The sequence below is a fragment of the Lonchura striata genome, chromosome 18 (assembly GCF_050655825.1).
Source record: "Lonchura striata isolate lonStrDom1 chromosome 18, ASM5065582v1, whole genome shotgun sequence".
NCBI classification, from domain to species: Eukaryota; Metazoa; Chordata; class Aves; order Passeriformes; family Estrildidae; genus Lonchura; species Lonchura striata.
Genome location: NC_140720.1, coordinates 10,978,440 through 11,050,380, shown reverse-complemented (window position 1 = coordinate 11,050,380; position 71,941 = coordinate 10,978,440). Strand labels below are relative to the sequence as shown.

The 71,941-nt window shown below is 47.0% G+C and overlaps 1 protein-coding gene across 1 annotated transcript; it reads right to left on the bottom strand.

Annotated features, from left to right (window-relative positions):
• Window positions 1–38,057: 38,057 nt before the first annotated feature.
• LOC110475155 (heparan sulfate glucosamine 3-O-sulfotransferase 3B1) lies at window positions 38,058–67,101 on the bottom strand. The gene is made up of 2 exons (XM_021539073.3): window positions 66,529–67,101; window positions 38,058–42,178 (listed from the first exon to the last, which is right to left on the bottom strand). Exons 1-2 carry the CDS (start codon window positions 66,960–66,962, stop codon window positions 41,560–41,562), a joined length of 1,053 nt encoding a protein of 350 aa, XP_021394748.1. The 5' UTR covers window positions 66,963–67,101; the 3' UTR covers window positions 38,058–41,559.
• Between the last annotated feature and the right edge of the window lie 4,840 nt (window positions 67,102–71,941).

Genomic DNA, 71,941 nt, shown 5'->3' with positions numbered 1-71,941 from the left:
CCCTGACCACTGGATAATGTGCTCGAAAGCACATCTATAAATAAACTTGGGCCTTGTGTAAACCCAATTAGAATACACTGGCAAGCTATTCAAGGAGGCTGGCAGACACATTCTTTACCTCAGGTGTCAGCCACAGGAGAGTGTTACAGGGCTTGCATTACAGGGAACACTTTGTGACTTTGAGTTATATTGCACTCAGCCTGTAAGTGAAACAATAACAGCTTGGTCTGTGGAGATAACACCCCAGATCAACCCCCTCCAATAAATTAGTGAAACATTCCACTCCCCAGCCCTGCAGTCTCACACCTCCAAATATCAACACAAACTTCAAGGGTTTGATGGAAAAATGGTGTTAAGTCTCATGGTGTTTGAGGAATTTCCCAATATGCACTAAATTAACTTTCTGGCTGCACTAACCATAGTGGCTGAAACCAGTCCCATCTGACACAGATGCAGGGCAAGAGATACAAGCAGCTGTTTTGCACATGAAATCCGATTGAGATTAACACGTAGCCTTGGAGTTCTCACTCTGGGGGTAAAATACAGCTTCAGGGACCCCTCTGTTTAAAAATATCTCTAGTTTCTTCAGTGGACTAGGATGGACAGGCTGTGAAAAGTAAAAAATAAAAATCTCCCTTCAAAAGAAACCATTGACCTTGTTTGATTCCTCTCTCCTGGCATTTTTAAGATTAGGCATAAACCATGGAAATCTACTTCCTCAGATTGAACTGGAGAAAACCATGCACTGCTGCACTCCACTGCCGCAGGAGGGCCAAGGCAGCACAGAACATGACAGAAGGATAGGGCTAAAACAAGGCTAAAGATGAAGTTTTGTACAAGGAAGTCTCTTAGCGAGGAAAAGAAATGGGAGAAAGGGAATGTTTTCATGCATAGAAGAAGGTTTGTGCACAGGAGACATTGACTATGCTTTTTTCCCATTTATTTATTTATTTTATAAATTTGAAATTCTGGAGGAGAGAAGAAACTGTTCAGGTGCTGACCAGAGTGGATAAAATGGATCCGAATTCCCATCAGAATGGATGTGCGTCTCTTTTTCCCTCCCCTGGTTTAGGGTGAGCCTGAGCACTCTGGTAGCCAGCCCATGCATCCCACTGGCCTGGCAGCACATCCCAGAGGAATCAGCTCGTTTAGGCCACCCGGAAGACAACACGAGTTTCTTTTCTGAAAGGCAAAGCAATCTGTCCATAAGGATTTCTCACGCTTCATGTGCCAGCCCTGGCCAGGGCAATACAACATTAACTACATCAAAAGAAATTGTTGAATGAATAAATGATAAAAGCATTCAGGGTACCTATCTGGGGTATTATTTCACGCGCTGGTGCCGAGTAGGTTAAAGGAGCATGTTTTGCTGTTATTTCATTCCCAGCTCTGTTTGCAGGGGCTCAGCACTGGTGCGAAAGTGAGACTATGGACATGAGCTCCGTGCCCGCACAGCAGGACCAAGCAGAGAATTTGCCAGTGTCACCTCTCCTCTGAGCATTTCCCTCCAGAGAAAGATGACACACGCTGCTCCTGGGCAGGACAAGGGGCAGAAGAGTCCTCCAGACAAAGCTAAACATGAGTCCACTGAAACAAGTCCTCAAATTGCAATTTCACAGCCCCCTGGTGCCAGAGGAGCTCTGGTCTCCTCCTCCTCCTCCTCCCTGCAGCCAGCTCAGTATGAACATCTGGCTTGGCCACAGCCACGTCCCAGAGACAGCTCTGGCACAGGTTCACTGGTACAGGAGCACCTGTGGACCAGGCCACACCCGAGGATTTCCACATTTGTAAACATTATACAGTCAAGCCTCAGAACCCTTGTGTGGATGGGCTGGGCATTATCCATCACAGTTTCTTAGCTGTGGAAAGAGAGGGAGACAGTCCTTAAGTGCTTTAGATAATATCTCACAGAAATCCTACAAGAGAATCAGGATTATCACCCAGATCTTTGGATTACCAGCCTTTTTAAATGCAATTTATTCTTGATCAAAACTCTACAGTCCACCTCAGGGTTTTGCTCACAGGAAGATTTCTAACCAAGCAGAGTTTACACAGTTGCATTTTTTCTAAGAAGAAAGAAAAAGGAAAAGAAAAAAAAAAAGAAAGAATAAAGGAGCCAGCTACCATTTCAACTGGCAATAAAACACAATGTTTGTGTTTGTGCTAAGAACAGTCACCGAGAAAGTTACAAATCAAATCTTCCTAAAGCAGGAAGGAGCGCCCAAAAGTCCAACTGCTAATCCCAGAATGAGCCCCTTTGCTGATTCCCAGTTTCATTCATGGAGCAGTAGGGTGAATACACGACCCCATAAAGCCCCCGGACCACAGCCATTCCCAACAGTGGGACCAGGGTCTCACCTGAGGTTACTTAGTGGGTGAATGTTGCCTTTGGCATGATAAACCTCCCTGGGCCACTGTAAATTATTACAAAACTGTATTAATTTTGGCCTTTTACCCAGAGAAGTAAAAGCTTGTTTGGGACTAAAGCCTACCCACATGTAGAAAGGCTCCAAAATTCAGTGGTGGGGGGAAAAAGTCAGCTCACAGTCAGAGGCAAAAATGGGGATCTGCCTCTGCCTGGCAGCAAATTCAGAGTCCTCATGACAAAAGATTTTAATTTGGCCCCTGCTGTACAAGCACAGCCCCTGTTAGGCCCATCTCCCCAGGCAAGGCAGTAAATTACATGTGCCCACATCTGGCCCCTCTGGGCCCCGTCCATATGTCAGCCCCAGCACTGGTTACCAGGGCCTGGGGAGCCCCAGCCCTGAATGCCCCCAGCTCCCCCTTGCCAGCCGAGGGTGATTTCAAGGTATATCATCCCAGCTACCTCCCAGAGGTGTTATTTGCCATCTGGAGCTGGGCGGGCATTCCCAATGAATGTATTATCCATCAAAAAGCACACTTTTCTTCTAACTCAAATAGTTTATATTTGAAATATATCTTGCTTGGGGAAAAAAAAATCCATAAAATAAAATTACTGGTGTTTGCAAAGCAAAATACTTCCATTTTCTTTTGAAAAGGTGCCCTTGTTTTTGAAGTGAGAACAATCTTTATTTATAGAAAGAATTTGAAAGAATGGAAAACTAAAACCCAACAGAATAGTTACTGGGTTATTCAGAATCAGAGGGTCAAATGAAAAAAAAAAATCAAACTCATTGTAATAATTTCCCTCTTTCCATGCCCAAAAAAGTTCTCACCAACCCAATTCAGCTTTAGCAAGTCCAATGAAAACCAAAATTCAGATTATGGGGCACAGACAGTGGAGCAATAGAAGAGACATAATTGTGTTCCATTCTCCCTGGAACTATGTGCTCCACAGCGCATTTGACCCTGAGGTTTTGGGGGCCTAGGATTCCACTCTGAGCTAATTTGCACAAAGACTGCACAAGGGGCTGACATTCATTCTACAAGCCTTTCTGGCTCATAAATGCTGATGCTGATCTCCCTCTCCCTGCTTTTCCACCTCCCAAACCCAAAAATGTAAGGGCCTGCAGAGGTGCCAGCTGCTGGGGGTCCTGCCAAAGCCCAGCCTGCTGAACCAGCACCCTGGGCCAGCCTTTCCCAGTGCCAGGGGCCACTGCACCCAGGATGCTCAAGGACGGGCAGTGAAAGCACCATAGCGCAGTCGAAGGCTTTCTTCTTCTTTAAATGCGTCTACAAAATGAAATCGTTTTGACTTCAGGCTGTTTACAGTTGTCATATCTGAAATGGATTTTGCCACTTTGTGTCAGAAAGCTGGATGTGCAAAAAGAGACATAACATGCAAACCTTTAAATTGAGCCATTGTGTCTCTGGTGGTGTGACATTAATTTAATTCTCTTGCTGCCATGCTTAGACAGAAACACTCCCTACCTAGCTTGTGATCACAGGAAAAAGGGTAATAACCACATAACAAGGATCCCCAGGAAAAAAAGCTAGGCTTTCAAAGGGACTGTGCTTCTGACTATTTACATTTCAATGGATGGAAAATAGTTTCTCAAGTATGCCTTGCCAAAATTCTCTGAAACACCCTTTTCTTTCTGTTTGATTAATCATTTCATGCTTAAAGTCTTTTAAAATACTGCTACTTCTAGAGAGCAGATAAATGTGCATCTCCTCGGATAAATGACAAACCTTAAGGTTCTGCTTCACTCTTTTCCTCTTTTAGCTACTTCAGCTCCTGAATCAGTGAATACACAGTACAGATTTTCTGGCTGTGTAAGGAGAGCTGGTGGATTTGAAAGACTAAAGCAATGTTGCAGGTTTCCCTGCTTCAAGTAGGGCTGAGAAATTACAAAAGCCAATCTAATAAAAAGGCATTTCTTTCCAAGTGTTCAACATGATTAAAACCCAGCCAATTAAAGTTGTGATTCAGTATAAAACCTGAATGTTTCCAAATGTATAAAACACTTGACACCAGCCTGACATCTGCCCTTCCCCTCCAGCTTTCCATATGGAAAAGATATCTACTTGCCATCTCTGGGCTGCTCTGTAGCAAAGGAGTCTGGACTGAGCTAAGCTAGATTTGCCAGCAAAGTCTTTGCCTTTAACAGAGGTCCTAAACACAGATTTGTTTCACTCCTCCACAATTCCTAAAGCTGCTTTATATCACATTAAAATGCTCTACTGGCTCAAACTCCCTTGCCCTGGACAATCGCTGGTCTGACAGTGGCAGCTGGAGATGCTGTTCAGAGGAAGCCCACGAGCCTGACCACTCCTGCATTACTTCTAAAACTTCTTTGAATCTGCTGATTTGCCGCCTTTATCACCTTGCAAACCTCTCCCATACTGCATTTCATTATTCTCACCTCCAAACTGACCTCACAGCCATAGGAAGCAAGTTTTCCATCCCCATTTTGCTACAGCACCTTCTCCAAGTACACCATGGTCTTCACAGGACTAATTTTACTTCATTGTGGAACTAGTTGTAAAAGATGAGTGGTCAAAGTGCAATTTGGCCACATGTGCTGCCAAGGGGACCACAAGGACTGTGCTGGAACATCCTCAGTGCTGAGTGAGGAGCTTAAGGGGACAACTGCTGCAATATGTTGCAAACACACCTCCATTGCACTGCAGTATTACTTTCATAAGGCTGTTTTGTTGTATTCTTCATCCAAGTAAGCTCTAAAGGACTGTTTCTCACAGAGCAGCTCCATCCTACTCTCAGGGAAACCTCCTCTGTTCACCATCTGCACTGCAGGTTAATAAATACCACAGTGTCATTTCCTCTGCTAGCTGGTTTTAGCAAATGTCAAAGGGCAACAACATTGTAGCAGAAACCAAGTGTTGAAAAGGGAAAACAGCAGGGTCTAATAGCATCTGAAATGGTTCTATATCCCTCATCCTAATTCTTCTAGGTTTGCTTCATATTTATGGTTATGTCGAAGAAAAGCTCTGATTTAGTATCACTGCCCAATCCCTTGAAGTACTGAATGCCAACAAATGGCTGGTGGAAACACTTCTGTAGAGACTTTTAAAAAATCTACTTTTTTGACGCCCCAGACTATCCGACAGCCTCCCCCTTGTCTTGAGTTATACAAAAAATACACAGAAGTGGATTTGATTTAAAGTTTGTTAGAAAGAGTCACAGGTCCATTTGGCATTTCCTTTTAAAAACCAAAACAAGCACAAAACCCCAACTAACAAAGACAAAATCCCCCTAAACTAATACTTCAGTAGCATTTAAAAAAGACAGAGTGAAACTCTTTGTTAACCATAATTCTCAGGTCACCATGAGATTTTATATTGGAAATATTCAAACAATCCTTCCTCCTCTCTCCATAGCTGACCCCACACAAGCCTCCACCCTTTTGTAAGAGAATTCCACGTTTATGGAAGTGCTGTTACATAAAATAGGCTCTTTTATTCACAGTTTGGAAGCAAATCACTCAGCTCCACTCTCAAGATGAAGCTCTGGACTAGAGCAACCCCTGTGAAGGACCAAAACGTACCAGCATCAGCTGAAAGCTTTCAATGAGGATTTCAGCAGGAGAGGAGCAGTGGGTGGGTGGCAACTGATTAATCATCAGAGAAGGAAGTCTCCACAGTGACCTGCTGGCCCTGAAGTAGAAGGAATCATTGAATGGCTTTGGAAGGGACCTTGAGCAGCATCTTGTTCCACCCTCTGCTGTGGGCATGGACCCTTTCCACTGTCCCAGGCTGCCACAAGCCCCATCCAGCCTGGCCTTGGGCACTGCCAGGGATCCAGGGGCAGCCACAGCTGCTCTGGGCACCCGTGCCAGGGCCTGCCCACCCTCAGAGGGAAGAATTTTTCATTCTATCCAATCTAAAGCAGTCAGTGTAACTCCATTCCCCCTCGTCCTGTCACTACATGGCCCCGTAAAAGCCAGGACAGCCCCTGAGTTTGGTCTATCCCAGCAATGGGAAAGCAAAGACATGGCTGGAACATTATCTTCTGAGGGAAGAGTAGGCTCCTGTGCACGGTTGGGGGTGTAGGGAGGCAGAGATCTCTGAAGCTTGCTCTTGGGGGAAGAGGTTTATTGGAGAATTCAGGGATGCCCAGGCCTCGTGCTCTCAGGCGTAGCACGTGGCTGGGCTTAGGAGGACGGGGGAGGGGAGAGAGAAATAGAGGGTTTAGGAGAGGGGAAGCCCCAGGGAGGAAGGGAGTCCAAGAGAGGGAGGAAGTCCAAGAGAGGAGAGGGCCAAGAGAGGGAGGAAGTCCAAGAGGCCGCATGGCCGCTCAGAGCCCCCTTATCAGGGGCTCCCAGGTGGGCTGGGACAAGGCATGGGCCAATGGGGTTACAGACTCTGTTTTAGGGGCAGGTACAGAGGTGTGGGATGAACCACAATCTTTTGCAGGGTGGGAGGAACAGTCCATTTCACTCCAGGATTCATCCAAGGGTAGAAGTGACATCCGGCTAGCTAAAATAACAATCGTATCTATCTATCCTCTGCAACAATTGCCCCTTTTCGTTAAACTTTTGAAAAGGTAAATACAGACTTAATTACTATTTTTGCACAACTTGGGGTACATAACATATTGCTAATGAAACTACACTTATTACTCTAAAAACAATCAAGCTTACTTTACAGAGTTCCTTCAGCCAAGATGCAGAGCTCAAACCTTCAGATAAACTGTTTAGCTAGATTATTAATTGTAATCAAGGTGGCGTTTATTTCTTTACTGATTGAGCATTTTAACCATTTGAATACTTTAGTCTAATGGAAGAATTTAACTGAGGTAGTGTTATAAAAACCTTTTGGGGAAGGTTCTATAATTGACTAGGTTGAAAAAGTCTATTAGAGCTTTGTATCAGTTAGAGATATGGTATCAGAGCTTGCAGTCTTGGCCAGAGTTACCCAGGCATTTGTCTTCGGTTAACCTATAGGTGGAACTTCAATACAAAATTTGAAATAAGAGAACAAATGTAACAACAAGGGTACAAAATTAACATGCATGTGAAAATAAATGTCCATAGTCTTGAATTGTTTCTGGCAGGTAATTTTCATCTCATCTTAGCACAGTTCAAATCTGAGCGCCTGTTTCTTGGTTTGCACCTGCAAAGTCACTGCCATTTGTGAGGGCACTGCTAGATTTTGGTGTATGGTAAGGCTTTACATTCTTTGCCGGGATCCATCTGAGTCCTTCACCTGTAGAGACACAAGCAAACCCTCTCTCCCATGTTACAAGGTTATATGGGCTTTCTATTTCTCTTGTGACTGAGGTTTTGATCAAGACTTTTATTTTTACTTTTTTGTTGTTCAGAAAGTGTCTGTAAATGGGGATGTCAGGCTGTCCTATACAGTAATTTGAAAGATTGTATGCGTATGGGGCTTTGCTGAACCAATTTTGGGGTGTGGCCTTATATATTCCCCTTTTCTGTTTTAATAAGCTGCTTTCTAGGGCTTTAGATGTCTTTTCTATGGTACCCCCTAACAGCTGGTAACAATAGGAGAAATGGAAGCTACTATCTCCTGCCGCTACTAGGAATTCTCTCTCGTCCAGAGATGGGACAGCTGTCCACTCTCTGGGACTATGAGGCTTGGATATATGCCTGTCCATGAGTTGGAGGCCATCAATGATTCCCTGAGCATCCTGGGAAACTGAGGCAGCAGGGGTGGTACTGGTAGGGGTAGCACAGTTCTCCGTGGATCCTGTACTCGTCAAAGCAGCTGCCAGGTGCTGTTCCTCTTTCCCTGGCTGCATGCTAAGCTGTGAATTAGATGCAGCAGCTGCCAACAGCTGGGGCAGAGGGGCAGGAGTGGAGACTGTCAGCAAAGGCTCGTGGGAGAAACCTGAGGATGCGGAGGGATCTCTCCAAGCTGAGGCTGCAGCTGTGGAATGTGGATGCAGCCTAGGAGAGGAAGTGGGGGCATCCAGGGGCTGTAGGGGCGGCGGTGGGGTGACGAGAATTACTTGTTGCACGGCTGGCCGGAGTTCCGGGCGGGCACCCGGCACGGAGGGCTTTAGCGGCAAACCCGGAAGCGACTCGGTGGTCCCCGGCGTCGGCGACGGTGGTGGGGCTCCTTCTGGCGGCTCCGGGGGTCCTGCCGGCGCCGCCGCTGAGCTCGGGGGTTCTGGCTGATCGCAGACTGCGGCACGGGGCGCGTGGGGATCAGCAGGCTCCATTGGCGGCGCGGTAGAGGCGGCAGGAACTGGCCGGACCGGGGACACCGTGAACCGCGCATGCGGGGAGGGCGTCACGTGGTCCGCCGGCCGAACCAACATGGCGGCCGCGTCTGCCGCCCCGCCGGAGCCGTCTGATGTTGGGCCCGCGCCGCGGGGGGGTTGCCGGGAGTCGGGGGGTGGTGGGGTCGCGGCACGGGGCGCGGCGGGAGTGGCAGGCTCTATCGGCAGCGCGGCAGAGGCGACGGGGACCGGCCGGGCCGGGGGCACCGCGAACTGCGCATGCGCGGGGCGCACCACGTGGTCCGCCGGCCGAACCAAGATGGCGGCCGCGTCTGCCGCCCCGCCGGAGCCCGCTGACGATGGGGACGTTCCGCGGGGGGGTTGCCGGGGAGTGGGGGGTGACAGGGTCGCGGCGTGGGGACCCGGGGTGTCCCCCCGTGGCCGCGGCACAGGCTGGGGTGGAGGCGCCGGGCTTCCCGGTGTGTCCTGCTGGGCGTCCGGGATTGGGGGTGTGGCCAAGCGCTCTCCCGGCGTGGGCAGCGGCGGCAAGGCGGCGGCTGCGAGAGCCGGGTCGAGCGTGTGTAGAAACGCGGCGAGGGTGCTTTGTAAGGAGCCAACGAAAGTAGCAACAGCCGCTGCTAGGGGGGTTTCGGGGGGAGCCGGGGCGGGCACAAGCCCCGCGGCCAGTGGGGGGGGCGGGGTGGCCGCGGGGGCCGGGACAGGAGCGGCGGCCGCGGGGGGTGGGGCGGGGCCGGGGCTGATCGCGGCGGAGCCGGGAGGGGCGGGGGCGGCCGCGGCGGGAGGGGCGGGGGCGGCCGCGGCGGGGGCCGCCGAGCCCGGCGGCAGGCGGCGCGGCGCGGCGATCGGGGGGGTGCGGGGGGTGGTCGCGGGGGCCGGAGCAGCCGCGGCGGTTGGGGGTGGGGTCGCGGTCGCGGCGGAAGCGGCAGGGGTGGAAGCGGCCGCGGGGGCCGGCGCCCGGCGGCGCGGCGCGGGGGTTGGGTGGGGGGTCGCAGGGGCCGGGGCGGCGGGAACCGCGTCACTCAGGGGGGCGGCTGCGGCGGTTGCAGCCGGGGCCGCGGCGGGAGGGGGAGGGGCGGGGCGGGAAGGGATCGCGGCGGGGCCGTCAGCAGCCGCGCGGGCCGGCCACATGGCCGGGGCCGGCTTTCGCGGAACGAACAATTCGGCCACAGCTCTAAAAGCTGGGAGTAGGTCGCAAGCGACGGCGTCTCTCCTGGAAATCTCAATAAAAAGCCTATCACCTACTGAGTCCCAGAAGTCTTTGGTAAAGGCGGCTGATCGATCCGCATGAGGGAAGTGGGGCAGGACCCATTCCAAAAGGGATTTTAACTCTTTCTTAGGCAAAGTACTGTTATAACTACGTAAAAGACGGTTCAATTGTTTGTAGAGATCTCTATCTTGGGTAGAGTGGGATTGTCCCATATTTTAGACCTGTGTAGCTCACCTCAAATTCGCAAAAGCAGAGATCCTCTCCTCAGGACTCTGCACAGGTCCCCTCAGAGCTCCGGGCGTCTCTCCGGACGGCTTTTCCGTGCTCGGGACCTTCAGACCTCCCCCCTCGGGGCTTCCAGCGCAGGCAGTGCTAGGCAGTGCTCGGTGCGCTCTCTTAACGTGGCCACGTGCCACCAGCTACTTCACAGCTCGGGTTTGCTGCAGCTCCGCAGCGGTTCCTTGCTCGGGCAGTCCCAAGAGCTCCAAAAGCCGGCTATTGACAGGCGATGGTGCTCGAGGGTAAAATGCCTCGGCAAACTTTAAAGAGATAAGGCTTCTACGTTGCTTAGCAACGACAGCCTGTGCTCAGAGCGAAGAGGAGGCTATCACAAGTAATTACCGTGCATGGAGGTGTCGAGATTCGTGGGTTCCTTTTTCTTTCACGTTGGGCGCCAGTTGAGGGATGAGTATTCTCCTCTTGCACGGTTGGGGGTGTAGGGAGGCAGAGATCTCTGAAGCTTGCTCTTGGGGGAAGAGGTTTATTGGAGAATTCAGGGATGCCCAGGCCTCGTGCTCTCAGGCGTAGCACGTGGCTGGGCTTAGGAGGACGGGGGAGGGGAGAGAGAAATAGAGGGTTTAGGAGAGGGGAAGCCCCAGGGAGGAAGGGAGTCCAAGAGAGGGAGGAAGTCCAAGAGAGGAGAGGGCCAAGAGAGGGAGGAAGTCCAAGAGGCCGCATGGCCGCTCAGAGCCCCCTTATCAGGGGCTCCCAGGTGGGCTGGGACAAGGCATGGGCCAATGGGGTTACAGACTCTGTTTTAGGGGCAGGTACAGAGGTGTGGGATGAACCACAATCTTTTGCAGGGTGGGAGGAACAGTCCATTTCACTCCAGGATTCATCCAAGGGTAGAAGTGACATCCGGCTAGCTAAAATAACAATCGTATCTATCTATCCTCTGCAACAATCTTCCTCAAGGAATAATTTTCCACCCATCTGCCATCTTGTGACTGCTGTCACAGGCTGTGGACTGGCCACATTCCATGGAGAGCCGAGGGATGGATGCTGCCCTGACCTAAGAGGAGCAAGGCCTCCAGGCAGGTTCCAATTAGCCAGACTTCGTCAGCTGTGGCCAGGGTTTGTCTTCCTTTAAACATCAAATAGTGTGAAAGCAATAGCCCTTTTCTCCACGTTGCCCACTCAACCCTTTGTGGCCTTATCCCCTTCCCCAGGGAGCCTCCTCCAGTTTTGGTTCTCCCCTTCCTGAGCCATGCCAATTATTAAAGTCTCTGAGCAGCCCCATTATCATCCTGGGCACTTCTTGACTCATTAGGCTTTAAAGTTGTTGGACTGCAGAAAAAACACCCAAACCAAGCAAATGCTTCTGCACGATAAAAAGATGTTAATGTTTTACTCCACCAACAATGACTGAGTCTGTAGGACAGTTATTACGGATATTTCCATGGGTTTAGTGTTACTTTTTTCCTGACTTGAGGTCCTTTGCATGGCATCTAATTAAAAATAGAGTTTAATCTGCAGCCAACATCAGAGGTTGATTTGAATTCTCCCACTGTGAACTCTCAAACATGGAAGCATGCCTGTTTGCACCAATGGGATCCAATATCCTGCCTTTGCAATGGACTTTTTACATTTTGGCAGGCTGCACGTCCAGGATTGTGCCAGACTGCAGCATTAATAATTCACTACCTGATCTGATCTTTCAGCAGGAAACACAAGTAAAGATGACGTTAAGTGCTGCTTGGCTTCCCCTCCTCTGCCATTCTCCTGTTGTCTCTTCAGATTGTGCTCAATCTGATAGGAATTTAGTATTAAATTAACACAAAAAGTCACATTTTAGGAGGTCAAAACCACATCTACAGCTGAAGAGAGAAACTGGATTTCCTGCTGAGTTTACTTTTAACACCAACATTTTAATTTTTCTTTGGATTTCTGTTTAAGAAAGAGATTAAATGTGTTTAGATTAGGATGCAGAAGAGGATAGCAGAAATTTTAGATTCCTAATGAGCACTATAAACACTTTTCTCCTGGCTGCGTGAAAAAACAGGTAACCCAAGGAGATGAGAGGACATTTTCCTTTTCTAGGAGAAGAACTCCATTTTCTAGCAAGATTTGGAAGCTTTTTCTCAGCATTACAAGAGCAGAAAAACCTCCTGTATGAGTAGACTCCAAAACATGTTTATATGACTGAAAATGGTGTGAGCCATTTCTCCAGTGCCAGAAAACAGCCAGTCACACACACCTGCACCTGCTCAGCGAGGGGTGAGCTTTTGGGAGCACGTGCTCCCAAAGGATTTCTTCAGTGACAAAGCTGCTGTCTCAGAGTCTGCAATACCCAAAGTGACCAAAAAGCTTTAGCAAGCTACAAGTGTTCCTCTTCTCAGAGGGTGTATTTTGCTGAAAAGAAGAAAGAAAAGAAAAGAAAAGAAGAAAAGAAAAGAAAAGAAAAGAAAAGAAAAGAAAAGAAAAGAAAAGAAAAGAAAAGAAAAGAAAAGAAAAGAAAAGAAAAGAAAGAAAAGAAAAGAAAAGAAAAGAAAAGAAAAGAAAAGAAAAGAAAAGCCCCCTAGAAAACTGAAAAGATAACCTCAATTTTGACAAAACTGTTTCATTCAGAGTGTTTTGTAGAATGTGCAGTTTTTCATGTAGCACTATGTGCCTTCTATTTGATGCCTTGATTATTACATCTCAAAAGCTATTAGAAGGAAGGGAAAACACTTTGCTTTCTTTTCCAAAATAGACTGTGCTACTATTTAACATTCATCCACTGGTCTGGTACTGTTATCACATTAACACTTAGAGATCCCAAGCAAGGTCAATGCCTTTGTCTTTCAGCCTTTGTACAGTCAAGAAACAGTCCTTGCCCCAAAGACCTTAAAATATAAATAGATAAGACAGACAAAGGGAGAAAGAAAGGGAACATTTCTATCATTGTCACAGATAGGAAACGGGGAGATAAAATGGTTTGCTGGAGGTCAGTGACACAGAGCTGGGAAAAAAACACTCTCAAGTCTCTATCAAGTGTCTTTAACCATGAAGCTGTCCAAAAAAAGCCTGTATTTCCTCCAGCATTTCATTTAGGTCCCTGCAGAGATGCCCAGAAAAGGAGGCTGTAAGAAACCAGTGTGGACATTCAGAGAGGCTTAGTTTCCAAGAGGAACTTCTGAAAGGGACATAGCAGAAACAGTAGAAGTTTCACCAAAGCTGAGTCCCAAGGCAGGGACTGAAACTGGTAAGTCTGGACTCCACTACTAAGAACACACAAATTGAGAAAAGCAGCCCCAGAGCTGCTCCTCAGTGTCCATATTAACAGAAAAAATGGGAAGTGGTGGTCAAGACATCACTCTCCAAGAAATAAGAGCAAGAAAAATTTAGGGCAGGATGAGATGATGCAATAGTTTAAATCGATCTGCCTTCAGTGTGCCAGCGATAGTACAAGGATATGCCTGGTTTAGTTCCACATTCCCAATAAAGACTGATACATTAAAAAGACAGTGGGACCTATTTTGGGCAGAATTGAAAGAAGTGAAGGACTAGGTTCATGGCTACCCTTTACACTGCTATACAAAGTCAGAGAAGAAAAAACAAAGGGGAAAAAAATCCACCAGACTTTATGGCATAAGACATTCTGTAGAAGGATTTGCACTTCAGCTCCATTCAGTGACTGGTGTCTGCCTTGTCATGTGGGATTTCCCATCCTTTATTCATTTTTCTCCTTGTGTCATGATGTCAGAAAAAGAGCTGCCCCCTTTCTCCCTCACAAGCTTTATGTCTCGGCACATCTGGGGGCAGCTGGCTCTGTGATTAGCTGTGCACAGGGTGGTGGCTCTTACCCCTGTCTGTGACATGCCAAGCAGGTAATGTTAGAAGCCTTATGCTGACACAGAGTTTAAGAGTCTGTTTAGTTAACCTAGGTTAAGTTCTGCAGTTTCTCTCTGCTTTCTCTGCCTTCCTCCAAACATAACTGGTCAATGGAATTTGCAATTTTTGGGGTTTTTTTGAAGGCTTTGTCTTCACAGCGTTTTTGGTATTAGACCACAGCAGGGACCTCTGTAGTGACCTCTGTAGTAACTCTGCCAGTTATTCGTCCCCAGTGAGCTTGTGCTTGGCTTTCCAGGGACACTGCAGAGCCATGGGCATCCTCTGCTTTCCAGACCCTTCCCAACAAGCACAGGACTGCACACAACCAAGTCTGAGAAGTCAGCGGGGTTAGAGAAATAAGCACAGCAGCAAAATGAGAAACTGCCTGCCTCACACTGCACACTATCATTTTGTCCAGTTCTAATGCAACTCTTGGAATATTTTCTTGTATTTTTGCCTCCTTCCTCACATCTATTACTCTCCCCTCCACACTTCCCCCAGACAGTAGTATCTTTCAACCCCTTCTCTAATAACCCCTCCACAAACACACAGACCCTGCTGATCAGGACGGGGAGCAGAGGCCCTTCCTAATTGGAATGGTCAGGAAGATAGCTCATCTTGCAAGAGCAGCACCAGCTCCCTGTCCTGCCTGCAGACCCACACCTGTTATTTGTCACAGCTGGGCTGCCCAGATCTGGAATCTAATCCCAGGAGGACTGGGAGGGAGGTTATTTTATCTGTTTTCTCTTCAGAGAAAGGCAAACAGGATGGGCATTCATCAATCTTGAGAAAGAAACACTAGCCACGTCAAAACACACAGTGGGCTCTGAAGAAACAGGATGTCCAGGATGTTATGCCTGGATTCACCTTGGTACCTCCTCTTAAAATAAGGACAGACTTGGAGAAGAAATAAAGAGATGTAAGCACAGCATGAAGAAAATCTTCAAGAAGCATTGGCCATTCAGTGCAGACTCCCCACAAGAGGAAGGGAGTTTGGACTTACTGCTGGCAACCATCACCATTAGCCCCAGGAACTTACCACCACCCGTCCTGATGTCCACTCAGCCCGAGTCCCACCTTCACCAATAGTGCCTGGATCAACTCAGCATTCACCAGAACACCCTTGCAGGACTCACTGCAAAAACATTTTCCTCTTATTTACTCTGTGGTAGTGCCCCTGGGGAGATGGAGACATGACTGGAGGAAGAGCCCACACATCTCCAGGTGCAGCCAGACACAGATTGGGGTAGCCAAGATAAAGACACCTTGGCAGGAGATAGGAGCAGTGGTGCAGTGACTTACCCCCACATCACACACAATTTTGTGGTGGGAGAGATGCAAGGACTTGGCACAGGTTCCCCAGAGGAGCTGTGGCTGTCCCAGTCCTGGAAGTGTTCTAGGCCAGGTTGGACAGGGCTTGGAGAACAGGGGGCAATGGAAGGTGTCCCTGCCATGGCAGAGGTGGAATGAGATGTGGTTTAAGGTCCTTTCCAAGCCAGGCCTTCCTATGATTTTATGAAAATGTGGCTGCCAAGAGGCAAGCAAAGAGAGCTCGAATGAGCACAGTCAATCAAAAGCAAGGCTCTGGATTCAAGGTCATTACAGCCCTTGGGCAGGAGATGTGACATTTTGCAGTCTCTGTTGCTTCCCAGGTCTAACTGGCACAGATGGTCCCACAAGAAGTTGTGGTCCTTCCCCTTCAGCGAGGTTCTCCTGCCAGAGAACTGTGAAGAACAGAAGTATAATTAAAAAGCATTGGGCTGAGGGCTTCATGGAAATGCGTGATGGCTCAGAGCTGAAAGGAAAAGTTTTGTTTGATCTCATTTACCAGTTAGTAAATTAACTAGTTCAGAGAACTGACTACTGGCATGGACCTCAAAAGTTTATTTCCTTGCCAGTATTCAGGGGCTTGTATTACCTTCTGTAACAATAACACTAAAATTAGATACGCACTAATGCTGAATTGCAGAGATTTCACAAAAGAGAGCAAACAGACCTAATCTGACCATCCAGACACTGATTAAAATGAACACCCCTGAGATCAGTGTAATAAGATTTGACGCTCGCAGGCTTGCCATGAGAGACCTGCATTTGTGTAGTGTCTTTCTTCATCAAGCCCAGCACTGCGGACCTGCACCCCCAGTCAGACCCTTCTGGACACTCCAGCAAGCGGGAAGCAACACAACCCCATGGAGGTTTCCCTTGAGCCAATCCACCTCCTGTTTCTGCTTAAGATCTTTTAGCAACTACTTTTAATGCCAAAACACAATACTTTTCAGCTGATCAGAGATGTGCACGTTTCTCGTGGGAAATGAGAATTTGTTTTAGAGTGCTTTTGCTGGAAGAACACATTCAATAAGTGGGGGGGTCTTCCCATTTCCTAATTTTCCTGAAGAAGCAGTTCATATTTCCTTTGGAAGTTTTCATTCTCCCAGTAAAATAGTTTATTTTTAAGCTGGAAGCTTTAGTTGTTTTGGCTGAAATGGCACATTGTTACCGCTGGGATTTTAACAGGGCAATTTTACTGTTTTGAAAAAACATTTGAGAGAAACTTATCTAAATGGGAGCTTTTATCACAAAAGGCCATTAAAAGTTTTGGAAGACTTTTGCCTAAGTAAAAATTGCTCTTAAATAACGTTATAGTCCTGCTCAGCTTTAACTTCTCCCTGTTTATTTTATTTTGTTTCTGCAGCATGGTTGCTGGCGGGAAATTGGAGGCAATCCCAACCTCAGATTTATTAACACACCTTTCTTGAACATGCTACTAGAGATTTATGATTGTCAGCTTTGACTTACCAAGCATTTGAATGACAAACCTTTCAAATTAAAGAGTTTTCAAAAATCTCTGTTTAGGATCAGCACCTTGTAAATCTGCCTGTCACAACTGATTCTGTTTGTACTGTTCAAATTTATTCTGATATTCAAGTTTGTACTGAAAATGGAAACTGTATCTAAGCTGTTATTGAGAAATATTATTTTAAAATAATGGGGAAAAGTAAAGCAGGTTCATGGGGGCATTTCTAATTTTTAAATGTAAATAAAACAAGACAAATTTAGAGGTTTAACAAGGATAAAAAATTTACACATGAGATTCTCACCACAGATCACCTCATAGTGATTTTCTGTTTCCAACCAGCTCTAGAAGTCATTCAAACAAAAAGAAAAACTGTTTTGACTGAGCACCCTTGCCCCATTTGCATCCCTGAGCATCTGGAAAGCATTGATTCCCAGGAAGAGTGAGCAAGCACAGGAGTCTGTGCTAGAAGACATGCTCTACGAGGTGGGGCAGGACAGGAGGCAGGAATGGTGCTTTCATCCCAGGATGCTGCAGAAGAGGCTGGAGAGGTTCTGGGATACCCATGGAACACTGGCCCTCAAGTGCTGCCAGTGCTCTAATCCAGGGGTATTTGAAATTTCAATTATTTATGTGTTCATGCTGTGGGTTAATGCTGACTGACACTAAAACACTGCCTAGATTTAGCTTCATAAAATTTTTATCCCCCCTATGAACTGCAAGTCTTTCTCCAATTTCATTTAAAGGAAACAGAGTATTGAAAAGCCTACTGAGGAATTCATGAGCAACTAACTACAACCTCACTTTTCCTCCTAGCCAAATCCTGGGACTTCATTACCATGGCAACATGTCATAATTTTAATTCCCTTCCTGATTGCCACTGTGGAGAAACCAATATGTGTGCTTGCCTTCTTTGCAGCCTGCCATGCATTTTGTAGTGAGTGTAAAGGTTCACGGCATGTGCTTCCCAGGGCTCGTGATCGAGAAAAGGATGCTGTGTCCTTTTTTTGGGTTAAACACCCAGAAAAAATCGATAAAATTCAGCAAACCTGACTCAGGCAACTCAGGCAATGCCTGTGGTGCTCTGACCTCTGGGCATCTCAAACAGGCACAGCCCAGGGCAGTGAAGCCCCTGGAAAGAACAAGCTTCCTATATATTGTGGGGTTTTAGGTATTACACAAGAAGGAAGAGCAGCCTCTACCAGAGAGAACTAGAAAAGGGATGAGAGGTCTTCATGAGGACACAGGGTCTGCAGCAATCATCAGTCCCTGGTTTGTGGTTTCACTTATTTCGGAAATCATCACACTCCAAAGCACTTACAGGATTATAACCTCTCTGCTGGAATCTGAAAGGGGGTATGAAACACCAAAAGACTGATTATTATCTTAATTATTTATCTAGTTCACATAAAATCACTTGTTTGAGGCTAAAAGCTTCATTTGGACTCAGAGCCCAACAGGGAACTTTGGCAGGGGGTCACAGATATTTGGTGCTTCCTCACACATAGAACATTGGTCACTGAGCCCTGCAAGAATTCAAACAAGATGAGCTGGGGTGGACACAGCTGCTCCATTGCTTGGCATGATCCATTAATGTTCCATCAACCCATGGAGCTGATTTCATCTCCCCAGCCCCTTCTCTGCCCCTTCTCCTGAGCTGAGCTCCAGCCTTCCCTTCTCAGTGCACCCCAGCAAGGATGGGCACAGTGGGTGTCTCTGCAGCAGGCATTCCTGTGGGAATTACACTTCCCACTGGCAGGAAATTCTGGGGTTTATTCCCACAAGCCTCCTGGAAATTCCCAGCAGCATCTATGTGCACCAGTAATTCACCCATGGAGCAGCTGGAAGGATAGAACCCATGGGTAAGCTTTTTCTAGAGCCCATCACACAGAGGAAAAGGTACAAAGGATCTTCTGGAGCTTTGACCTGCCCTCCAAACTCACTGGAACTGCATTATACTTGTGTATTTATCATGTGTGTGCACATATCTAATATTGATTTTATATATATATATTTATAATGCCCAATTTTGTTGCAGACATCTGGAGAGTCACAACTCATTTAAGAACAGAAAAAGCATGGGAGATTCACCTTTCTTTAAGGGCAGGAATAAAGAAAAGAGGAGGTTGAAATAGTGGAATATATGTAGCCACAAGCCAGCCTTTTCCCTCACCTCTAAAAATCCACCCTTCCTTCTTGCTGAAGGGTTAAAATTTCTGAACAGAAACCACAGTGTTTTCCTTCTTTTTTTCTGAGCTTTTTTATTTAGTTACTCTTTCATTATTGTTTTTCTTAATCTAAAAAGTGATCTAAGTTATTATAATCATAAAATGGATGTGAGCAAAATGGGTACTGCGGGGTTTATAAAACACAAATTTCCCTTTCCTGGGAAATTTGGTCTCTCCCGCACTTAAGCCTTTCAAACTCTGCCCAGACTCCTGAGGTGGCACGAACCCCGCAAGGCCTGTAAGGGCTGAAGAGGAAATCACTCCAATATCCAGCTCTCCTCAGCAGATGCAGGATTGCTAACACAGCACCAAGCACTGCCCTCACTGCAGTGGGAAAGGATCCCCATTGAGCAGAAACTAATAAATGTCTGCTAAATGAGTCTGGCAACACTGGACATGCACAGAAACACCGCTGTGGGGGGAATCCTGCAGCTGGACTTGCTCAAACCTCACTGATGACCACCGGGCTGAGTATCCAACCTGTCTTAGGTAACACACACCCTGCAGGAATCAGCTCCTCAGCCAGCAAAGGACTACATTTGGTTTAGGCTTTTTAAATTTTTTAAAACTGTTTTCTGAAAGTAACCCAAGAAAAACCTTCCTTGATGTTCACTAAGCTGTAACTGGCAAAATATCACTTGTGTGAAAACAAGTAATCTTTCTTAAAGGTTGAATGTATCCAAAGTGCTCCAGCCTTTTCTGTTTTGCTATTCCTTTATTCATTTTTAAACTGATAACTACTCTCTGTATTTTAATTTATGCAGAAAGGGGGAATTCCACTGTGATTTAGGTATGGAAAACACCAGCTCTCTGCCTGAGAGATCATGTAACCTCCATTAAAGACTAACTTTTATGTCCAAATTACTAGAAAATCCTCAGAGTGTGTCAGGTCTGAATGCTGTGTCCCCTGGCTCCAGAGAAGCTTCTCACCCCACTGTGCAGTGGCAGGTAAGAAGCTCAAACCTGGCTTTATGTCAAAATATGGCATTACTTCTTCTACAGTGTGTTTGTCACCTCAGCACTGTGTACAGACTTGATGGGAGATGGCAGTGTTAGCAAATTAGGTATCCCAGGTCCTCTAATGTCTGAAATGAGCTGCAGTACATCCAAAATAATTCACTTATTCAGGCGTATGGACCAAAATCTTCTCTACAGATCCTTCCAGAGCTGTTATTCTGCCTAGAAAACCAATGAAGATTTTTTTGAGAAGATCTTTTTTCCTAGCTGCTTCTTGTCCACAGAGGATTGGAGCAGCTCTGCTGGGAGGATTGGGATTGTTCAGCCTGGAGAAAAGAAGGCTTTGGGGTGACCTCAGTGTGGCCTTCCAGCACCTGAAGGGAACCGACAGGAAAGATGAAGAGAGACTGTTTATAAAGGCCTGGGGTGTCAGGACAAGGGGGAAAGGCTTCATGCTGACAGAGAGTAGGATTAGATGGGATACTGGGAAGACATTTTTCCCTGTGAGGGTGGGAGGCCCTGGCACAGGGTGCCCAGAGCAGCTGGGGCTGCCCTGGATCCCTGGCAGTGCCCAAGCCAGGTTGGACACTGGGGCTGGGAGCACTGGGGCAGTGGGAGGTGTCCCTGCCATGACAGGGGTGGCACTGATGGGCTTTAAGGTACCTTTCAACCCAAACCCTTCTGGGATTCTGTGATTCACTGATGCTCAGGACATGACAATACAGCTGTCATGCAGTCTCCCTGCAATCAGAGCAGAGAAACTGCACCAGAGGATGGTGCAGTTCACATTAAAGTAGAGGCCTGCGGTGGAAAAATTTTCCTCCTCCTCATATACAGAAAGCAGTGATTTAGAGCATACATCTACACAAAACTCCCACCTGCAGCAGCGGTGAGACAAGTCCCACCTTGACCTCATTCTGTGTAAGTTCATCTACTGGGAAAACCCTGCAGGGCCTCCAGTATGAGTTTGCCTCTGTCCTGGCTCTAGGGGTGAGGATCAGCACAGTCAGATGCAGGAGAACAACCTCATCGCAGGCAACAGCAGGACCCTCTCAGAAAAGTGTGGAGCTCTGTGAAGAACTAGGAAGAACAAGAGGCACAGAGAAGTGCCTGAGCTAACGACAGCATGCCTGATCTCCACAGCGGTTGAGTGATCTTTACTAAAGGCATCAATGATCCGATGTTCTTCTCAGGTTTTCTTCCCAAATCCATAGCCAACTTCAGAGTGTACAGTCATTTAGACCTTGGTGAAACTCTGGGATAGCAGAGGTAGTACCAACTGCTCTGTGAAACAAAGTGCATTTTTTCACTAAGTACAAATTTTTTGATGTGCTGACTTTTTGGCAACATGTGAAGCAGTGAAGTCAGTCAGACCTTTCATTTCTCTAACCAGCTTTAAGGGATTTGTAACATTATATTCAGTTATTGGAGAACAGGAGGAAATTGTCTGATTACAAACCTGTTATTTATTGTGCATTCAGAGCACAATCACTTAATGCAGGATATTTTATCCCAGTTTTAGGGAGGTGGGAGTGGAAATCAACAGTCCTGTCCCACCAAATGACATAAACCCACTCTGATCTCAGAAGTCACCTCTTGAATACTAAAGAGCTGGAACATAAAGGCTTTTAAAGAATATAGTTTCCAATTAGGTCACTGGTTTCAAACAGAGGGTGTACTAAATTAGTAACATTTGGTGGCAAATTTCTTTGAAGTTCTCATTAATCTTGGTCTCGGATTTGAACTTTTCTTGGCAATATTCCTTATAGAATTTGGATCCCAGTTATGTCAAAACAACTGATTAGCCCCACAGTTTGAAGGCAGGGGGGATTAGGTAGGGCGGGTGTTAGATTTCATGAAAGGCCTATTTACCTACTCGTTTAGCATGACCAAATGGGAGGGCAGCCAGCAGGGGAGACGTGTTGGAAAGATTCCAGCGCTCCTGTCTAATTAAGGATCTCCACAGCAAAGGGTAGCAATGGATTTGTGAGAGCAGCCACTGTTCATATGCAGCTGCCCACTGGGTCTGGGCAAGGGCTGAGGGCTTTTCTTGACCTGTGGTGGCTCTTCTGCATAATTGACTGCCCACTTCCTCAGCTCTTGGGAAATTAGTGGGAAGGAAGAGCTACTTTGAGGGAACATCTTTAGGTGGTGTCCTTTCTTCTTTGTGAATGGCCTAAAGCAAACTTTCCCCCAAAATCAATGGAACTCCTTCCATCTATTCTAACACATTCAACACAAGGCTTCTGAATAGCTCAGAATCACCAAGAATTCTTAGGAAACTCAATGGGAAGTTCTCATGTAGCCTCTATCTAAGGCACAGTAAGTTTACTTCATTACTTAATGGGCCATAACCCAGAGGAGAAAACACACAGTGGGTCACGGCGGTGGGGAAGCTTGAGAACTTCTCAATAGGATCAATCAAACCTGGGCACGCTCGTGTCCACCATGCGCATCTCCTTCCTGAGGCACCAATTAGCCAAAAAACAGACACCAGGAGCCCTTCCTGGGAATCACAACCCAGCAGCAGAGACCTGATAAGGAGAATGCTCAAAATTACATGAGAAAAAAGTGTTCTGTCTTACTGAAGCATGAAACTTCATGAGCGAGAGACAGGCTGCTGTCATCCCTGGGGACATCTGATCCCAAGCCAAGACAGAGATCCAGCCCTGGAGGGTGCAAGGCCAGTGGTACTTACAAGTCAGCTGGATGCACCCTAGCTTGGCACAGCCTCTGGTCACCTCCTGCAGCTGTTGCTTACTTTGGGGGTACCAGGATGGGCAGGAACAGCATTTCTGGGTGATGAAGCTGCATGAGGCACCAGCCAGCATTCCCAAGGCTTGGGGGCTCCCTGGGAGCAGTGTTGCTCCTGTCTGCGCTGAGAAAATGCCCTGGAGAGGAAGAAGCTTATGAGGAAACTGCAACTCGTGCAGCAGCAGCAACACTAGGTAGGGAGGAATGAAGACACCAATATAGTGCTCAGTCACAGTAACATGCTATAAAAATGTTAAACTCATCTTTTCCTTGACAGGCAAAAACCCCAACCCTCATGATTCTGCTTTAATTTGAGGAAGTTTTTGGTTCAGGTCTTATTTTATGTAAAACTCTTGCTTCCATCTGTAGACAAAAAAAATCAGCGTGATCAGAAAGTCTTCTCTTACAACAAAATGTAGTGAATGTCTGGCCATAGTTTTTGTTCTCACCATCCCTGACATCCAGTTTTCAGCACAGATCCAGCCTCACTGGCTTTAGCAGGAACTCAACATCAATAATGTCTGTACATATGCAGAGGTGTTTGCAGGATAGTGGCCATAACATTAGCACAGAACTAACTTTAATAAGCCTAATTAGGGTCATTCTGCAATAGTGTGAAAAGTAGCACTGATACTTATTGGCTGGGGAGGGAGAAATCACAAGTACTTTCCCACAAGTTGGTGACCTCAGGGTAGATCTTCAGAAATCTCTCCTATAAAACTGGAGCCACTGAAAACCAAGTTGGCTGCATTTAGAGGAGCTATGGAAATACTTTAAAAAATTTTTTTTCCAGCAGGACTTTTTGGCTCTGAACCATTTCTTCCACACTTTGAGGATCAGTAACGTCCCTCAAATAATAATGTCAAAGCATGAAAGAAAATAACTAAGAGGAGGAGAAAAAGTGTGTAAGAACCATTTTTGAAGGACTAAATTCTAAAGAAGGGAATGTTTTTAGGGTGTTCAATAAAAGTTGCACAGGTAAAAAGATAAGTGTCTTGGGGCACTTGTTGTCTTGCCTTCTTCAGAAATATAAGTTGCAGCTGGAGGACAGGTGGCACAAATCCATTTCATTCACCTTCTGGTTTTGGGACCTTGTTCTGCCATCATTAAATAAGTTTTCTCAGCAGAGCAGAGCCATATCCTCTATTTTTTTCTCATCCCTCTGGCACAGTGAACCTGCCACACAATCCCAGAAAAGTCTGAGTTTGATGGGACCTGCAAGAGCACCTTGTTCTATGCACCTGCCATGGCTGGGGACGCCTTCCACTAGACCAGGTTGCTCAATGCCCCTTCCAGGCTGTCCCCAAAACAAAGCAAGCAACCCAAACCCACAAAGTGCTGTGGGCTTTCCAGCACTTCCCTGCCTGACCCCAGCACATGTCCAAAGCTTCAGCAAGTCCAAAGGCCATGAGCTGTCCCTGAGCACTCCAAGGGGACACCAGCAGCACTCTGAAAGCTGGATGATACTTCCGTGTCCTTTCTGGGGTAGACCAGAACCTCCCCTGACCCACAGGCTGCTGCCACTGCTTCCAGCAGGCTGAGACAAGGGCAGGCAGCACATGTGTGCTCTGCAGGAGGGAGAAGGTGGGAGTTTTCCTGGGTAAAGCATTTCCTCTGGTTCACGTTCAATTAAAAATCATTCGGTGGCCAACAGCAACTTCTCATCTGGCATATCATGAAACCACCATTTCAGCACAATTTACAGCCTTTTGGGGAAAGGAGAACTCTGTTATTTAGTAACTTCCCTGCTTGCCCTCAGGAAGGTCAGATCCTTTTGTTCCCTGCTAGAACAGTGTACAACTACAGGAGGGAGAGAGTGCTGGGAGCTTGTACTTAGAGCTGTGCACCTGGATAACCCTGCAAACAGCCCTACAGTATAGGGAGGTCACCCACGGAGGAGTGGAATATTTTGAGATTGATTCATCGGAGCGGGTAACATCCAGTAGTGCAGGAGGGCAGCTCAGGAGCTGGGTGCTGCAACACAAAGCACAGGCGTTGGATGCACCTTGATGAGATTTAGATAAAATCTGCAGCTTAAAACCAACACTTCAGTGGGAGTTCCAGGAGGAGTTGATCCCTATTAGTTTCCCCTTGGTAGCCTTTCTTTTCTGTTAGGAGATGGAAAATGATACAGTAAAGTTCAGGTTTTCTCCCCGACAGCTGCTGGCACCTCTGGAGCAAGGTGTGAGACCAGCTTTGCTCCCAGGCTGTTGTCAGCAGCTGCCTCAGCTTGCAGGGCACTGTAAAGCTTGTATGGGCTCATAGCACTGCAGAAACCCAGGGCTAAGCCAGGAATGAGATAAACTTGATGAGGAGCTTTCCCCCTCCAAGAGAATACTCATTAATAAATTCCAAAATAATAATAATAAAAGTTAGCAACGTTATTTGTATGCTGCCTCATGTCCAGTGTTTCATAGATATTTAACTGCTGTTATTTTTGACACCTCAGACAGGTTCTTGTGATACAGCGCAGGGAGAGAGAAGCCAGCTGAACACACCACTAATTGTTACAGTTTTCCCATGAACCTCATTCAATTTCCAGCCAGGAGCTTAGGGAATAAAGGTCAAAAAATCCTCCAGGCTCAGAAAATTCACAAGAAAGAGAAGGAAACAACTTCCATTGTTGCTGCACATTTGTTAACATTTCATTTCACAAGAAATCAATACAGCCCAAACATTTCTGCCAAAAACACAAAGGAACAATGGGTTCAAGGGCTGCAGAACACGGAGATTTTTTTTTTTATCACTTCACCAAGGTATAAAACAAACACTTACCATCTGCCTCCCTGTTTATTCTGAAAAATATTTGTCCAAGAAGAGCAGAAACTTATCTCTATGAAGTTTGCTGAGGGAAGATAGTGCATGAACTGAGAATCAAGAAAAGCATTTTGAGCAGTGCAGGCAGAGATGTCAAAGCAGCAGTTCTTCCAACATCATCCTCACCTCAGTTTGCTTGCTCAGCCTGACAATCAACATCTTATTATGCAGCCCCAGCTTTCTCTGCAATTTAAACAAGGAGTCGGTAATGGTGTGTGATCTTCAAGGTCACTTCTGGAGAGCCGTCTTTAGCCCAGTGGTCATCAGCTACTTAGGACTAAAAAAGATAATTTCACTAAAGCAAATTACATCCTGGATGTATAATACACTGCAGCAAATGCCCTGGAAATTATCAGATGGAAGATCCATCTTGGAATATCTTAGCAGTGAACGAGGTTTCTAGGATCAGGAAGCATTCCAGTGTAGCCCTCAGAGAAAGAGTGGCCCCTTTTCATTTATCTCCAGGTACACAGATTTAGAATTGTAGCATTCTCTTTCTATTGTATCTGGATACATCAGCCTATTTAGAATGTATTTCCTTAGAGGAAAAAAAAAGAATTCATCTCTGCCACACACAGGGGAATATTACAATCTACACATCAAAAGATCCTTCAACCTGTCCTAAATTTCCATTCTTTCTTTTCCCATGCTCTTATCTGAAGAGAATATTTTAATTCCTCCATTCAGTAACTGGCTCCTGACTGCTTTAGCCAGTAATTTCCTGGGGCTTCACAGCAATTCCTGTGATGATTAATGATGTCACCAAGGCCAGGCTTTGACATCACAGAAGAAAGAGGGTTTTTTGGGAAGCAAATGGATTTATTTAGATTTAACCAGTGTTGGTAAATGACACATCATGTGTACTTATGAAACCATCAGGAAGGAATTTCTCACCTCATGGTGCTTCACAGCAAAACATCTCATTTGCACCCAAGATTTCTCCAGAGCAAGCAGGAGAGGCGTGGACAAGCTGTGCTCCCCGTCAGCAGTGGGATGACCATGTCATCTCAGTGGGGCAGAGGAGCACAGGAACGTCTCAGGGACACCTGGAGAAGGACAGCAGACACCAGTGCTGACAACCACTGACCAAGCGACATGAGTGACACTCAGGATGTGCTCGGGTGACCACACACCTCTGGAAAAGCCACTGGAATCTACTGGCTCATGTTCCTATTGATAGGCCTTAAACCTTGAGAGGTAACTGAGCAGCAGGAAACACACACTTCAGGCATGTCACAGTGATTTAGACTCTCTTGAAATGTCCCTAAATCTTCATGTGTTGCCCAGTTTTATGGTGCCAACTGCCCCAGCACTTCAGAAGATTCCAGCACCCCAAGGCTGTGAACTGGACCAGTTTGAGAGCTCACAGACATGAGATTAAAATCTAAAACATTAAGACCCTTCTGAGGTCCCCCACTTCCTCTCTCATTGGAATCAGGAAGTGCAAAGAAGCAACTGTGGAAATAAAACTTAGTTACTTTTCAGAAAGTTACTTGAACTTTTGGAACCTTATGTTAATTCTTGTCAAGGGCAAAGATCCAAGATAGTTATTCCTGTACTTAAACCAGATTCAGTCATCCTGAGTAATTAAGGGCAGTAGATCAAAAATTAAATTTATTGTACCAGTAGCACAACCACAATGGATCCTCATAAAATTTAACCACACAGAGAAGTGGGTTGCCTGAGATCTGCCATTCAAGCAGGCTTTATTGCATTTAAATATAGACTCATGAAAAATAAATCAGGAATGGGGATGACCCTTTGTATACCTAGAGGCCCAGGAAAGATGTTTGCCTCTGATACAGTTTGAAAATTAGCATTTTATAGGACTTGGGATGCTGTCTGACACACAAAATACTTTAAAATTCTGTAAATAATGCAAGTAAATTAACAAGAGATAGTGACTGCAATGAATAAAACATAAGTTAAGTACCTTTCCATTTCCTCTGAAGCCTAGAGGAAAAAAGTGACTAGATTTAGCTCTTTGAGGGAAAAAAAATTGCAAGTACTTGTAGTGTTTGGTAGGAGAACACACAGATAATTCAGAGAAACACTGAAATTCAGTCTGAAGCATCATCTATATAATCATGGAAAAGCCAGGAGTTTGTGGCAAAGTCTCTTGGGTTGAGTTTTAGCCTTGTCCAACCCCCATCAAGTGCTTGGGAAAATCATCAGGGATGAGTCTTTCCCCTTTCTTTCTTCCCCTGCTCCCCCTTCACTCAGCAGGCTCCTCAGAGGAGGCTGGTCTTGGGCACAGCTCAGGGGCTTTGTCCTTCCAGCATGGGCTGCTGCGTCCTGTGAAAACTGCACTGCTCTTTGCAAAGCAAGTCAGAGCCCAGAGAGCCAAGGAAAAGCAAGGAAATCCAAGTCTAGAGCTGAGAATTGTGAATGTAGTATGAAGTGCATGACCATCACCAGCCCCAAACCCATTCCCACATCAGCACAGATCTCTCCCTGCTTCCTTCAGCCCATCTGGAAGCCTAGGCACACTGAGATGTCCTAGCATGGTTCTGTCAACAAGGTAGCATGTGGCTGTGAGGTAGATTTGTCTGGGGACAGAAGTGAGCTTGGACCTCCTTTAGATCAATCATCATTGCCCAGTCCTTGCACACCCTTTAAAAGAGAGAAAAGTGCCATGAGGATTTGATAGGACACTGGAGAAGAATACAAGGTGCCCATCTATGGAAAAAGCACATGTCCCAAAGGGGAGCTCTGAGGTCAAAGGCATACAGCTGGTGAGGCATTTGGATAACAAGTCCTCTATATTTCTATTTACAGTTTGGATCTGGCCTTGAAGCCCTAAGCTGACATCCCTGGCTAGGGCAGAGTGGGAATCCTGCAGCAGCATGCCGGCTTGAAGGCAAGAGCCTTATCAGATGGGCTGGAAATATGACAGCAAAAGCCTCTCCCAGGATGTTTTGGCTTGTGATCCAGGACGAACACCTGGAAGCCAAGAGAAGCCTGGAATAGATTAAATGAGTTGGCCAGACTTTCTCATCTTGTTAACATGCTGCAGGCTTCATTTGTGCTTTGGGCAGGGATTCAGAGTGAATCTTTATTTGATTCAAACCAGATAGTCCATCACAATCCCAGACTCCTGCTCATATCAGCACCACCCAGACACTGTCCCTGCAGAAAATGGTCTTTGTGACAAGAACATCTGACAAACAGCACACACAGGTTGGGATTTGGTTGCAGACAAAACCTAGCACAATATTCCACTTTGTCTCTCCTCTTCCACCTTTCATCCCCCTTTTTCACTCCACTACATTCAGTTTCACTGCCCCAGACTACAGGAAGACTCAAACCACAGAAGCTTCCAAACCATGCAGCAGAAGTTCAGCTGCCAGCTCTACAAGGAACAAATACCACCAGTACCTCCTTGGAGAGCCCAACCCAGGGCCACAACACATGCCATGGCCAGGATGTGGCTGGGACATTAAGTCCCACTACCCCAGACAGCAGCTTCTGTTACTTTTCCTTCTGAACAGCAATGTTTTTCTCTCAAATAGACTCGAAGGTCTCATAGAGGTCGTGGGCAGGGACACCTTCCACTAGACCAGGTTGCTCAACTTCATGTGTGAATTGCTGGGTGGTGTTTTGAGGAAAATTGCCATTAAATCCAAGCCAAATCTGGCTATTTCAGGCTCAGGGACACTTGGACACTGGCTGGGCAGCCCAGGACTAGCTTCTGACATGCACATGGCTGCTCCAAGGGAGGCAGAGCTCAAGGGGGCTGCTCAGCAGTCTTCCATAATTTGCTATTCCTGAAGCAGAGTCAGCCTGGTTTGCACCTGAAGCTGCTTCTGACTTCAGACACATCTGAGAAGTGCCTGATGCTGCAGAAGGGGCTGCAGGAGCTGTGCTGCAAGCCCCAAGTACAAGATGGTGCATAGGACAGAATGAATTGGTCTGCTTTGAAGAAAAAAATCTCCTTTCTAGGGAAGGAAACAGCTTTGTCTGATGAAAAATTAAAGAATCCCTGGCCTGGTGGTTTCCTCCTCAGGTGAGTTAAAGCAGCAGCCTGAAGAGAGAGGCAAACCTTTCCCCTTCCATATTAACTGCAGATACACTGCCCATCTCAGACAGTTTAGTCAACAAATTGCCCTCTTTGTTCCCCTAAAATCCAGGGGGATGTTCATCCCTTCCCCTCTTCAGAACAGAAACAACTAAAAGGGGGACAAATCTCAGTTAATTCTCAGTTAATATTTTGCTGAGACTCAATTCTTGGAGCTGCATCACCCCAGACTGAGCCAGCCCAGCATCTCCCTCATGCAGCAAAAACATTTGCCACTCTGATTTTTTGGAGTGAAGAGTTTAATGTGTGCTTTTACTGCTGACTGACCAAGGTTACTGTGTAGTTACTGAGAAGAGAAGCAGCTCCTTTGGGATTTCACCATTTCCCCAGGTTCAAGGGGATGGGAGCACTGTCCTCCTACTCCTGGGAGAACGGAGTCATGAGAACAGGGATGACAGAGACCTTGCCCAGCTGTGGGCACTCATGGCTGGCACCCCACGGGCAGAGCAGTGGCTGTGCTCCCCCAGACCTCTGTCTCTTCCCAGTGGGAGACCCAGCTGACCTCTCTGCCATCCCAGCACGTGGAGAGGTCAGGGACAGAACCTGGCATCAGGATCTGACTGTCCCTGCTCCATTAACCACCACAAAGCCCCTGAGTAAACCCAGTGGGGCCCCAGCAAATGGGGCAGCAGTGACGCCTGAAGAACAAGGGGGGCTTCATTCAAACACTGCAGCTCTGCTACCAAATAAAAACAAAGGCATGAGCTTTCCATTTTCTTCTGTTCCCCACCTTAAAAAGATAAAACAGAACACTGGTTAGCCAGTGCTGGATTCCTGTTTTTATGGAGCCCATCCTACCATGCTATTGCTCCACAAGGACATTACTAATGCCATTTAGAGATCAGGTTAAAAACGAGCCCCAGCCACTCCGTAGGGAAGGGCTGCGCAGGAGTAATTCCAAAGGTGATCCCAGCAAAACCTGACTCTGCCTGGCCACATACTGGTGAGGCCAAAGCAGCAATCACTCTGCATCCTGGCTGTAAAATCAAATTAAATAAAAGATCCCATTTCACCAAAGGCCTGATACTAATTTGTGTAACATTTCCATTATACAGTGCTGCCTGCAGAAAACACACACTAAAGCACTTTGACAATTTAACAGGGAACATTCCAATAGGAAACATTATTAGATTTTCTTATTAAGTTGCTTGGGGCACGTGCTCACTTAATAAACGTTAATTACATTAGCAAGGCTACAAATTCAGTCCTTGTGGAATACAAGTGACTTGTACAAAATTGACTCCATTCTGTAGAGACACAAGGAAAAACAAAAAAACAGATAGAAAATTGGAACAAAGCCACTATGTCACCACTTTTTCAACAGTGGCTCTAAAACACTTTAATGTACTGGCATGTTTTGCTTTCACATTTCCAGAATGGAATTTTCACAAATTTCTCAGCTTGGCAAAATAATTGGAGACAGCTCATGATATTAGAAAAATGGATTTTTTTTTCCTTGTCAGTGGAAAGAATGGTTGAAACAGCAAAAAGGCTGAATATTTCAGTTCAGTCTTTTTGTGAAAATATTTCGTATTTCTTTAGCATGTGCTTGTGCCCCATTACATTCAATGGGGGTTTAAATACACACTGAGTTAACAAGACATATCCTGATTAGCCTAAATCAAGATCAAATTACAGAAGATTGTTGACAAATCATCTCAGACAACATGTAAATGCAAGTGAAACAGTATCTCGCTTACACCCAGCAGAATTAACAGATCTTTGGCCTGGATGTATCACAGCCAACATTTAGGGCTCTGCTCTCACAGACAGCTCACCTCAGGCATAGTTTGGGAGTATTCCCTGGTTTTTGCTGACTGCTGAGGGAGCCTGTGGATGGATTTGAGACTCCACATTTAGTTCTGGCTCTGTCATTGATATTTTGAAGGTACACAGGAGCAGTAATCACACAAGGCATTTGCTCTGAAGAGTTTTGGTGCAATGAACTTTTTCCACATTTTTCCCTCTCCTGGTTTCCTCCCGAGTTCCTACTTGTGTTGAGTCAGGATAGGGGGGATGGCAGGGAGGGAAGAGGGGAAGGAAGCATCTTCATTAAATACTTCAGTGTTTGCCAGCAAAGTGTGAAGCTCTGGGGTGTCTGATGTGGAAATGTTATGCCATGTTTCCTCTCACATAATTACAATTTCATCATGTAGTAATAACAGGTTGTGGTTGCTTGTGACCCCTCACTGCTGCAGGAAGTTTGTCATTAGGAAGACCTGGTTGATCACTGGAGCAGTCATTTGACCATGCAGACCCCTTCCACCAGTTTTTAGAAGGCGAATGAAAATATTTTTAAAAAATAAGCCTTTAAAAGATCTCAGGTCACTTTCAGGAGACTCCTAGCCCCTTCCTACCCCCATTGTGCTAGCTAGCAGGGCAGGAGGCTGTTAAATAGCTGTTTCAAAAGGCATCATTTGGGTGGTGTAAACCTCCAGAGATCCTCACCTTAGACTCCCTCCAGGTGGGGAGCCACTGGTGAAGGACAGCAGGGATCACCCCCTGAAGCTCCATAGGAACAGTTTCAGTTGGTGGCTCTGACACCAGGACTGTTCCTGCTCTCTAATCCCTCCAGAGAGCAGAGGTCCAATCCTCAGATGGGATTTGTATCTGCTTAAATGCTTTAAAGAGCTGTGGGCTGAGAGCCAGGAATCTGCCTTTGGCTGCAAGCACTGCCACAGGCTCCCTGCCCATCCCTGGGTGAATCCCTTTGCCCTCCTGGTGCAGGAATGGTATTCCTCCTGTCTCAATGGCAGTGCCTCTGGAGACAAGGACTGACCATTCCACGGGGAAGCTGTCCCTCCATCCCGATGGGATGGAAGTGACCCAAGACCTCTTGGAAATTCCTGCAACAGCCACAAGGGCCTCACACTCCAGACTCCATCTCTTTCCATCCCTGTGAGAAGCTCAGCAGCTTCCCAGGTGACTTTAGGCACTGCTTGATGTCAGTACATTAATAAACAGAGATCTGCTCTGTGGCAGGGACACAGCCCTGCACTGTGCCAGAAGTGTTGTCAAGCAGCTATAACTGCCTGTAATTGAGCTCTCAGAAGTATCTGCCTTGAGGTAAGCCGAGGAGAAATTTCACAAATTAAGATAATAGATGTTTATGTCACACACACGCACACGTACAGAGTGAGCTATGATCACTCATTTGATAAATCCACTTTCAGCAGTGCTTGCAACAGCTTTGTTCTCCACAGCTGAACTGGGGTCTCTCTGGCAGCATTTATGCCTCAGCAAGCAGGGCTGCTTCTTGCCCTGCACTGAGCCATGCCTGGAGCAGGTCACAGGAATCCATGTAACAACATCTTTATCCCACAAATATTCATAAATTTCAGCAGACTTCCAGACAGGATTCATTATCTGCAGGCATTCACCAGAACATCTGGAGAAACAGGGCCAGGCACATTGTTAACATCAATCAATTCTGCTCCCTTGAAGTCAACACAGCTATGCCAGCTTGCCCTTGACAAGAATTAGTCAATCTTTTCTAAACTATAAGCTGTTCCTGAATTTACTGTTTATTCCCATGTTGCATAATTATTTAAACTTTAAAACAGGAGAGTGAAAGTGATGAACAGCAAAACTCCATCTGTAGTATCCAAGTGCTGCTTCAGAATTAACAATTCAAGAAAAGGTATTTTTTGCTGCTGTGTTTTGAGCTTAGAAGCTTCATAAATGCAGGTCCCACCAGATGCCATAAACCCCACAGGAACCACTGAAATTACTTGGACAACTTCAGCTGCAGCATGTGAAATGGAGCTGATTTATACCAAACTGAGGACTTGGCCCTCCACACTGGACTTTGATAAAAAGGCTTGAAAAACAATAGAGTATTGTTCTATGTCCCTGTCTGAGGATCACCTGAGCAGACCAGTGCCCATGTTCAATTTAAATTACACATCTGTTGTCAAGGTGGGCATGACCCACTGAGTTTCAGAAATGCCCTTACATATGAGGTACCTCTAAGCAGCCCCAGCCCGTGCAGAGGACACAGAAAAGCAATGTTTGTCCCTGTGCAGTGCTCCCTTTCCCACTCTCCACACTTCCCTCCAGCCATGTGTTCACTGCCTGCAGCTCCCTCCCAGCTTGTCCTTTGAAGGATCTCTGGCAGCTGAGACTGCCTGCCTGGCGTTCCTGGCCGTGCTCCCTGCTGCTTTCCCCAGGGAGCTGCTGGAGCAGCTCTTGCTGTCTGCCTGGCTCCCCTGCTAACCAGCTTTCCTTGCAGCAGCCCAGGCTGTCTGGAATTGGCAGTTCCTCCCATGGGAGATGCAGAGCTCTTGGTGGCTGAGGGTAGCAGGCTCTGCATCTGAAGTGGTTGGAAGCAATGGGATTTTTCTGGAGGTCAGGCCAATGTATGTAAAGCATCCAACACTTTCTTGCCTTTCCAAATCACCTGAGTTAATTTGCTCTGTAGCTGGGACTGGCCCTTTCACACGAAGGGTTAGGGTTTGGGTTTGCTGGTGTCTTTAGGTTATGCTCAAGGGCTTACATTGCTACAGAAACCCCAGCAGAGCACAGACCACCACATTACAGATTCACCCTCTTCACCCATGAGCAGTAGAAAACAAAGGTTCATCTCCTTTCCCTTGGAGCTATCTGGGATCAGAGGTGGGATACTGGATGAAAAAAAAACAGTCCTGCTTGTGAGCATCCTTGGGTCTTGCTCTAGGGACTTGGAAACAAGCTGAACTTGAGAAAACAAACCATTAGTAAAAACAAACACACGAACCAAAGCAATAAAGCAGAAATACAAACACTTCCAATAAAACACATGCCTGGGACAGAACTGTATGTGATCCAAGCGAAGGAACCAAATTTTAAACCTCAGCAACAGCCTGTATCTATAAGAAGACACAGGGATCCTGGGAGAAACTGAAAATCCAGTAACGCTCAGTGAAAAACACTTGAAAAAAATTCCCCGAGAAGTGCAGGAAAAAGCCTCTTTTTTGATAGACTAAAAGCCCAAACCAGAGCCTGAATATGCAGTGTGGTACTAGAAGGAATTTCACACGGAGCAAGGATAAGCTGAAGTCCTGGGTAAGACCTGGGTTAAAGTCTACCAGAGTTTCTGGGAAGGGAGGCTGGAGTTGTGCCATGAAACCTAAGCTACACTCCCTGCCCCCTTTCAAGGGTGATGCAGAATTATCTAGGGATTCTCTCCTTATTAAAAAGAAAAAAAATTCTTTGTTTCAATGCCAAAAAGTTATATAAAAATAATTAATGGCCAGATTAATGACAGAGAGTAAGTCATTAGAAATCAAAAATGAGATAATTCTGTTGTAGACATGAGTGATGGTGAGAAATAAATTATATTTGGCTGACATTACTTAATTAGCTGGAATCATGGTACTTTCTTAAGTTTTCTTTGGTGAAGCTTTTAAGGTTTTGACACATCAATTCCCAGCTAAATAACTTTAATGTCAAAGCAGCCAGTTGCATCTTCTCTGCCAAGCCATTTTTTGGAGCATATTATTTTAAAACTTCATCCCTTTGTTCTGGATTTTGGTGGCTACCAGCACATAGTCTGTAATTTCTGGCAAAACACCAATATCCAGATTCTTCCTGAGGGCAGCCAGTACTGATGTTCTCCCTACCAGTCCCTGGTGGGATGGGGAAAAGATCAAGGCAAGAAAATCGGTGATGCTTTCACTGCTGTGAGCAGCTCAAATAGCCAGGAACCCTTAGCACTGCTGCAGTGCTTCTCAACAAGCATCTAAGAGGACTTAATGAGCATGAATTAAGCCTCACATTTGGAGATGACTGTATAAATAGTTGCAAATAATATTCCTAGAGGACGATGCTCTCCAGTTCTTAAGCAAATTGTTCCAGTGAGAGAGGCAGAAGTCAAGATCTAGAAGTCCTGCAGGACTGAATCATGGTATGCTGGAAAATAATGGAAAGCAACAGGAGGAAAAGAGAAGTGAACAGCTTGGTGAGAAGAGCTCAGAGACAGTGAGACCAGCCAACCTACTGAGTGTTTGGGACCCACCTGCTCTCACAGGAATTAGGCTGTAGGATCCTGCAACAATCAGACGTTTTAAAGAAATTAATTTTAATCTGTAAATAAAAGGAGAGGGAATCCTGATTTACAGCAAGGTCTGAGGACTTGGAATGGCCATAAGGTAATACCCCATCTGAAGGTACCAGCACTAACATTTGACACAGAAATTCTTCTCTCTAATAAAAAAGCCATTTAACAAGGTGCTGAACAATTGCCTTGCACAGAAATGTTTGAATGATTTGTAACCAATCAGTCACTATTACTACCTTTCTAAATATATGCATTAGGAAAAGTTTTAACACCATGATTCTTAACCACAGAGAGAAATTGGAGAATCATAGTTTAGCTTTAAATAAAACAATTTACAGACAAATTTAGAGGTCAGGTAAAATATTTGAAAAATAACAAAACCTGCAATGCCCTGGTGGTTGGGGATCTGGGACTGCCAGCAGCACAAACTCCCAGACACGTGAACACCAGGCACAAGGAAAATACACATATACAATAAAGATATCTTCCTGAAAAGGCCCCAGTGAAAACCTCAAGCTTCAAGGTGCTTTTAAATGAATAATTTTGGCCCAAAGATCAATAAATGTGGTTCTATCTATGAAACCTACCAACTTTTTCAATGTCTTTGTTAGCATGGACTCAACTCTAAGATTTACCAGCACTTCTTGCCTTCATAGATCCTCCCCAGATCTTTCCCTAGTGCTTACAGACTCTCCAGATTATCCTTTCTCATTTCACCCTTCCTTCACCTTCCTCAGGGAGGTCTCAACACTCTCTGAGAGGCACACAGAGATGTTCCTCACAGCAACCTATGTCCTTTCAGTTGGATTCCTCCCTACTTTGTGTATTCTCATCACTGCAAGATGATGCTTCTCTGGGATGCTGCCATCAGCCCAAGCATCTCCCCTAGAAATGCCACATTCGCACAACCTGGAGACCTGTTTGATTTCTATGTTAAAGAAATTGTTTCTCACCTTTCTTGTATCAACCAAGAGAAAAAGTAAATCCACCTTGGCTATCACCACGCTTAGCAGCCTCACCTACCTCTTCATCAATCCATTTGTCTTCAGGAACTTCCTCCTTCGACTGAGGTTCCCAGATCTACAAGAAGACCCTTCAGCCCGTCTTCTTCAGAGCAAACCCTTCTCTGTATCCAGGCCCCCATGAACCACAGACTCCTTATCCTTGTCTTCTGGATGTTCTTGCAAAACAGCACCTGAGAATGGTCCCAAACCAAACTGGGGAATGAATCCGCAATATCCACAAGCCCAGGTACAACTGGGAATAGTTTTCAGGAATATACAGAGGACAAGGCAGATGCTGAACCCCATAAGGACTCTAGGAATCCCCTTCCCTTTCCTCTGCAGCATCAACTTACCTGTGAAGAAAAAGCACCTGCATGCTTTCCAGCCCAGAACTGAGCAGCTCACATAAAATACAGAAATGAGGGACAGGGGTTCATGAACTGCAGTAAAATCAGGGTGAACTCAGACCCAGGCTGCCTCCAGGACTGACATCTGCTGGGGCATTCACACCTAGTTTGGAACAAAATCAAGGGGGGGTGAGAATGAGGTAAGGATCGGCTCAACTCCATCAAGCTGAAGCCATCCAGCTGTGCTGCTTGAAAGTTACATGGGAATGTTAAAGTAAAATCTACATATTTTAAAAATGAGACACCTATAGCGTTTAAGCATTGCCAGAGTTTGGGAACAGCTAATTATAGCCCTGACCAGCTGGAGGTTTCCAGGTTAAATTCTTCCTAAATTGCTAAATTAAATCTCGTGCTCTGTTCTGACTCCTTCTCTAGAAGGTCTCTGAAAAATGGATAATCTGAAAGAGTACCATCAATTACTCTGCACCAGATGCAAGGCTTGCAAAGAAAAATGAAATTATTTAAACTCATTTTTAGTGGCTTTTTGTACATTACATAAATCTAATTCTTCAGGTGCTGCATTGTATAGTACTGGCCTGAGACCCTTCTGAATTTCGTGTTAATGAAGTTTTATGCCGCAAAATGCTGAGTGTGTAGGGAGCAACAGCAACCACTGGCCCCAGAGGCTGGATCAGCATCACTACAGTAAGAGCAAAGCTTTGGAACGGTAACTTGGCACTGGAGAGGCTCTCCAGTGCAGCTGTGAAGGACTGAGTTTGTCCTGGAGCATCCCTGAGCCCATGCAGTGCTTGCAGCAGGCTGAGGGCTGTCCCTCAGACCTCCTCCCCGAGCTGGCTGCAGGTGTGTCCAGCTGCAGGTGTGTGTGTCCAGCTGCAGGTGTGTCTGGCTGCAGGTGTGTCCAGCTGCAGGTGTGTGTGTCCAGCTGCAGGTGTGTCCATCTGCAGGTGTGTCCATCTGCAGGTGTGTCCGGCTGCAGGTGTGTCCAGCAGGACAGGTCAGCCCCACACCATTGACCGAGCAGCGCTTGGACACCTCCCTTGCTCATGAAGCCGCTGGCTCCAGCGCAGCTGCACGGACAGTCCTGGCACGGACAGCACATCCAACCCTCCCAAATGAACACAGCCGTGCCTGTCGCTTCCGAAAATAGAGTTTTTATTTCTTCATACAAATAATATGAATTATCAGAATTTAATTTTCCTAGAAACATCTTTCTCAGTGTAAAATTAATTTGTGTTGCACATACCACAAAATACTCCATATACTTATTTTTTTACATTTTCTTTTTTGTGGCTTTTTTTGTTTTTCTTTATATTTCGTTCTTTTTTTTTTTTTTTTTTTTTTTACAGATTGGCTACTACACTGTAGAATCATGTTTCAGACAACACTTCACTAATAGCTATACTGCACTTCAGAATACAGGACTGAATGAAACTCAGCCATAAATTAATGTTACAATGTGAAAAAAAATCAACCAACCAAACTTCTAATCACACCTCCAAGCTTAATTTAAATAAGGGGGGTATTTTAAAAAAAAAAGCACTGATTCAAATATTAGCAACCAGATGAACACCACAGAAAATTCACCTTCATTATCATATATGTTAGGTAAGGCTTTTTTACATTAAAAGTCTAGTGCAGACTTCATTATTAAGGATACCGAGACAATTTGCTTATGGTTAGAAGAATTATTCCTCACTTACTGTATTTGCACTGTCCAACAAGTTTGCTCCACCAGAGTTCTTTGCAGCAGGGCTTGATTATACAAATTAAGCCCACACTCTGCTGTACAGCTAAGGAAGGCATTGGGATATTAAAAACTTGTATCCAGGAAGGCAAGGAAGACTTAGGGGATGCAAAACTCTTTGGGTGTTGAGCAGCTGGCACACACTGCAGAGGGAAGCACCTGGAGGAGCCCATGCCAACACTCAGCTCCTGGAGGCTCTACCAGTGAAACACTCTGGGAGGTGGCACAGCCACGGCTGGCAGCTCACCCAGGGGCCAAGTGGAGAGGTCAAGCTTCTTCCATGCATTGCATAAGCTGCTAGAAGGAAGACAGAGGTTTTGAGAAACAAAAATCACTTGTTTTTCCACCAGAAAGTATTTTCTTAGTGCCTGCAACTCCTTCCCCTCAATCACCCAATAGTGGCAGGGTGTGGGATAGAGCAGACACACTCCTGCACTGTCCTGGCAGCAGGAAACAGAGCCAGGGACCTGGCTGAAGTTGAAGCCAGTCCCCTCAAAAGTGCATAGATCCACCCAGCTGCTCAGGCCTGCAGCTCAGAGGGAAAGCAGGGGCTGTCAGCCTGCAGAGCCCAGCAGGTCCTACATCCCACCTGAACCCTCTGAGGTCAGACTGCATTGGCCCAAAGTGTCATTTCTTCACTAGAAATGGCTCAGGGCAAGAAGGAGAACTTCCCTATTTGTGGGAAGATGTGTTTGGAGGCAAACCCCAAGGAGGGATTTGCATCCTGCTCACAGCAGCTTTGCAGGCAGCTCAGCCTGATTTTATGCTTAAAATCTCCCTTTCCTTGAGGTCAGCCACGTGCAGTGCACCCCAAGTGTAAACCCACATATAGTGCTGCAAGTCCCTAAATCCCTTTGGAGGTGTGACACTGCTGAGCAGGCGAAAAGCCCTCAGGTTTAAACAAAGTTCTGAAGGGCAGCTCCCTGGCACCTGCAGCAGACCCAGAGCCAAGTCTGCTCTTTGCTCTGTCTGCTGGAGCAGGACTAGATCAAGACCCAGACAGAGCGGCCCAGGCTCTGAGGAACATTTTCATCACCCAACAGCCACAGCAGAGAGATGGAAGGGGCAGGCAAGGGGGAGGCTCCAGAAGTAAAACAAACATTTGGGAAACACCACTGAATGGGCCCCACCACAGCTGCAATGGGCAGCTCCAAGGGGGAGCTATGGGTAACTATGGAGAGGTGCAGGGCATGGATTTCTATAGGCAAAGCATATGAAGTTAGATGTTCTGCCCTTTGGTGCTTTTGTTGTTCCCAGTTTCGCTGGAAGTGCTCCTACAGCAACACCAGGAGATGCTCAGTGCAGTGCATCATTTCAGGGCTGCAGATGAGGTGTGGGGAGATCTGCTGCCCAAAGTCATCACAGCTCTCTTTCTGTTAAATATTAATGAGAAAGTAATTTCTGCTGCCACCTTGCTCTGAAAGTGTTCCAGTCAAACTGGCAGAACCTCTGTCAGCAGTGATAAGGCATCAGACACACACAGTGTTTATCAGGACTTCCTAAGCTCATAAAACACTGGCAGAGCTCTCAGGACAGCCCACCTAACCTGTCCCGGAGTCCCACAGCAAGTTCTTACACCCAAGGAGAAGGATTTCATTCAGGTTATTGGTTACATGTTTGGAGCCTCCTATCCTGCTTGGCTGCTACCCCTGTGCTCAGCCAGGGCACCCAGGGACTGCCAGGAAAACCCCAACCCCAGCGTGCCCAGATTCCCCCCTGCCTTCCTACAGATTCACCTTTGTTGGTAAAGCAGCATTTCTCCCTGGCTCTAAGCAAATGATGCTCCTTGGGACAGACCACAGACAGGATGCTGGACCAAAAACTGCTGGGAATGAAGAGGGCAGAGGGTGATGTTCCCTAGTCTTATGTACTGGGAGGTCTGCGGTGGCCATGGGGCTGGAGACAACAGTGCCTGTGCCATGTCCTGGGACATGCTCCACGCTGGGCATGATGCCAGGCAGGCACCTGAGGTCTTCCCAGTGGTTCTGCTGGTGTCTTTGGTGGGTGGAGGGTGCTCCACATGCTGCAGGTACTGCCATCTCCCAGCAGTGCCTGGTGTGCATGGCTGTTCCTGGAGTGACACTTTCTGCAAGTCACTCTGACCAGTGCCACACATGTCGCACACAGACACAGCATTTTACATTTGTCCTGCAGTAAAGATTTTAAATGCATAGCAGGATTGTGGGAAAGAACCTCCTGGACAAAAAGCAGGAAGGAAAACTGTACTGAGGAGAGCTCTGCCCATGCAACAAGCTCTGCAGCTTCTCTGCTGGAAAAAGAGCACATTGCCCTCCTGGCAATCCTGAGCAGGAGCCCTTGGCTGGGGGTTCCCACACTTACAGCCACTGGAAAAACATGCTGCTGCTCAGCAGAGGTATGTGGGGAGCAGGGATGCCCAGCCTTCCTCCCACCCACCCCAGAGAAACACCCCCCGGGGCCATGGAACTAACCAGAAAACTGTGGGATGAGGGAGCACAACAGCAGAGCAGAGACTGGGACACTGGAATAGGGAAAGCAAGTGTTTATAAAGGCCAAATACCCGTAACAAAAATAAACTTGTGCTTTCCCTCCCTCCCTTCTTTTGATTTTTAAATACAAATTTTGTTTAGGAAAAGTGGAAGCACTGTCTGTTACAAATGAAACCAAAGAGAAAGAAGAAGAGCGAAAAAACAAAGGAGAGACATTAGAATTCAACAACATGGAATGTTAAACAGATTACAGGCTACCATTCTAGCCAGTGTGGTTAGGCAGCTTAGTGAATTAATTGCTTAGGAATTAAAAATAAATTATTATAAAATAGATTTCTGTACATTTTACATACATATATATCTCTTTATATAAGCAAACCGTGCTGGGCAAGTAATAACAGGGAACTTTCCCATGCCAGGCTCAGTCCCAGCCGAAGTCCTGCCCTGTCATCTGGTAGAACTTCATGTTGAAGGGTCGGTAGAAGTCCCTCAGCCTCTGCACCACCTCCTGGTCGATGTCAGGGTGGGTCCTGCCTTTCGTCTTCCCCAGGCAGTGGGGTTTGCTGCTGCCCTCCGCCTTCTTCAGGCACGGGAAGCCCTTGGTTTTGTTGAAGTAGAAGTGTTTGTCCGTGATGATCCTCTTGAGGCCCAGAAAGTCCTGGACCCTGCCCAGCTCCCCCGCAGGGTCGCTGATCAGCCTCTCCCCGCTGACGAAGAGGATCTGCCCCAGGGGGAAGTGGAGCAGCCAGTTCTCCAGGTGCTTGGCGTAGATGCCAATCTGGATGGCACTCCACGAGGTGTCAATCAGGCCCGTAGTCCTGTTTTTGAAGGTCAGGCTCTCAAAGGTTGGGATGTCAGGCTTCTTGGAGAGCGTCTGGGTGTAGTCCGAGATGGCTCTGGTGACGGGGTCCCGCACCACCACGATCAGCTTGGTGCCCTTGCACATGGAGGAGATGCGGGCCGGGGCCTCCTTGGTGACGAAGTAGCTGGGCGTCTTCTCCATGGTGATCTGCCCCTCCAGCGTCCTGGGCATCAGGTCCCTGCCAGAAAAACACACAGACATAGGTCAGAAGGACAAGGAAGAGGAATAAAAATATCCATATGCATTTACATATATGTTGACACATAGATACACAAGAATTCTTCTCCCTAGAGTGCCTTCACAGGCCATTTGGATCACACAGGCAAATCCATTTCCCATTGATCTAGGGATTAGGGAGGGATTATTATTAAAGGCCACTGTATTAGAAATCCAGTTGAGTAATCCCCCAGTTATTAATGAGTGGATTAGCTGAGCTACATTCTGCGCTTGGACCACAGCTGAATGTACCACACCAGCTCTAGACTTGTCAGGATGGGTCCTGAGCTGCACCAGGTGGCTGTTCTGGCTCATGACAACACCACTGAGACCTCAGCCCCAATCCAGAGCTCATTTCCCATTCCCCATGGGAATGAGAGGATGGTACAGCAGAAAAGCAGGAGATCACTAGACTATGTCTACCTCACTTTTCCCTCAACTTTCCAAAGGCAAAACTTTTCCCAATTCAGGCAAGAGGGTGCAATTTTTCCCTGGCTTGCCAACAGCAGGACTTCACTCACAAGTGTCCTCTTGCATCCAGTTTCACCCCCTGCTTTACTATTCCCTATTACTTGTTTCCTCACATGAACTAGAAAGGGCATCAAGAGCTGTCCATGGTGTATTCAGCGCATCCCAGTCCAGGAGACAATGAGGACAGCCCCACTCCAGCACTGCCCCACGGGTTACAGCAGGTCAGGATATGGGATACAACTGTGGAGAACACAACCTTAGCATATGGGCAGGACATCCCTTCACAAAGTACTTTTAAAACTTAATGCTTCCAGCAATTCCATCTTATTCTCTGGCTATTTCTAATTAACCACATGGGGAAAGAGTAGGGAGCTTGCAGAATTGATGGAAGTGGCATGAAGCAGGCAGAGTAATTGTTTCCTATCATTCACTAGGCAAGATAAAATATTTTAGACTGTTTGCCAGGTCTTTCACTTTATAGCCCAAACGGACTAATTTTCTCTGGGTTGTGAGATAGTTGAAAAGAAAAGGCAAAAGGGGAGTCAAGCACAAAATTAAAGTTATAAAACTTGATTAAGCTTTCAGAGCATCCACCCAGCACAGAGAAATAAGCAGCCAGCATGTGATCTGCAAGCCTGAAGCTGTACTTCACTCAGCCATAGGACACCACACAGAGGCTGTTCCCAACAGCCATCTTCTCCCTCACTGCTGTTATGCTTCCACAGCAAAGATCACCAGGGCTCTTGCAATTAAAACAGCCACTGATAATTTGTGCTAAAGGCAATGGTTGCCCTGATTAAGAACTCAAGGGAAGAAAGCTGACAAATCTGTTCTGAGGGCAAATAACAGGGGATCCAGGAATGAGAGCTCTGTTTGCATCAAAAATCATCCCATGTCTATGAAATTTGGTCAGTAGCTGTTTATGCAACTGTTGGTGAGCTCACACTCCACCTGGTATTTCACTTATTAGCCTCTGGCATTACATTTGTGCAATGTGTTTACTGGCAAGAGGCACCCAGAGTCTGCACCTCCATCATCCCTGTGAGCTGTGCCTGGAGACTGCCCATAAAGGCCCTTCTCCGTAGTCCCAAGGTGAGAGACAGTCCCTGTGCCAGGTCTGCATGGCACTCTGGGAGAAGTGGTAATGGACAAGCTGGACTGTGGAGGAAGAGGATATCAGCTTGTGGAAAACTCCAGTCATGGCCAGAGGTGGTGGCAACCCTGAAGGCTGGGATTTCAAGTCCACACAAGTGGAGTTTCACATGCAGATAAAAATCATGCTGGCCTACCATATACCTGGGATGTGAGAGCTTCTGGAAGCTAGTGTGTGTGCCAAAACCAGCAAGCAGAATAAAACTCTGACTAATCCTTCATCTTTCTGGCCAACTCTGCAATCCCGTAATGCTGTCACAGAATAGGGCCAGTCAATAACACTCAGAGCAACTCTTAAATTTGTTGTGGGCTGATGTAGATTTCAACATTTGTTCACTAAGTGTTGTCTCCTTTTATGGCCACATTAAACCCAAGTTCTACATCCTGCACTGGCCACCAACTGCTTTTCAGCTTGATTTAAGAGGTTGTTTTCCACCCATGAAGTCCTTAATGGCCTGGGACTGCCTAGAGAGGAGAAAGCTTCCCAAAACATTCTCAGGTTGTCCATGTTCCACTGAAGACCTTCAGCTTTAGGTCAGGTTCATTGGATTGCTGGTTGTATGGGACCCTGCATTTTGGGACTGATTTCTCCTCCAGGACTACTACAGTGAGTATTTATCAGTCTCATGGGAATGATGCAAGGTTTATTTTTTCCCTCCTTGCACAAGAAAGGCATTGGGCAGGGCTGGGCTGTGAAACAGGAGGAAAGTGCTGGGGATGAAGTGCCAAGGCAGTTGATTCAGTTGAGAAACAGAGGTTCTTAATTAGCATTTCAGCAAATACAGAGGAGCACCATAAGTGGAAGAAAGCAGGGAGTAACTCTTTACCTAAGAGGCATCCATTGGCCTGGTGTCAGCCCCTTTGCAGAGCAGTTCATCTTCTGGACCCACACTGCAGTTGTGCTGCAAGTATTCAGTTCTGGGCAAGCCTAAACATCCCAGGTTGTTATTTTTGGAGAGGGCCTGAATTCTTGGCAATTTAAGAACATTTTGCTGGTGACCCATCACAGCAAGCAAAGCAGAAGGAGGCACATTGACACACCTACTGCCCTCAGGCTGGCCAACACAGGCTGTTGCTCACAGAAGGTAAGCAGAGGTAGAAACAGAACCTTCAACCCATGTACAAGGCCTGGATCCACCAAAACCAGCCCTCGGGCCCTTGTTCCTGCTCTCCCTTCATTGCACCACATAGGTGCCAGGCATAGTCCATAACTAAGACCCTCAAGATTGTCTCAAACTTTGCATTGTTAAGTGGCTGCATGAAACAAAGACAGCTGCAAGTGAAGCCAAATATTGTGGCCCATAGAGGTGGTTTGAACCTCTGACAACACCACCTCCAGGAAAGCAAAGTTTTACTGGATGGGCATGTCAGTTGTGAGGAGCTTTCCCTTGATTTCCATCATCTCCCACAGAGGCACCATCCATCATGCTGGCAGTCAGAGACAGCAGAGCCTCAGGGACAGAAGGAACTGGTACATTGGCTGGTCTGAACTCATAGTGGTGGAAAAATCAGCAAGAATAATTTATTCCCATTCAAGCCACGGCTGGAGAAGGGCAACTTGGACCAGCAGAGCACTGCAGCTCCAACACAACACACTGGACATATCTGCTCCTGGGGCTCCAAGACAGTAAGGGCCATGCTAAACTACAGCTGCTGCTTTGGGAGGGGAAAAAGAGGAGCTGTGATGATGAGAAGCCACAATTTCCTGGCAGGATGCAGCCCCTTGGGAGAAAGGAGTGGGGTCCAGCAGAAACATGCTTTCAGCTCAGGTGGACACAGATCACCCCAGGCAGCTTGTGACCGCTGTGGAGCCTCTGTTTCCATGGAGGATTCTCAGGCACCTTGGAGGCATGGGCAGCTCCTGCCAGCACTGCCTGACACAAGGTGAGAAAGGCAAAGGTGCAGCTACCACTGCTGTCCATATGGGAGAGCAAAGGGAGACAACAGATGGAACCAGGCTGTGGGAAACAGGGAGCTCAGCTGAGCCCCAGGGCTGGATAGAGACACCACTGAGGGCCAGAGTGGAAACTGCAGTCAAAAAATCTTGTATGAAAAGTATGAAAACCTTGGCAAGCCATCCTTCCTGCCTTGTTATCCTCCTGCCTTCTGGCAACCTGGAGTTCAAAGACCTCTGGAGACAGCATCTGCATCAAAATAATCCTATTTCATAGTGACTATGAACTGTTTAATCCTTTCAAACCCACAAATACTTCTGGCCTTGAGAACATCCCACAGAAGAGAGTCCCAGCACCAAAGCACTGCCTCTACCTGTCATTTGAACTCCATCCCCACTTCCCTGCTTGGGAAGGGATGAGGCACCTGCTTATTGAGCATGGAAGAAGGAAATGAGGATAAGGAGCAGACTCCCAGCATCCTTTATTCCCCACCCAGCCCAGCCAGAAAGCACTGGTGGGGCTCAGCACTGCTGACTAGGGCAGAGCTGCCAGCAACTGGGTCCCAGCAAGGGGAAGAAGTTGCTGTGTGAGCAGAGCTATGAATTTTGCACAGCTATGAATTTTGCACAGTCAAAGAGCAAGCCCCTAACCCTGAGCTATTAACATGTCAAGAGGGGCAGAGGAAAAGCTTTTTCTTTAATGAACATTTCCCTGGTGAAAAAATGCACCCTTCGTAGGCGAAGTGATAGGCTTAGTCTAAAGATGGATTGGCCTACTTTACCTATTAACCACTTAAACTAATGTAATAAAGGCTCTCTTCATTCAAACAGCCCTAATCCCCAGCCCCACACAGCTCTGAAGCCTGGAATAAGAAGGAATACTAAGATGAACTCAGCCAGGCTGATACTTGGGCACTGGGCAGGGGGTTTTGTGGGGTTTTTTAAAGGGCAAACTTCTTCAATGTGAAAATCAGACCCAGACTGAGATAAATTTACAAAGTGGGGATGACAGGTGGCCACATGGTAATCCAATTCTGAAGCCTAATGCCCTTTGTGGCAGCTTTTGTCTGCCCAGAGGGGCTCCAGGCTAATCTGCTGCTACTTCTCAAGGAGGAGCAGGCCAGGGGGGTGAGGGGACCCCACAACCTGTTGCTGCATTATTTGCCACAGGTAGGACAGAGCAGTGCAAGGCAGAGTACAGCTGTAGTGTCTGGTTTTATCCCTGGGGACATCTGTTGGTGCCCTCATGCACCTCCTGCCACAGCCAGCACCTGCTGGGATAAAGCCCCGGCGCCCAGGGCAGGGCTGAGCCTTGGGTGAAGCCACAGCCACCTGCCCTGGCAGGGGTCACTGCCCGGCTGCCCAGCCAGGGCCCAGCACACTCAGGTGTCCTGCTGCCCAACAGAAGCCCTGGAGCTGAGCAGATGAGCTTTCCTTTCTGAGGAAGGTTTCATGCTGGATATATTCCTATCTAGCATCTGGAGCCAGCCAGCACCACTCTGGGAGATGTTCCCCCTGCTCCAACAAATTCAAGTAATGAGTCCCACAGGTAAGTCTTAAAACCAGGTTGTCCTGTGATGCAGCTGCAGCAGTGGCACCTTCCAGTCTCAAACACCTCAAACATCCTCTGTGCTTCCTCAGTTTCCCTCGGGAAAGGTGATAAAACTGTTCTGGAGGAGACGGAGTGCACTCACAGCAGTCCCCACAGCAGCTCTGCCAACAAATACAGCAAGAACCACTTTAGTGTAGAATTTCTAAACTTTCCCCCCACAGCTGTTCCCTAGAAGCAAGGAAAACATGGGAAATGTAAGGAAAAGCAAGTCAAATTATTTTGGACATCAGCCACATTCATGCCCAATTCACATCTGTAACCCATAACCATTTGCTTTGCAGCCCAGCACTGCACACACAGAGCATCTGACCTATCTCTGACCAGTTTCTGCCCTATTCCTCACTGATGTTTCAAGAAGACAAAAAGTGATTCCTTTTCAGAAAACCACATTTTGACAATCTGATTTTTTTCTCTGGGGAAAGTGCCTCCCAAATCCTCCCAAGAAACTGCATAAATTAGATTGAAAAGTTATTGTGAGAAGGTGAATAGAAATACAAAAAGTAAACAACAAAGTTCTTCTCCCATCCTAGGGGAAAACAGATCTTTTTTGCCTTCAGAGTAATGACAGAGGGTTTGAAAACCCAAGATGACACTGAGCTAAAGTACAGCCAGTAACAGAACAACCCAAAATATGGTACAACTTAATGCACATGATGAATTTAAGATTTTTGCTGCATTTTTAATTTACAGGTTGGAAAGAAAACAGGCCCAGTAGTGGTCTGTTTAGGCTTGGAACAGCTCTGAAGAACCAAGTGCAGAAGATGAGGGAGATTAAAGCTGCATCCTCTCAGAAGTGATGCTTTCCAGTATGCTGCATCTCCCTCTGCCTTGTCCCCATCCCAGGGGCAGTTTGGTACCTTGTTCCCATCCCAGCATGGTCTTGTTCAGCTTTGCTCCAGTCAGGATCCCACCAAAGCCAAAGGGCTCATTTCACACTGCAGTCTATTTGTCCATCTGTCACCTTAAGCCAAACTTTTTTAAGGAGGGGTTTACTGCAACAGCCACTTCTCACTCTATTTCCTGCTGCTTCCCTGCCTTTTCTCTCTTCTCCATCTCAATAAATAAACTTAGGCTGAGTGAGCTAATTCTAATATCTTGAAAAAGAGCTGTAGACACCCAGGGAATGATGGGGTGGCACCTCCATTGGTGGTAGCTTTGCCTCACAGCTCATCCCCTCTGCCAAGCTGATAGCCAGTTGTTCCAAATTTCCAGGGCAGCATGCTACTCTCAGGAAGCAGGACAAATGTACAGTCCTGGTAAGAGCAGCCAGGGGCTGGATTAAAACCACACAGCTGTAGCCCCATACTTGGCACCTGACCATGAGCAAGAACTCAAATGCTCATCAATCAAAACCCCAAAGCATCACCAGCTCAGCTCCTGAGGCCACCACGCTGGTCCCCTCCCAGCCCCTTTCCCTGAATGGTTGATCACAAAACCATTGAATCTCAGCAATATTCCTTAAGAGCAAGAACCTGACCAGCTCTGGGAAAGACTGTTAAAGTAATAGAATGTTTTAATTGCATCACAAACCCCGCCACCAGTACACAGGTCAACTGGTTTCAAAATTACCTTCTTGGCTTTGACTCTGCTTTCTGGTGACAGCAATGGGAAAGGGGATGAAGGAGATGGAGGAAGAGGAAGAAATAGAGAGAGAAGCAATAGCAAATTCCTCTTTAGGGGTGTGAGTGTTTGCTCCTTTATTATTTGGTACATCATCTTACAAAAATTTTCCTTGGCTTCAGCTGCTGTTGCAGCACAGACCTGTACAGTAGCAGGCAGTGTCTCCTTTTTTTATGACCAGTAGTAAGAGTAACATGTGTGCCTTTGTCTCAAGCAGGAGCCTGTTGTTTGGGTTGGCCAATCATACAACAATAAAAGGGAATGGCTGGGAACCAGCCTTGGCCTTTTTGAAATGGATGTAACCCTATCCAGCTCCGTCAAACACTCGCCACGATGATTACACAAACCAGATGATGGGAATTAATGAACTTTGGGGGTGACGAAGGAGTAGGTGAAGGAGGAAAAATATGTTGGCCTGAAATTAATGCTTTTCGCACCCTCTTTACTCCCTGTCCCCGAATCTGCTAGGTGCCCTTCAGTTGTTGGGGAATTTTGGGGACTAAAGGAGGGAGAGGACGGTAATTTGTGTGAAGAGTACCCATGATGAAGGTGCTCTGCGACTTCAATGGGACCAAAGAGCTGGTGGCTGCATGTGGCATCACCATGTACCTCACAGGAACAGGCTCTGGTCTGGCTGTGGAGTCTGATCTAAGCTCTTTTGATGCTGATAAAAAACTCCATCAAAAGTTTGGGGAGTGGGGAGATGTGGGGCAGTGGCAGATGGCCCTTTCGTCTCCACTCCACATGGCAAAGCCAGGATGCACCAATCAACCCTGGCAAATCAAAGCAAGAAGTGACCCAAGGGGGAGGCAACACACCAGGTTTTGTTTTTGTTTTTTTTGTTGTTGTTGTTTTTAAATAAAATGTTAACATGAATCTGCCCACAGCAGTCCTCTCCTTGTGGCCCTCTCTTCCCCTGTGGCCTGGGGATCTCCAGCCCTAGCCAGAGGAGGGAAAGGGCAGACCAAGAATGGGGCAAACAGCACGCTGTCCCCTACTGTTTTCCCAGCCTCCATCCAAATTCAGCTCCAGAGGCCTTCTTTTGCCTGACACACTTCGTCCACCTAACAATCCTCAGTCGATGTCTCTTCCAACCCCTTGTCTAGGTGGCTGCCTCATTCCTGTAAGTGTTCAAGGCCAGGTTGGATCTGGTCTAGTGGGTGGCATCCCTGCAGGGGGATGACATGAGGGGATATTCAAGGTCCCTTCCAACCCAGGACATTCTGTGATTCCTCCTGAACCTCTGCATGCACAGCCCATCCAAGGCAAGGCTCCTTGCTCTGCCCATTTTCACCAGCCCCTGCCCTCACACCATACCCCAGTCCTTGCACCATCTCACCAGTCTGTCCCTCCCTCCATCTCTAGCCTAGCTCCAAGTCTGGCGAGCACCATACTTTCCCCCAAGAAATCTCTCTGCCAGGCTGAGGATGCCCAGGCTACTTGGTCATTCCTCTAACAGAAATTCCTCCAGCCCTACAGAACAAACTCAGAATGTTGCCACTGTCACTGGTTAGGTCACGCAACAACTGAACACAGGCTGCAGGGATGTGGAGCTTTCTTTGGAGTAGGAAGGGCTAAATTTCAAATTATTTTTTTACCTCTTCCCCAAATAACAGTGCGAGATGTTACAACTGATAAGCAAGAACTTTCCCTTCTTTGCTGGAGCCAGGCATGATATTCATCAACGTCCCCAGTTCATTACACAGGCCCTCCTCTTCTCTTTGTGTAAACACGGAAGCCTCTTTCTACTCCCCACCATACTTAAAAAGCTCTGAACTTCCACTAAATAATTATCTTCACCGGCGGTGAGAGGAGCAGCACTTTACATATCAAAGGGCTGCTTTGGAGGGATTTACAATAATTTAAGATGGAATGGTAAATATTCTATTCACTCCAGTTCATCTCCAGTAATAATTATAATCCTATTAGCAAGGTCCCAAGAAAGTGATTTCATTATCATCTAGCGAGCATCTATGTGGATTTCTTGGAGGGGTGGGATGGGGGAGGCCATAGGCAAATAAAGAAGGAAAAGCAACAAAAGATGCAATTGCCAGCACCTCCCTTCCCCCAGCAGGATTTGGGCTCCATTGTCCCGATGCTTCAATAGTGCTTTGCTCTGAAAATAAGAGCTTTGGAGCGCAATAAGGGGGTGGGGCTGGAATGAGCATCTTACTCCTTTCGGCCACCGCCGCTCCCCTTCCAGGCCGAGGGTCCCCCGGTGCCGCTCCGGCGACAAAGAGCGCCCGGCGCTGTTCCGGCGGCCCCGGGCAGGCGGCAGTGCCACAGTTAAAAGCTAATTGCTGCTCATGGGTGAGTTCTTCAGAATATTGCCCAGCATCACTGGGCTGTGCTGCCCACCGCTCATGTGAGATAACTAATCTGTCTCCATTTCCCCCAGAAAGGCCAAAAGGACTGGTTTTGTTTAAAAGCAGAGCAAGGAGAGGGAAGTTCTGTGAAACTCATGATTTAAGGGGGAAAAATGCCCTGAACTCAGCAGGAAATATGACTGAGCTAACTGACAAGCTGGGACTAAAGCCCCTTTATCAGCAGATCGCAGCACCAACTGTCCACACCAAACTGTGTGTTTTATTCCTGCTACAGAACACCTCTTCATGCGCCCCGTTGGAGTGTTTAACTGGAATTTATATCTGCAGGAGTGCCTCAGTTGCACCAGTGTAATCCTCTTCCCTCTCTTCTGGCACCTGGGGGCCACCAGTGTGAGTCTCCAGTACTTGCACCACAGCTCAGCTCTGCTCGCTCTGGGAAATCAGCAACTACTCCAGAGCTGCACCATTTGCAGGCTTGTAACAAGCCAAGATTACTGTCACAGCGTGCAAGAGTTTATTGCAAAGCTGTAGGAACATTTTTATCAATAAATTAAGTAGACAACAGCCTGAAAGGGAGGAAAGAGGAAGAATTTTAGGGATCCAGAGAAATTTCAGTGCTTATAACTCATTCCTGGTAAAAAATAAATTCTCTGGACTGCCTCTGCCTCTTATTCTTTTGCAACCAGAAAGACCAGTAATTTCTCCTCCCTCAAGAATTTATAGCCTATAGTTGACATTATATGTACTAACATCCTACTATGTAAAGATTTGATAGATCCACTTACAGATTCATTGCAAGACAAAATTCTGCTCTTGAAGAGTGCTAGTTCAACACATCCTTGCACCAGAGACACAAATTCTTGAACTCAGCTTTACTTAAGTAGTACCAATCCTGCCCTCATGAGAACCTGAAACCAGCATCTGGACTGGGTAGGCACTTCCAAGCACAGAATATCCTTGTCCAGAAAAAAAAAAAAAAAAAGCAAAGTAAGAGAGTCAGGGTCTAGAGTTATTGGCTTAATTGTGGAGACAAAAAAGACAAAAACCGCACAGCCCTTGCAAGCCTTTTGCTAGCTCAGAGTAGGCCTGTGCAAAGGAAGCCTGTCTTGGAAGAGGCTTAAAAGCAGATGAAGAAATTATAATGGCAGTATATCCAAAACACATCCATGGTACCCAGGTTACAGGAGGGTCTCCTGCTGCACAGGATGTGGGACTAAGACAGTTCACATGAACACAGAGACTCAGGGGTTTGACTGCAACTCCATCAGGAGAACAACTGGGCTGTTCCCATAAGTCCCAACCAAAGCCGACACCTTGCTGTCATCTTTCTTGCCCCACAGCAGCCACTCAGACATGTCCAAGAAACACCAATGCCCACTGCTCACACCACAGCCTCTTCCCTCTCACCCCTTCCCTGCCACCAAGGCTCAGGCACAAACCCCCAGTGTGGCAGGAGCACCAGCCAGTACTGGTGGTAAGTTCAGCCATGGAATCCACAGCCCCAGACAGCTCCCACACCCGTCAATTTGCTCTCTTAATTGTAGCAACAGCACTAATCCTCTCAAAGATGTTAAACCACCTGGGGCACTGCTCCTTACAGGTCTGCAAGACATCTCTCTTCTTCCTAGGTCTTGAGAAAATGCTTCCTTGCAGCAAAGGAAGAAATATAATCAGGTTAAGCCCCAGAGATGTGAGGATCTGGAATTTGGAGGAGGCAGAAGTGGGTACTGAGACACACAGGGGTGGCACTGAAGAAAGAGTACAGCCTGTTGGCATTCTGCTGCTGTCTCAGGAGCACCAGGTGTTTCAGGAATTAGAGGCCCAAACCAAGTGGCACCAGAACTCATCCAAGGGTTGAGCTACCCACCCCTGCACATGGAACAGAACATCCTCCTGGCTCATCCTGCCTGTGACACCAGAGCACCCTGGGGCTCCTGCCTCTGTCCAGGACATCAGGAGGTATTCCTAATCTATGTAGCCCACAGGAGGTTATCCCACAACCTCATCTCTACAGTACCTCCTCTTCCAGGCCCTGTTCCAGTTACTTGTTTTGCTGTATGCTGGAGGTGCTGAGCCCAGTGAGCAGGGTACACCTCAATTTGGACCCAAAGGGCACCTCTGGTGTAATCAATGCAGGGGAGATGGTCACATCTCCTACTTCCCAGTTGTCTGTCATCAACACATTGCCACACTTTTCTGTAGCTGTGCTGCAATAGGGAACTTTCCCAGTTTCCCAGAAAAGGAGCTGGTTCAACAGAAACAGCCTCTGGTTTGGGCTGTTCTAGGCTGCAGGTCCATGCCAGTTATATTGGTATAGATTTCTATGGCCCACACTCATTAATCAACTTTCTGGTTAAGTAACCATGTAGTGACCATGGCAGTAGCCTCTCTCCAGCCACCAAAAAGCAGCTGAATGTGAATGGCTCACCCTGGTCCACCCCCACTGACACTCAGAAGCACCTGACAGATTTCTACCCAGGAGAGCACCACAAGGAGATTAACATCCCAGGCTTTGCCATTCCTCTGGGGCATTGCCAAGCCACCACATTTCACCTGCTCCAACTCTGCCAGAAAGCAGGGAAAAAAAACTCAACCCACTTAGCAAAGAGCCAGCCCCAAAAGGAAATACAAGTCAACAGCCACTCCAGCAAGATATGGGTATGACCATGTTCCCCTAATGCAATGTTCATAAATCACAGCCCTGCTGAGAGGTCTTTTGTATTTTTCCCAACACAGAAAAAAATGCCCTAATCTGTGTGCCTGCACAGGCAGGTAATGAGTTACACTGATAATGTTGCCCTTTGTAAAACACCAGCATGAGTGGCCCAGCATTTGCACAGGGAGGACTTTGTTTGCCACCTTGACACACATTTCTCCTAATTAAGCCCAGCCTTCCTGCTCTGGGTCTACAGCCATGATTAGAGAAAAAAGCCTCCTGATAGACTTTGGAGACCTGAGTGATACCCCAGCTCTCACCCTTCAGATCATAACTCATGCTGCGGGAGTATCCCCAGCGATTTGTGTACCCTTGCAGAAAGACATGCCAAAGTCAGGCTTGAACCACTGTGCTGAGTTAGAGCCCCAAAAAGGGCCTGGTGGCAGCTCTGCTCCTGCTCCTCAACCTCACCATGGACATAACAAAGCAGGGAGGTGGGAGCAGGGACACTTCATTCTCCCAGTGAAACTTTCTCTGTGCACTGACATGCCCTGGAATGTCTTCATGTCACATCTGAAACAGAGACCACTAGCTCTTCTAAAGCATGTGGGAAAGGATCTCACAGGGTGGCCAGGGCCAGATCAGGCTTGAAACAAATCTTTAGACACATTTACATCTACAGTTTTTCAAAAAAGCCACGTCGGATCTCCAGGAATTTGCTTTCTGCACCTACCAATGGGCATCCAGCACCACCTGAACAGCAAAGACCTTCAAAACAAGATCACAGAAAAGTCAGCTTTCCATTTTCATTATGAAAAAAGAAAGTTATGGTTTTTTCTGCCCTTTCTGATCATGTACACCTGTTCCACAGGCCAAGTAATGCCAACAAGGTGCTGCCAAACCTCAGCTGCACGACTCCACCTGCCTCTTCAGCAGCACCCAAACTAGCCTTGAAACTGTGTAGCACTGGGGCTTCTCCTCAATGTGATGAAGGGAAGGAGATGCCCCTCTGACCATCAGAGGACCTTCCCCCCATGGCCAGTAACAGCAGGGAAGAACAAATCCATCAGAGGAAAACTGGGAGGGTGCTCAACCAACTAAGCGTGTCCTGTACTCACCAGCTGTTCATTACCCTCAGCATCTCATTGAGTGGGTCAAGAATTCAAAATTGGTTTAGACTATATTCCCAGCTGAAACACCTAATTAACTTCTGAAAGTCTCATGCTTCCTTCTCAGAAGGGAGGGGTGGCACCAACCACAACCATCTGTAATCTGGGCACTGGCCAAGTCAGTGTGACCCTCATTGGGATGAGCTGATTTCGCCACCCACTGGAAAAAAAGGCCTGGCAAATTAATACACCGGTGATCTTCTCAGTACTGATCCCTAAATGCATTTTAACACAAATGAGATTGTCACCCCAACTCATTTGTTAATGGATTTGTGATTCGCTTTCATAAAGGAGTAGCACTGGAAATCAAGAGCTCTCCATGGCAAACAGACCAGGGCAGTGAGAGATCTGTCCAGAAGGAGATTTTTTCCATCAACATCTCTAATCAGGTGAGGATGAACCTCCTGACTCTCCCCTCCCTTTGACACCTCACATCAAGCATTAAAGAGAGAAAAAATACAATTAATTTCCAGGACTAAAACCCAGCATGCCCATTGAGGATTTTGGGCTGCAGGTTTGTGGTGCCACCACATCCCTGCATCCCCAGTGACACTGCAGGACTCGGCATAAAGCAGAAGGAACCAAACCAGCCTTGGGAAGGAGAGAAATTCCCAGTGAAGGAGGGAGACAGGTGCCAATTAGGGAAACATGAAGGAGCAGGTCTGTCTGCAGACTGCCTTTCTGCCCAGTCATTACCTGGGATCTTGGTATGGTCATAACCAGTCAATGACACCCAGCCAAGAGCTCTTTAAAGAGCAGGCTCAGCTGGTGGAGATGCTCTGCTGCAAGTACAAGAGATGCAAAGCACTACTTCTCATTAAAAAGGTATTCACATAATTAGAGACTTCACATGGCCATACCAATGATTTGATCTAGTCCAGAGCATTCAGGCACTATTTAAGAGGGCCTGCTTGCCATTTCTTGCCATTTGGGTTGTCTGTGTGTAACCCTGCCATCTCCTCACACCCCATGCACTGTGATGGCAGGTCCATGGCTATGGTGACAACCAGGAAGTGCCTTATGAGAAAAACTGCATGTGCCAAAGCCCTCCAGCAACCTCCAGCATCCCACCCTGCTTTCATTCAGAGTCAATTTCCTTCCAGAGCCAGCCATGGGGCTGAATTATCCACAAGTCCTTCAAGCTCTTGTACATAAAGAGCACCATGGGCCAGTCTGCCAAGGCCTTAGAGCACAACCCAAGTGAAATGACTTTTCCCTGAACACTGAGGACTCTCAATGACAGCTATTATTATTCAGATGAAACCAAGTGTCAGATTAACAAATCAATGGGTGTAAGACTATAAAATGGGTGACTACTGAACTATCCAAACATATGGATGAACTAAAAGTGAATTGTAATTGACTCACCCACACCTTTGATCTCTACACCCTTGGGTTCTTAAAGAGACAGCACAACCACCTCCGACCCAGCTGAACTGATCTGGGACTCCATTGTGAGCCTCACAAAGTCCTTTCTCTCTGCCTCCATCCCCGGCATGTAGATGCAGCCTAGTGCTTGAAAAGTGAGAAAAGTCAGCTCTGCCTTGGAGAGCCAGGGAGCTGGAGATGGACAACCTACACTACCAAAACACAGCCTCTCACATGGAGCCCATCACCCCAGGCATCTCCTCCACCAGCCCTCACCCCCAGTGGTAGCCCTCAGTCAACTAGACATGCATGAGGAGATGTCCTAGGAAGCAGCAGAAGAGGGTCCAGAGGAAATATGGGCAGTGATGATGCTCATTCCCTAACTCCTGGAGCCAGGCGTGGGGTCTCTTTGGTTTTCAAGGATTTCCCTGTGCAAAACAAGGATCAGACTTTGCTGATGGGTTCAGGGCATGCATATGCCCCTGCTGTAAAACCTGGGCTGGTCTGGAAGAGCTGGAAGCTGCTCTGCCCTTCTCCAACTGCCCTGACAGCACATAATCACTAATGCTTGATTAAGAAATCTGATGTTGAATTTTCCTTAGGATGTTTATGCAGCTACATTGAAAATAACACACAACTTAAATAAATGTTATTCCTAAATTTTTACATTTGGAGTTTGGAGAGAGCTTTGACCAGTTTTAGATCAATATGTGAGAAAATGAATAAAAGAGTATTATCAATTTTGATACCATACAAACCTCAGCTCCTCAGGAGTCACAAGACAAGCAATACCTTGGGTTTAGTTTCAAGCCTCATTACAAACATAAGTTTTTGTAGCTCTTCCAAAAAACCTAGCTCAGCTTATTCTTCTGCTCTATTCTGCAAATGCCACACAAACATGTCTTTGGGGAGCTTTTGAACCCCACACTGTAGTTTCCCCATGTTCCCCATGATGGGGAACAAGCTGTCCAGCTTAGCTCTTGCTATACTGAGTCTTAAAGCAACAGGAGTTTTGGAACGCCTGCTGCTGAAGGCAAATGCCAGCAGCTATTCCCAGCTCAGGGCTGCTCCCCATCAGGCACCACCAGTGAGTAAAGCGAATCACTCGGGAAGGCAGAGCCTTGGCAGCCTGTCCTCCAGCACCAGGAGTGGGTTTGATGGGGGAACCGGGTGAGGCAGAGCAGGCATTGCTCTGCCCCCATCATTTCTGGGCTCCGACCCAGCTGTGCAGCTGCTTAACCCACCTGGTAAGCCCCGCTGGAACAGACGAGCCTGCCACAGCTGCAGGGCTCACCCCAGAGGAGCCCCAGAAGAGGCAGATTGTGGGGAGGAAGGTGGAGAAGAGGAAACCCACAGGCTCTTAAGCTACTTTAGGACCACATGAGCTTTCTGTTTATATATAGCCTAATTAATTATTACACTGCATTGAGCAGTTTGACCTTGGAATCTTCTCTAGGAGGAGGCAGCAGTAGCAGTGTAGCCAGGGCAGCTGGCCAAGGCTCTGGTGTGTGCCTGGTGGCTCCTCCAGCACATCCAGTGGTCTGGGCAGCACCAGCCCATCATTACCCAAGCAGACAGCAGCTCCCATGTTGAAACCCTAACCGGCTATTCCACTTCTGCTTTGGCAAGGCTGATATCTCCTCTCAAAGCTTCCTTCCCTGCTCAACACCCTGTATTAGCTATTCCCTCTGCTTTTCCACAGACAGCCCAAGGCTCATTAGTTACCAGACCAGCTCAAGAGGGAAATTAAAAGGGGAGGAAAAAAGGTGTTACAAGCTTTGTGTAAAATTGCAGCAAGTTCAGTGCACTGCACTGGGAAAAGGGAAGATGGGCTTTGCTAAGCATGTCCTCGATAAGGGGCAATGCCCAGGCTGTCCGGCTTTTTGTAGCTCACTTTGGTTGGTCCAACCATAGTGAAGTCAGAGCAGGATGCTCAGAGCCACCAGACTTCTATCACTGCCCCACTGGTCGCAGGTGAGACGTCCATGAGCTTGCTCCATTCCAACCCACTTGCGGAAGATGGAAGTCCCTAGCACTCAGGACACTGGCTCTGATCTGGCACAATTCACTAAATGTGGCACCAGAGGTGTGTGCAGGGGGTTCAGAGCAGAGGCACAGCACCTCAGTGGCAGGCAGCACGTCTGCTCCCACATGCAGAGACACGGGGCACAGCACAGTCACGGGGTTCCTCTGCAATTCACGTTTAGCAACAGCATTCACAGCCCTGTGTACCAACAGCTGAGGACCGCGTACAGCCACTCCGGGACAGAAGGGCTGGGACACACCTCCTGTTTACTCCAGCACCTCCTGAATTCCTTCCAAGTCTAATACATCTTTAGAAAAACAAACTGAAGGCAAGCCAAAGCAGCAGGCCTTGCCAGTTTTGAAAAATATATTTCATAGCTCAGTGAAGAAGCAAAGCACTTTATTAGGAAGACACTGAGGTTTCATCCTCCCCCTAGTGACAGGAGGATCCGTGTTCTGAGCCTGCTCAGCAGCCACAGCCCCTGGACCCCATTCCAAATCAAAAATACTACTGGAGCTTAACCCCAGCACAATTGCCCTTTCACTATATGAGCACTTTTCCAAAGATTTCCTATGTCTCCCTCTGCCATTCACCCACACCTGAAGTTTTAAGTTTTCAAGTTTCAAGTCTTTCAAGTTTTAATGCAAGTTTGCATTTGATAATCAAAAGAGGCTGAAAGCTTGGGGCTTTTAATATAAAGCTTCTCAAGATGCTTTATTGAAGTTAATAATTGTAATGGAGTTTGGTTTCTGTGGGGACTTTTTCTGCACAGTCACATGGATACACACTGAGGGTCTCATCTTGGAGCTCATCCCTAGGCAGAGTTCTGGACTGTGTTAGACACAGTCATGTTCAATCTCTGTCACCACATGCTGCTGAAGACTCATCTTCTCATCAGAGCAAACTTCCCACATGAAAAAGTGTATTTTTAAAGGGAATTAGTGTAGCAGAATACAGTCACACTCAGTACTGTTGGACCATGTTTGTGGCAATGCAGGATTTGGCCTTGTGTTCACTTTTAGGAAGGATCTATCAAATGCACACATCCACCTATAATACTGTACACTGGCATATAAAATGAAAGCCTGTGCACTATAATTCTCCCTCTCTTCTGGAAGAGCTGCCTGCTGCAATGGAATTCAAAATCTGGGCCAGTTCCAGGGAAAGGTTACAACTGTTCACTTTTATTACAAACCAACCACTTTGGTGTATTCATAGAAATCCCCAGCAGAAACAAGCAGAGAAGACTGGCCAAATTACAACCCTGACCTATGGAATTTTATTAGCACAACACTCACAAGAAAACCAGGACAAGGGAGGATGACACCCATCAGCACAGGGATAGCAAAGCCAGGCTCCGTGTGTGACACCTTACAAGCCACATCGAGGGCAGGGTAAGCCACGCTGCTCAGCATCCCAGACAGGCTGCAAATTAAACTCTGGGTCAGACCTGCTGCCAAACAGAGCCATGACTCCCTTGATGCCGGGGCTAGATCATACCATCCCTCTATAGAGATGTTCTTCCTCCCTCCCTTTTTTGCACAAAGAGAAGAAAACAAAACTGCTGTAGAAGCAGGCTAGTTCCAGGGCGTTTCCAAGGAGGTTAACGCAGATGTAAAGCATTTAGCAGAACCTGGAATTATTTTTCTCTAAATAAAGTTTCCCTAACCGCCACGTGGCAGGGCACTGCCATGTTCACATATCTTGATGGAAAGATTTTAAAAATGGAATTATTCATTTACCAGAAATCAGTGTGATATCTGCTAGCAGCACCTGTACACCTATTTTTCTCTAGCATTCCCATCAACATCATCTAAAGTCCCAAACACCCAAGTTTCTGGTTTAATCTGAATGATTCCTGAGGCCACAGGGCCAGGAAGAAAGGTCAGGCAGACAAGCAAGCCAGCTCCCAGAAGTCCCTCCTCACCTCTGGACCTTCCCAGTATCACATGCTAAATCATCATCACTGAGTAAGTTTCCTCCTCATTCATGGCTATTCCTAAGAGGAAAACCACCATAGGGAATGCTCAAAGCCAGCGTGGCACCTGAAGAGATTGTCCCCATTGGATCACTATTATCAATGGACTACGGTACACCACACATCCCAGCCAAGCAGACCCTGCTCTCTCTAGGAGACAGAGGGACTGCTATGGAGGTGCTGCTGACCTCCATTTCTTCCCCTCATCTGACCCATGGCACAATGTGATGCCCTTCCCCACTTGTCTCTGCACTCCTTCGTGCCACCTTCAGAGTGGGAACAACTCCCCGAAGGCAAAGTTACACCACCACAAACACCTGTCCTGAATTCACCCCACTTTTCCTCTGAGCCTGCTGATAATCAATATGTTTTGTCACAGGACCCTTTGTTTCCATTAAGAAAGCTAAGATAAGGTCCATTTACCCTGTTGCCTTCTGGCTGCTGCTGGGCTGAGCACCTCTAAAAGGTACATGGTGTTTTTGGAAAGCTAATTAAACACACAGCAAGCTGCTGAAAGACCTGGAATTGCAATGGTTAGGGCAAGCCCCAGTACAGTCATCAGTAGCAAGTCAGGACCCAGCACAGCATTTAGTCATTTCCCACAAACCACAGAAGAAACCTCTCCAAGCCCATCCTCACACACCACACAGTGACAACAGGTAGTAGCTGATAGCCCCTGACCCACTAATTACACCACTGAGACAACATGCCCCACTATTTGCTGTTCTTTAAACCCATTTGTTACCCATCCCACATGACACTGGCCCTGAACCCATTTCTCCCCCATGGTCATACCACCAGGAGACATGAATCCTACACTGAATGATCACTAAATTAGACTTCTTCCTAGTAGGGATGAGTAAATAGCCCCAAACACAGGCTCAAGTGAACAGAGCAGCTCAGCAAGAGAGCCCCTAATATAGGATATTCCTATCATCAGGCAGATTGGAAATACAGCTCCAAAGAACAGTAGTTTGGGTAGATTTTCTATAGCCACTGCACCCAGGGCTTGCTGGATGCTTTTAAAAACAAAGCTTTGCCTGGAAGTGCCTTGAGATATCCAACTCTTGGTGTGTGTTACAGACATCTGCCATGGCCCAGTTGAAAAGAAAAAAGCAATAAATCCCACACTCAGAGTTGAGCCCGTGGGTTTTCATGCCAAGGAGCACAATGCTCCCGGCAGGCCACGGGGTCTTGCACTAACACGATTAGCCAAGCAGATCCACCATCCGCATCCGTCACCCCCAACTCTTGGTCAACTTCGAAAAGTTCAGCAGCTCAACAGGTGAGGCCATGAAACCCGATCACAACAGACAATGTCATCCCCCCAGCGTCGTGCTGGGAAGAACATGTCACGTGCGTCATATCGGGCAACATGCTTGAAACAGAGCATGCACTGAAACCCCAGCAACACGAATAATCTTTGCCATCTGTTTGAACAACTCAACCCTCCTCAGATCTAAAGGAATGATCCCATGCAAATACAAGGGCCTTGCTGACTGATTATAGCAGCCCAGCCCTTCTTTTTGGGGGCCATTTTCCTCCCAGCATTGCACAGCAGCTCAAGACACATCATGGGGAGCTGCTGCCGTGGCCAAGGGTGCACTGAACTCCATGCACATTCTGAGGGGACCACTGAGAGTCCCCACTTGTTTAAGCACAACACAATGCAAAATCAATAGTTGAGTTTTAATTTTTTTTTTCACATCAAGAAAAGAAAATCTCAATACAAAAATTGTTTGGCAAAACCTTCCCAGAGAACACAACTGTTCTTTAGGAGATGCTTGTTCTGAGCCAGCACAATTCACAGGAAGGCAGTGGAAGAACCAGTCTTTGCTTAGATGTAGTTATTTGCACCCAAAGTCTAGTTGGGAGTATCAGGACTGTTCCCAAACTTCCTGGGGCCAATACACCATGTGACACTCAGTGGAACCCAACCACAGTTCTGTCTGTGCTGCTGGCTCCATGCATCACTGGGAAGGCAATTCAGCAGCAGGTATTAAACCTTAATTAAAGTGGAGATTATAGACAGTGGCTCAAAACGGGGGCAAAATCCTGCCTTGCTCAAGATTTGGTTCATCAGGGCTTTCACCCCAAACTTTTAACCTTATACTTCCCTTGCTCACAGCCTGGCTGATTGCAAGGACCAGCTTGTGCCCCCACATATTCCTTGGGGAAAAAAAAGGAGGCTCATAGGGAAAAAATAAAAAAAAAAAAAGGAAGTTTCTCCCAATTCAGGAATTGCTTTCAAGCAACTTTGCACCCTAAAGTCCAATCAATTTTGGAGTCTAAAAAATGCATGTTTGAAACAGTTTATCACACACTACCAGACCACAGGACCTGAGCCTGCTGATCCAAATCACCCATTCCCAGTAAGGACAATGAATTAAGGCAACCTAGGAGTAGCGGGAAGACAAAGCACCAGCATTTTAAGAATTTTCCATAAGAGAAAAGAAGAAAAAAGGAGGTGTGGTCTCCCTGGTGAACTGCTAGAGGCAGAGCAGCTCACGCTAGTCCTGCTGTCACAGTTACAGCCGTCACAGCCACAGCACAGGGGTTCCTAGCAGAGAGCTACAGACTTGAAATATAAATCTGTGATGTTGAGTAGGGGTGACAACACCCAGCCCAAGGCAGGAGGGACTGGGCATTACAGCCTACTGGGCTGAAAATGATCATAAAAAAAGAAAAAACCCAAAACATGTAACACTAATGACAATATTTTTTTTTTCTTACAATAATTATAGGACAGCAGGCTTTCAAGTCCATAAGACATTTCAAAATGCATCATTGTTGAATCAAATGAAGAAAATCATAAAAGAAACTCAACAACTGATTTTCTAGGCTTGGAAGAAATATTTTGTTCCTCCTACCAAGCTCTACAGTAAACCACAAAGAGTGCAGCGACATCTCTGAGGCTGCTCAGCCAGACACAGGCAGACAGTCTGTGGAACTGAACTCCCTACTGTCACAAAGAGGAAACTTCTCTACTATCCAAAAATTCAAGGCACTTCATAAAATTAGTTTGCAATAGTGGCTGGATCCCATTTCTCCTCTGTCATAATACATTTTTTCACTAGAAGCAGTTAACATGCTGTATTCATTATGGGGTGGCGGGGGGGGGGAGGTGAGAAAACCCCACAATGTGTATACAGAAGTTATCTCACTATCAAAAAAACCCATTTAATTTGTCCTGTTTCCCCCCAGCTTTTCAGGAATGATACTCAGCATCACTCGATAGTGTTCTGCATTCCAAACAAATGAACAGATTTCATCTCACTTGACAGAAAAAGGAGCAAAGAACAAGTTTGTGTTTCCTCCTTCTAAAGTTATTTTCAATAGATAAAAACTTCAGGCAGAAATAAATAGTTAAACTGGATTAATCACAATCACCTCCAAAAATAAGAATTCATCAAGCTAAACAAGTAAATCTCATGCCCTTCCATCTTGAAAATCTGATAAATATTTTGGATGGCAGGAACTTAAACAAACTTAAACTCCTAACAAATATAAACAGATTTAGCCAATTAGCTAAAATACACTTAAAATGAGACATGGGTCCAAAATTCTATCTTCATCTTTTCAAAGCCAGGCAATTGGATTTGCACTGCACTCTGGGTGCTGAGGACACAGTAACTCCCCCAGTTCCAAAGTTCAGTAGATTTGAGCAAAAGCATCTGAAAAATAAAGATGAGGCTTACCCAGCTCACTGCACGATGCTGACACCACACACCTTTTATAGCATCTTTAATTCAACTGTACTGGAATACTAATAAGAAAATATAAACACATCTCCTTATTGATACTAAGATAATAAATAAAAACTTCATTAGGTCTGGGAGAAATAAACATGTTCTTGAGGAGTGCTGGGAAGCCAAGATTCACTGAAGTCAGCATGAGCTTAGAGTTATTACTCTATAGGACCTGACTTTTAATGACTAAATTTATAGTAACAAACTTCTGCATCTAATTCTAATTAAGTTAGAAATAATGCACAATATATAACAACTTGTCTGCTGGTTTTCATCCTCCCTCAAGCATTTTGCATTATTTAGTCCCCCCTAACTGACCCAGGCGCAGTCCCACGGACAGCCAGACACACTCCCGTCTTCGGGGTGAATCACACACGACTGATTTCAAGACTTCCAGCATCTCTTGCTGCTTGAGAGCATCACCATTCAGACCTCAAGATTTGTCAGATCTCAGCTAAAACAGCCCTTTCACAAAGATACAAATGAAAAACTACAGTGTATTTGCAGGGCCCATGCTGCTTAAAATTCAGCAGCTGATAAGGTGAAGCTTTAGGAAGTTGAACACAATACCTGTTCTCCAAATTTAAAAAAAATGTGTATCCTTTAAATATTGGCTTTCACCCACTACATCTGGGATAACAGATGAACTCAATCATAAGCATTATTTTCTCCTCCTTCCCTTCCACCTCGTACTTGTAAAAGATTAATCAACCATTTTATGGTCTAATTTAGGTGCCTAATTAAAAACAGAGTTCAACACATACAACAGCATTTTGCTGATAAATCCTGACAGGTTTTATGCTCTGTTATATGCAAGTTCTCCTTTAAAACGTGAAATTTTTAAACTCAGTTGAATTTACAAAGGTTTCATTTCGGCTGCTGTGGGACAACACACTACAGCCTCCACCGAGATGACAGAATTTTCTAAAACGAAACAGCTTTCAAAAGTTACTTCCTCCTCATCAGATTTTATCCTGCACTTATTTCACTAACTGCTGAGGAATGGCAACACTAAAAAAGAAGAGACATAAACCTAACCGGACATGCCGGGTGGGAGTTTCAAGACTACAAAGAGGTTACAATTCGTAACTTCACAGCTCCCATCTAGCTTCAAAGTTTCCATTTCGGCTTCTTCAGCATTCCTGTAAACACTCAGTAGAAAGACATATTCAAAATGCTCTCGATAAAGGAACTTCAATCGGAAAAGGGCGAGAAAGGCACCGAAACGAGGGTCGCCCCACGTTCCGTGTCCGATCGCGCTTCTCCTCCTCCGCACCTACTGTCGCCCGCTCCGCCGAGCCCACCCGCACACAGACATCCCGGACCGCGCTGCTCCTCGCAAAATCACTTACATTCTTACAGGATACAAGCCAGAAATTTATAATTTTCTCCCAGAGCAAAGGGTTCATCCTGTTCCCGACGCGTCCGTTACCCGCTACACCCCACACCGCTCCCGCGGTCCAGCGCTGGACTGGAGATCGCGACCTCGGGCAATCGATCAGCTCCAGAGATGATTCCGGGGAAGGAGAAAGTTAACGGAGACTGAACTCAGGCAGCGAGTGAGGAAGTTTTATCCGGAACGTGGAGCTGCCGCCTGCAGTCCCAGGCAGCGCTCCCGGAACGGGTCAAATCCCCTCCAAACGTGCAAAAATATTCCCAAACGGGTAAATCCTCCCCATCTCGCCTCCCCCACACAAAAAAGGGAAAAAAAAGAAAACGGTTCAAGTCCCGCCCCAATGGATTAAAAAAAACAAACCAATACAAACAAACAAAAAATAAAAACAAACAAAAAAAACACCCCAAAAACAAACAAAAAAACCCCAATGGGTCAAAAACCCCGCAGACACGCGGTCGCTGAGCGCACCGTCCGCCAGCCCGTGCAGACCCGGGGGACACACCAGTCATCCCTCAGCAACACTCTGAGCTGGACGAAAAGTACGCTCCCGCAAAAGACCTGGAAGTACAGCGGAATAAGAGTATTAAAAAAATATTAAATTAATATTTAACTTTTATATAAAAATTAAATACGGTTTGGCTCGCGGAAAAGCTCCAGACGCCCCGCCGCCGCCTGGGCTAACGGGGACCGCAAGTTGCGCGCTGGGTTTATTATATTTTTAGGGGTTGTTTTTTCGGGGGAAAGCATTTAGCGGAACATTTACTCTTCGCCCCGGGAGCTCCCCAACGTGCTCCGGAGCGGCCGCATCCCCGCAGCGGAGCGGCGAGCGCAGGATAGCTGGGACCCCGTTCAGCCGCGTTCCGCCGCGGGGCCGCTGCCCGCCCCGGCCCGTACCTGTACCAGGCGAGTCCCCGCTCGTAGTTGCGGTCGAAGAAGTGGGGCTCGGCACCGACGGCGCGCACGTCGGGGTGCACCCGCAGGAACTCCAGCAGCGCCCGCGTCCCCCCCTTCTTGACGCCGATGATGATGGCCTGCGGCAGCCGCTTGGTACCGGAGCCGTTGAAGAAGCTGGAGATGGGGCTGCCGGCGTCGGGCGCTGCCCGTTGCTCCTCCAGGCTGCTCTCCTCGCCCGGCTCTCCCGGCAGCAGCGGCGGGGCGGCGCGGGACGGCGCGGCTGAACCGCGGGTCGTCAGCCCGGCGCAGGAGCCGGCGCACGAGTAGAACATATAGAGCCAGAGGAAGAGCATGATGAAGAGCAGCAGCAGCCTCCGCCTTAGCGGCGGCAACGCAACGGAGACATCGAGGCAGCGGTTCAAGCGCTGCCCCATGTGCCCGCGGGCGCACCGGGATGCATGGCTGGAGCCCGCGCGGCTCGGCTCAGCTCTGCCCGGCGCCTCATGGGCACCCGCGGAGCCTCAGCACAGCCCCATCGCCGCCGGCGCCCGGCGCTGCCGCCCGGCCCGCTCCGCGCCGCTCCCGCCGCCGCAGCGCAGGCAGGGCGGCGGGGCGGGGCGCGGGCCGGGCGGCGCTCTCAGCCAATCACAGCCGCGGGTTCTCGCATAATGAGGAGGGCGGGGCGAGTGGAGCGGAGGCCGCGCTGATTGGCTAGCGGCAGGAGGGGGTCGCACCGTCGGGCGGCGGCGGCGGCGGCGGCGGCGGCGGCGGCGGCGGCTCGCGCGCCCCGGGAAGAGCGGAGCGGGCCCGGCCGGCACCGGCACCGCCCCGGGAAGAGCGGCTCCCGTGCGGGCCCGGCCGGCACCGCCACCGCCACCGGCACCGCCCCGGGAAGAGCGGCTCCCGTGCGGGCCCGGCCGGCACCGCCACCGCCGCCGGCACCGCCCCGGGAAGAGCGGCTCCCGTGCGGAACCGTGTGCTGGACACTCGCTGCCAGGCTGGGATTTCCCGTGCCTTGTGCCCTCACGGCTGCAGGGAATCGCCAGCTGGGAGTCAAGCACTGAGGGCATCATGGTGTTCGGGGCATCTCATTTTTTTCTCCTCCTTATCCTCAAATATGTGGATAGCAAGGTTTCCAGGGAGACTTTATTGTGGTCTTTCAGTATCTAAGTGGGGATTATAAAAAAGGTGGGGACAAACCCTTCAGCACAGTCAAGGGATAACTGTTTTAAACAGACAGGGCAGGGTTAGATTAGATATTAGGGAGAATTTTTTTTACAATGAGAGTGATAGAACACTGTTTGAGGTTGCCCAGAAAAGCTGTGGATGGCCCATCCTTGGAAACATTCAAGACCAGGGTGGACAGGGCTTGGAGCAACCTGGTCTAGTGGAAGGTGTCTCTGCCTATGGCAGGGGGCTGGGCTATATCACTTTTCATGGTCCCTTCTAACCAGAACTATTCTATGATACTATTTTTGCCTGTATTGACGAGTTGTCTTTTCAATCAGCTGCACCTTCTGTCGTACTGTATTTTCTGAAATCCCTGCCTGTAAAAATTCCTGGTGAGATTTGCCAGAGTCCACATTATGGGAGTAACACACAGAAACCAAACCAAACACAACAGGTCCTGAAAGGCAAACTAAGAGAATCTGTCAGAGGAGATCCTTCCTGCAATACCATTAGCTGTGGGACCCTCCTTTCCAGGACCAGGTCACTCCAGTGTTCTCCAGGGATGGGGATTTTGCACATTCCATGGAAGTGCTTTAGCCAGTGTTCTCCCAGCAATCACATAACTTACAGCTCCAATGCATTTGGGCAGCTTTTCTATCCTGTTTTTATTAAAAGATGCATAAATGTTTTTACAGATTTTGCTGCTTTCAGAGCACTTTTGAGAGTGAGGTTTTGCTGAAACCTCTTTATTTTTTTTTAACTTTCCCCCAAACTAGAGGAGAATCTTTTCACAATCAAGAGCCTTAATTTTGTTTGTCAGAAGCAACGACATTATCCTGACTTATTCATGTATCAACTGTATATCAATCCCTAAACTGGTATGCAAAAGTGAACAGTTTCCATCACACTGGCTGTGGTGTGAGAATCTTGTAAAATAATCTGCAACTACAAACTGGAGTTTACAAACTAAAGAAACCAAGCAGATTGAAGAGGGTAAATAAGACCCTGAGAGGTGTATGACTTCTCTAAAAACTGCTCAGTGGGTTAACACAGAGCTTGGGCCACCCAAATCTCCATCAGTACCAGTGTCACTCATCTCCATTCTTCCCAGGACCATGTATTTGCAAAGCGGATTTTGGGATGACATAAGGATGACATCTGTATTTCAGCTACAGAGTCACCAGCAAACAATTCCAATGTTTCTCTGCTATGAGATAAAATAGGTGGCACTGCTGGGCTCTGTGGTGTGAACGGTGATCCCAAACCAAGCAGACAGAGATGGAGGTGCCAAGCTGTGGCAGGATGAAGGAGGAATTGCTTTCCAGTTTCCCTGTGTGCTGGCAAAGCTCTGCCAGCTGGCCCAGATGGGTAATTGTGAAGAGAATTAAAAAGGACAGTTCCTGGCAATGCATGGATCACAGCTGTGGGCAGCAATCATTCCATGCATGCCTCTCCTGCACCCAGGTTTACTCACCTCTGCACTTGGCCAAACAGAAAATCTGCTGCTTCCACACATGGGTTACTCCACTGCATACTCCTACACCATGAGCTAACAGGCAAACCCTTCAGATGGAATAATTCTTGTTCTTTACATACAGCAGCATCAGCCAGGATAAGTGTCACAGAAAGTTTGGTTTAAGCCTTTAATATTTGTCAGCTGTAGCTTGTAAAAGTTGGATTGGCTTTTTAAGAAAAATAGCCCCAAGATAGGTTTTACTGGAATTGTATCAGTGCTCTGCTGTACAGTGACTTGGCCAGAGAGGAGGTGACCAGCCCCTATTTCGGAACATACAGCACCCAGAACACTGAGGTGTAGGGCTTTGGTGTGAGATTTCTATGTTCCTCATCTATCCACATGTATCTATAATGGGATTTTGTCCTTATTGCAGTATTCTGAGATGTTCCCCAGTCACAGAGCCACTGCAGCCCTCTCCCTCTTGCAGGGTCCCAAGAAGAGAAGTCCGGCACTTCTTTATTCTACTTTTTCCCACCCTAGGAAATCCTTATTGCTGTCTCTTCCCTGTGTCTCTCCAACACATGTCCTGTGCAGTACACCCTGTCCTGTTCCAGAGCTCACAGTAGCTGGAGGATCATTGATGCATAAATCTTGTGTGTCTGTCAACAGCCTTCTCTCCACCATTGCACACATCTGCTGGACTTGTCCTAACGTCACAGTAGTGAGATAAGAGCTGGGAGAAAGGCATGAGGACATTTGGGATTTTGTCCTGAAAAAACACATGTAGAGGTGCAGCTTGCAGTGAGTGTTTTTGGATCAGGATTGCTGGACCAGCAGGCAGTGGCCATCCCAGCTGGGGCAGACAGGCCATGAGGTGAGTGTGGGTACCATCACTGGGACTTAAAACTCAGCCAAGGCAAGTGCCCAGGGCTTTATGCAACCTCTCTGCACCCAAGTCCAAGTGCCATACAATGCCTTAGAGCCCTCAGCCCACCACTGACCAGGGACATCCTAGGAACATCCTAGGGAGACCCCAGGGACATCATTGCTCCTCACGGTGTCCCACTGTGTTGTCCTGGGCATGCTCCTACCAGGGCCACAGGCAGCACTGCTATACAGATGTAGGAGGAGATCTTGTTTCTCTTAACCTGAAACCATTTCCTTTCCCTCACTGCCCTCCCTCCCCTTGCCCCCTAATTTGTCCCTGGGGTTTTAATATCTATTTCTCCAAGTGCCATAAGCCAAATTTACTGCTCACATAACTGCACTGACTTCAATGGAGCAGAGTGTTTAGGGTGCTCCAAGGAGGCATAAGTAGGAGTGATGTGATGGAATTGAGTAAAGGAAAATATAGTCTGACTGTCAAGAAGAGTTTCCTACCAGTGAAATCTATAGACTGCAGAAGTTTCCCATGGGAACAAGCAGAAACCAAGTTGCTGAAGTCATTTTAAACAAGCAAAAGAGAATAGGAAATCAGCCCGGTAACTGGCCAGAAGGAGGGGAGAGATGACATCATGCTACTTCTCTGTCTCTAATTTCTGTGGCTGCATTGCTTTGTCCATGAAATGATCTTAACACAGCTGGATTTCTCCTTCTTTGGGTGATACGATGGCCTTTGCTGCTTTGGAGGAGTTTCAGTTCATCTGCCCTGGGTTAAATTCTGCACTGGATTAAAGCAATAACCACTGTAGCCCCCAGTAGTCTTTCTCTTATTTCTGTTGCTTGAAAACCCCTTCTGGGGTCTTCTGAGGCTTCTTCCCTGACTTACCTGAGCCTCTGGCTCCAGTCCTGTACTTATTGAGCTGTAGAGAGTGAACCAGACATTGGGAACAGTGGGAGGGCTCATCCAGGCCAACAGTGCCATGTGGGGCTATGGAAGGTACCAGACATGGAGCTGTAACTCCATGCTGTGGCCAAGCAGGAGAGACCCCACAGATGGAAATTTTCCTGCCTTCAGGGATTCTTCAGGTATATTCCTTGTAGATAATTTGCTGGAAAATCATCAAGGAATGATTTTCATCACTACATATTTCCATCATTATATATTTTCATCATTCTGTATTTTCATCATAAAAGAAGATTTTCATCAAGGTACATAGGGAAATGCTGCTTTCGCTGGTGACCTCTGGCTCTGGTAGTGCCTGCCCGCCTAATTTGGGATCCATGGATAAAACCAGGGTTGCAGATGCAGTGGCTGTACCCTGCTACCTACCACCCAGTGGCTCTGGCAACCTCTTGCCCACGGAACTTCCTAATGTATTTATGAATGACTTTGCCTCACTGCCTCAGTAAAGCTCTAGTGTGAGCAACCTCCTACCTCACACAGTTCCCAGATAATTACAGATTAGAACCAACTAATTTTTATTTTTGTAAAGCTGTCAGAGATCTATATTTGTTATTATTGTCTCCTAGGTTGCCAGTTGCATAAATACATATGTAAAACCCCCTTTGATCTCTAAGTATAATGACACAGATTTATCAAATGTTTGCCTTTTTCTGTCTCTTTGAAAAGGCTGATTTATGGAGTGCAGTCCCTACCTCCCTTTCTCTCTTGAAATATGAAGTGTTTGTGATTGGCCAAGGTAATATTTAATATCCTGCCAAGAATCCTTTGCACTTCCTAACAAATGAACTACAACCTAACCAAATGGTTCACATCTGTTTAGCCTCTTCTTTTTAACTAAACAAATTAGCATTAGAATACCTGGGAGGAACACAAGGTCCCTTTCTAGATGACAGAACACAGACAATTATTAGCAAGGGAATAACTGTACTGAAAGGAGCAGG

Coding starts and splice junctions, on each gene's coding strand:
- LOC110475155 (XM_021539073.3), bottom strand. CDS start 66,962: ATGGGGCAGCGCTTGAACCGCTGCCTCGATGTCTCCGTTGCGTTGCCG. Junction 42,179..66,528: donor CGGGGACTCGCCTGGTACAG/GTACGGGCCGGG, acceptor TTTTTCTGGCAG/GGACCTGATGCCCAGGACGC.